Source organism: Oryza brachyantha, chromosome 6 (assembly GCF_000231095.2).
Source record: "Oryza brachyantha chromosome 6, ObraRS2, whole genome shotgun sequence".
Classification (NCBI taxonomy): Eukaryota; Viridiplantae; Streptophyta; class Magnoliopsida; order Poales; family Poaceae; genus Oryza; species Oryza brachyantha.
The window spans coordinates 10,280,029-10,352,117 of record NC_023168.2 but is presented as its reverse complement, the minus strand read 5'-3'; the positions used below and the strand labels follow the sequence as shown (position 1 = coordinate 10,352,117).

The 72,089-nt window shown below is 44.4% G+C and overlaps 1 protein-coding gene across 1 annotated transcript; it reads right to left on the bottom strand.

Annotated features, from left to right (window-relative positions):
* Positions 1-52,359: 52,359 nt before the first annotated feature.
* On the bottom strand, positions 52,360-59,457 carry LOC102718746. Its single transcript, XM_040525540.1, has 3 exons — positions 58,628-59,457; positions 52,786-52,830; positions 52,360-52,678 (listed from the first exon to the last, which is right to left on the bottom strand). Exons 1-3 carry the CDS (start codon positions 59,439-59,441, stop codon positions 52,554-52,556), a joined length of 984 nt encoding a protein of 327 aa, XP_040381474.1. The 5' UTR covers positions 59,442-59,457; the 3' UTR covers positions 52,360-52,553.
* Between the last annotated feature and the right edge of the window lie 12,632 nt (positions 59,458-72,089).

Below are 72,089 nucleotides of genomic sequence, written 5' to 3'. Positions count from 1 at the left end.
CGGACGAAGACGGCAGGTGGAGGGGCGACGACGAGCGCCGGCAGCGCACGACACCCAGTGACGGCGCGAGGGATCGGGTGGCAGCGGAGCAGAGCGGAGGAGGGAGCTCAGCGACGGCGTCGCGAGGGAGAGGGGGATGAGATGCGGCGTTCAGCCGGGGAGGCGGCGATGGCGCAGCAACGACGGCGTCGGCGACGACGTCGGGCGGCGACAAGCGGGCGGCGACGGCGACGACGGCGCGACGACGACGACGGCGCGACGACGACGACCGGCGTCCGACGACAGCGCGTGGCGCGCGACCGAGCGCGGCGCACGGGGACGACGGCAGAGCGGCACGGCGACGGCGGGCGGGCGCGGGAAGCGGCCATGCGGGAAGGCGTGGGTGGCGCGAGGACAGCGTGACGACGGCGGAGCTGGGCGACGGTCTGGCAGGGGCCGCTGGCGACCGGCGGAGTCCAACGACGACGGCGCGGGGGTGAGCTCAGGGGTGATGATGAGGGAAACGGGAGAGGGAGAGGAGAAACGCTCACCGGCGGCGACAAAGAAGGCGGCGCGTCGGCGAGGGCGAGGCGGCGGTGATGACGCAGACGCGCGGCGGCTGATGACGCGCGGTGACGAGATCGGCCGACGGCGTCGAGACGACGAGCACGGCGGCGGGAGGGACGAAGGGGCGGCGACGACGCTCGGGTGCACACCGGCAGCGACGGAGGCCGGCGGGAGATCAGCGAAGACGAGGCGGCGGTGGTGACGCGGGTGGGCGGCGACGTCCGACGGCCGACAAGAAGATCGGCGGCTGACGGCGACGGAGGGGAGCTTCGGGCGGAGAGGGGAAAGTGGCGGCGGGGCGGCGGCGTGAGGATTTTATAGGTGGTGGCGCCGGCTAGGGCGGAGCGGCCGGTGGAGACCGAGTCGACGACGCGGCGAACTCGGCGGCGGCGGTTGCGGCGGTGGTTGCAGCGGCGGCGCGGCGGAGGACTCGGGGCGGCGGCGGACTCGGCTGGCGCGACGCGGAGGCGGGGGCGCTGGCGAAACCTGGTCGCTGACAGGTGGGCCCCACCTGTCAGTGGCGCGAGGGGAGGAGGGAGGCGAGACGGACTTCGCCGCGGCGCGGGCGGACGAGCGGGCGAGCTGGGCCGAGGCGGCCCAGGCGGGAGGAGCGCGCGCGCGCGGGGACGGAGCGGAAGGCCGGCTCGGCTGGGCCGGCCGGGCGGGGAGAGGTGGGCCGGCTCGGCTGGGCCGGCCCGGGAAGGAGGAGAGGAAAAAGAAAAAGGAAAAAGAAAAGGAAGGGAGGAAAATTGGACTTCGGCCCAATTTGAGAAGGAAGGGAAAAAGAAAGGAAAAAGGAGGGAAAAAGGAAAACCCCACTTTTGCCGAGTTTTAAATTAATTTGTTTGGCCAAATTTTATACTTCTGCAATTTAAATTCAAATCCTGTTAGTCGATTTGCGAGCCTCGATTTAATTGAATTAATTCCTTTTAGAGGGATTTTTCCTGAGTTAATTAAGCCAATTGTTATTTACGGATTTCTTTTTACGATTTAGGCTTGGGATAAAACTCCGGGCGTGACAGTATCACCAGTTGAGAATTCGAGAAGAAGATATTCCCAAGACGACATTCACTACACACTACGGCTTGTATGAGTGTACATTAATGTTGTTTGGACTTACTAATGCTCCGGCATTTTTCATGAACGTCATGAACAAAGTGTTCATGGAATACCTAGATAAGTTCGTGGTTGTCTTCATTGCTGACATTCTTATCTACTCCAAGTCAGAAGAAGAGCACGAACAACATCTGCGGATAGTGCTAAAGACGCTAAGAGAATATCAGTTGTATGCCAAGTTCAGTAAGTGTGATTTCTGGCTCCTCGAAGTGAAGTTCTTAGGTCATGTGATCAATGCTCAGGGAGTAGCAGTAGACCCCAGCAATGTGGAGTCAGTAACAAAGTGGACCCCGCCTAAGACGGTTTCCCAGATTAGAAGTTTCTCAGGACTTGCGGGTTATTACCGCCGGTTCATTGAGAATTTCTCGAGGATAGCCAAGCCAATGACACAGTTGTTGAAGAAGGAAGAGAAGTTCAGATGGTCCCCCGAGTGCGACAAGAGTTTTGAAGAGCTCACGCAAAGATTGGTGTCAGCACCCGTGTTGATTTTGTCGGATCAAACGAAAGACTTCCAAGTTTACTGTGATGCCTCCAGATCAGGGCTTGGATGTGTGCTGATGCAAGAAGGAAAGGTGGTTGCTTATGTCTCTCGTCAGTTGAGACCGCATGAGGGAAGCTACCCGACTCATGATTTGGAATTAGCCGCCATAGTGCATGCCATGAAAATATGGCGACACTACCTAATTGGTAACAAGTGTGAAGTGTATACGGACCATAAGAGTTTAAAGTATATCTTTACACAACCGGATCTGAATCTCCGCCAGCGAAGATGGTTGGAATTAATCAAGGATTATGATCTGAGTATTCATTACCATCCGGGTAAACCAAATGTTGTTGCAGATGCTTTAAGCCGGAAGAATTATTGCAATACCGTTGTATCAACAGAAGTTTGTGAGCAGTTGCAGCAAGAGTTTGAACGACTAAATTTGGGTATAGTCGAACAGGGTTTTGTGGCAGCCCTAGAGGCGCAACCAACTTTGCTGGACCAAGTACGTCAGGCCTAAGCAAATAACCCAGAAATAGCTGAACTGAACAAAAATGTGCGAGTTAGTAAAGCTTGAGATTTTTCAGAAGATGAACATGGGACAATCTGGATGGGAAACAGGTTGTGTGTACCGGATAACAAGGAGTTAAAGGAGTTAATACTTCAAAAAGCTCATCAAACCCAGTACTCTATTCACCCCGGGAGTACTAAGATGTATCAAGACCTCAAAGAAAAGTTTTGGTGGGTCAGCATGAAGAGAGAAATTGCAGAATATATCGCCTTGTGCGATGTGTGTCAATGAGTCAAAGCAGAACACCAAAGACCAGTAGGACTGTTATAGCCTCTTCAGATTCCAGAATGGAAGTGGGAAGAAATTGGCATGAATTTCATCACCGGTTTACCAAGGACCGCTGACGGTCATGACATGATTTAGGTAATCGTTGATCGATTGACGAAGGTCGCCCATTTTATACCAGTTCACACCAGTTACTCAGGGAAGAGACTAGCTGAGATTTACTTAACTAGGATCATGTGTCTACATGGAGTACCTAAAAAGATTGTTTTTGACCGAGTAAATCAGTTTACTTCGAAATTTTGGCAGAAGATGCAGGAAGAATTAGGAACCCGGCTGAATTTCAGTACAACTTATCATCCGCAAACAGATGGTCAGACGGAAAGGGTAAACCAGATTCCTGAGGACATGCTCAGAGCGTGCGCTCTCGACTTTGGTGGAAGTTGGGATAAGAATTTGCCATATGCAGAGTTCTCATACAACAATAGTTATCAAGCCAGTTTGCAGATGGCACCTTTTGAAGCTTTGTATGGACGGAAGTGTCATACACCCCTCTTCTAGGATCAAACAGGAGAGCGTTAAGTTTTCGGAACTGAGGTTTTGAGTCAGGCGGAAGAAAAAGTTAGAATAATCCGTGAAAGGTTGAAAACAGCTCAAACCAGACAGAAGAGTTATGCAGATAATCGTTGAAGGGACTTAGCGTTCAAAGCAGGAGACTACATGTACCTCCACGTCACAGCCTTGCGAGGAGTGCACCGGTTTCAGACCAAGGGAAAGTTGGCACCACGGTTCGTGAGACCATACCGGATAATGGAACGCAGGGGAGAAGTTGCGTATCAGTTAGAACTCCCTGCTAACATGGCCGGAATCCATGACGTGTTCCATGTGTCGCAACTCAAAAAGTGTCTACGTGTGCCTGAAGAGCAAACCAACTTCGAGCACATCGATCTGCAGGAAGATCTGACCTATGTGGAGAAGCCAGCACGGATTCTAGAAACCAGTGAAAGGAAGACGCGAAACCGTGTGATCAGATTCTGCAGAGTTCAGTGGAGTCGCCACTCGTGTCACGCCCAGAAATTCCTCACACAAATTTCTGAACTTAATTGTGTATTAAAATCCCTGTCCAGGACCAGCCAGGGTACAAAAAAGACAATGTTGATTACATAACCATCGTTCTTAGAAACAACTAAAGATAACACTTATTCTAACGAAAATGCAGCGGAAAGAAAGGTAGACTAGCTCCAGCGGGTACGGCTCCAGTCCACAGGCAAAGCTTCAACGGTAGACCAGCTCACTCCTGAGAGTCTTCTCCACCAGACTCAACTCCTAGCTCTGAAGGGGGAAATTGAACAAGGCTGAGTACAAACCACCGTACTCAACAAGTAACACGGAAAAGAGGGTAATAAATGATGCATAGGGATTATCAAGGGTAGGCTAGGGTTAGTTGCAATAAAGCAGCGGTTAAACAAATAACAGAGATTAAAAAGAATAAAGATAATTGAATCAATTAAAGGATAAGTAAATAACAGTTATAAAATACCACAACACTTTCCAACGTTACACCACGTTGCGACAGGCCCAACCACTACTCAACGTTACACCACGTTGCAGTAGTCCCGAGTGAAAACCAGTTTACTCAAGTTATTAAAGGTTCACTAATCACAGTGAAGCTGGGAGTTCTCCCATAACCGTGGGCACGGCTATTCGAATAGATTATACTCTGAGCAGAGGTGTACTACTGTACCCACAAGACATGACTCCACTACACTCTAACGTGCGCCGACATACCACCATGGTATACCGGAAAGAAGACCGTGATAGGACCCGTCACATAACCCTCCCTATTTAATCGCACCGTACTTCAGGTTTCACCCCCTCCTTTACACCAAGTCGGGCAGTCCCCTCTTGTGCCTTGGTAGATCCGGAAGCAGTAGAGGCTTTCGTTACACCACGATTGCCCGTCCATACTCCATCACACCTACCCTTGCCTTGGTACGTCAAATAGTTCGAAGTCATGCTTCAAATCCCATCTTACCCATTTCGACATGTGGTTAGCACTTAATTACTTCCAGGGTTTCCCGTGAACCGATCCTTAATTGCCATGGGTGCGACTCTCAAAACCATGCACCCACAGCCCACCATTATCAATATTTTAGTTGACATTAACCCGAACCGGGTGATGAATCATTATTACAGCTATTCAGAACTAATCATGATTAAATGTGATCCCATGAGCTGCTCTAAGCACGGCTAAGCATTAACCTAGGCCTAACTCTAATCAAGTTACCCCTGGTCCATCATGAATAAAGTTGGATAATCAACGGCATAATAATAAGGATTTCCCGAAGAAAATAAATACAGTAAATACTTTAACTAAAACAATGCATATTTGAATAAAGAAAGCCGGGGAATTTGCAATAACGGGTTCAACATGATCAAAGATGAGTGCCACTTGCCTTGCTATGGCCCCTGGGGAACTTCGGCGACAATCTCGAAGTAAACCGGCTCTTCGACGGGATCCGAATCTAAGCGACAAAGCACAAAAATAAATAAAACAGGCACAAACTCTACTAAAACAGCAAAAGAAAGTATTTTTAATGGATTCTTGAAAATTTTATGAATTTAATAAAATTTGAATGGACCTAAACGGAGACTAGATGAATTACTTATGAATTTTAGAAGTTTTCTGGGTTTTTAGACTAAACAAAAAAGTCCGAAATCAATTATTGCGCAATTAATGGGGCTGCTGACGTCTGTGAGGAGAGAGGAGGCGCTGACGGGTGGGGTCCACGTGTCAGTGAGGGAGAGGGAAGGAGAGGTTGACGGCTGGGCCCCACGGGAGGAGAGAGGGAGGAGGGCCGGCGGGCGGCTGACAACCTGGGCCCGCCCGGCAGTGAGAGGGGGAGAGGGGGAAGGAGGAGGAGGGGTGGCCGACGGCGAACGACTCGAGCGACGCGGCGGCGGCGCGACCCGGCGGCAACGGCGCGGGACGGCGGCCGGCGGCAGATGCGTCGCACCGCGGCCGCACGACGGGGACGTCGGGCGGCTCGGGAAGGCAACGACGGCGCGACGAGCGCGGCGGTGCGGTGAACGGCGGGAACGAGCGGCGCCGACGGAGAGCGGCGACGGCGACAGCGACAAAGACGGTGCGCGGAGGGGCGACAACGACGCCCAAGGTGCGCACGCGCGCGGCGACGACGGCGGCCTCAGCGACATCCTGCGGAGAGCAGAAGAGGAGGAGAGGGGAGTGGCGACAACTTACCGGCGGAGGCGAACGCGGCAGAGGGTCGACAAGGAGGTGGGACAGGTGGCGACGTCCGACGGCATTGACGGCGACGACCGGGCGATGGGATCGGGGTGGCGGAGGTGAGGTCGGGCGCGGCGGCGACCGGGTGGCGAGAGGATGCACGGGCGCTGGAGATGCCCACCGGCGACGACATGGGCGGCAGCAAGTCGGCGACGGCGAGGCGGAGGTGGTGACGCGGCTGGACGGCGACGAAGGGCGTCCGGCAGCGAGATCGAACGGCGGCGACGACGGGGCAGCGCGGCGGCGGCTCGGGCGGAGAGGAAAAAGTGGGCGACGGCGCGGCGGCGGTGGGGTTTTATAGCGCCGGAAGGCCGGCTAGGGCGAGGCGGCAGGTGGAGACCGAGTCGGGCGCGGCGAGGACTCGGCGGCAGCGGTTGCGACGCGACGGCGGCGCGGCGCGGGGCGGGCTCGGACTCGGCCGGCGCGGGCGCGGTGCTGGCACGGTCGCTGACAGGTGGGCCCCGCCTGTCAGCGGCGCAAAGGCGGAGGGAGGCGGCGCGGACTTCCCGGGCGAGCGCGGGCGCGCGAGCTTGGCCAGCGGTGGCGGCCCAGGCGGAGGGGGAGAGGTGTGCGGGAAGAGGCCGGCTTGGCTGGGCCGGCCTGGAGGGGGAGATGGGCCGGCTCGGCTGGGCCGACCCGGGAAGGAGGAGAGGAAAAAGGAAAGAGAAAAGGAAGGGGGAGGAAAATTGGACTTCGGCCCAATTTGAGAAGGAAGGGAAAAAGAAAGGAAAGAGGAGGGGAAAAGGAAAGCCCCACTTTTGCCGAGTTTTAAATTAATTTGTTTGGCCACATTTTATACTTCTGCAATTTGAGTTTAAATCCAGTTAGTCGATTTGCGAACCTCGATTTAATTAAATTAAGTTCTTTTAGAGGGATTTTTCTTGAGTTAATTAAGCCAATTGTTATTTACGGATTTCTTTTTACGATTTTACGCTTAGGACAAAACTCCGGGTGTGACAAACCTACCCCCCTTAAACGGAATCTCGACCCCGAGATTCGGAGGTGCTGGCGAAGAGGTGCGGATGGGCGGCTTTGAGCTCATCTTCTCATTCCCATGTCGCTTCTTCTTCTGAGTGGTGACTCCACTGAACTCTGCAGAATTTGATCACACGGTTTCGAGTCTTCCTTTCACTGGTTTCTAGAATCCGTGCTGGTTTCTCCACATACATCAGATCTTCCTGTAGATCGATGTGCTCGCAGTTGGTCTATTCTTCAGGCACACAGAGACACTTTTTGAGCTGCGACACATGGAACACGTCATGGGTTCCGGCCATGTTAGCAGGGAGTTCTAGCTGATACGCAACTTCTCCCCTGCGTTCCACTATCCGGTATGGTCCCACGAAACGTGGTGCCAACTTTCCTTTGGTTTGAAACCGGTGTACTCCTCGCAAAGGTGTGACGCGGAGGTACACATAGTCTCCTGCTTCGAAGGCTATGTCCCTTCGACGATTATCTACATAACTTTTCTGTCTGTTTTGGGCTGTTTTCAACCTTTCACGAATTATTCTGACTTTTCTTCCGCCTGACTTAAAACTTCAGTCCCAAAAACTTGACGTTCTCCTGTTTGATCCCAAAAGAGGGGTGTACGACACTTCCGACCATACAGAGCTTCAAAAGGTGCCATCTACAAACTGGCTTGATAACTGTTGTTGTATGAGAACTCTGCATACGGCAAATTCCTATCCCAAGTTCCACCAAAGTCGAGAGCGCAAGCTCTGAGCATGTCCTCAAGGATCTAGTTTACCCTTTCCGTCTGACCATCTGTCTGCGGATGATAAGCTGTACTGAAATTCAGTCGGGTTCCCAATTCTTCCTGTAGCTTCTGCCAAAACTTTGAAGTAAACTGACTTCCTCGGTCAGAAACGATCCTTTTAGGTACTCCATGTAGACACATGATCCTAGCCAAGTAAATCTCAGCTAGCCTTTTCCCTGAGTAGGTAGTGTGAACTGGTATGAAGTGGGCAACCTTTGTCAATCAATCAACAATTACCCAAATCGAGTCATGACCGGCAGCGGTCCTTGGTAAACCAGTGATGAAATCCATCCCGATTTCTTCCCATTTCTATTCTGGAATTTGAAGAGGCTGCAACAGTCCTGCTGGCCTTTGGTGTTCTGCTTTGACTCGTTGACAAACATCACACAAGGCGACATACTCTGCAATTTCTCTCTTCATGCTGACCCACCAAAACTTTTCTTTAAGGTCTTGATACATCTTGGTACTCCCGGGGTGAATAGAGTACTGGGTTTGATGAGCTTCTTGGAGTATCAACTCCTTTAACTCCTCATTATCTACTACACACAGCCTGTTTCCCATCCAGATTGTCCCATGTTCATCTTCTGAAAAATCTCGAGCTTTACCGACTCGCATATTTTTCTTTAGCTCGGCTATCTCCAGATCATTTGCTTGGGATTGGCGAATTTGATCCACCAATGTGGGTTGCGCTTCTAGGGCTAAACCTTCTTCGACTAAACCCAAATTTAGTCGTTCAAACTTCTGCTGTAACTGCTCACAAACTTCCGTTGATACAACGGCATGGCAGTAATTCTTTCGGCTTAAAACATCTGCAACTACATTTGCTTTGCCTGGATGGTAATGGATACTTGAATGATAATCCTTGATCAATTCCAACCATCTTCGCTGACGGAGGTTCAAATCCGGTTGTGTAAAGATATACTTTAAACTCTTATGATCCGTATACACTTCACACTTGTTACCAATTAAGTAGTGTCGCCAGATTTTTAGGGCATGCACTACAGCTGCTAGTTCCAAATCATGGGTCGGGTAGTTACCCTCATGTGGTCTCAACTGTCGAGAGGCATAAGCAACCACCTTTCCTTCTTGCATTAGCACACATCCAAGTCCTGATCTGGATACATCACAGTAAACCTAGGAGTCTTTCGTTTGATTTGGCAAAATCAACACGGGTGCTGAAACCAACCTTTGCTTGAGCTCTTCAGAACTCTTATCGCACTCAATTGACCATCTGAACTTCTCTTCCTTTTTCAACAACTGCGTCATTGGCTTGGCTATCTTTGAGAAATTCTCATTGAACCGACGGTAATAGCCCGCAAGTCCTAAGAAACTCCTGATTTGGGAAACCGTCTTAGGCGGGGTCCACTTTGTTACTGACTCCACATTGCTGGGGTCCACTTCTACACCTTGCACATTGATCAGATGGCCAAGGAACTTCACTTCACGCAGCCAGAAGTCACACTTGCTGAACTTGGCGTACAACTGATGCTCTCTTAGCGTTTTTAGCACGATTCGCAGATGTTGCTCATGTTCTTCTTCTGACTTGGAGTAGATAAGAATGTCATCAATGAAGACAACCACAAACTTATCCAGGTACTCCATGAACATCTTATTTATGAGATTCATGAAGAATGCCGGGGCATTAGTAAGCCCAAACGACATTACCGTACATTCATACAAGCCGTAGTGAGTAGTGAACACCATCTTGGGAATATCTTCTTCCCGAATTCTCAACTGGTGATACCCTGATCTCAAATCGATCTTGGAGAAAACTTTGGCCCCTTTAACTGATCAAACAGATCATCAATCCTTGGCAGAGGATACTTATTCTTGATGGTGACATCGTTCAAAGCACGATTGTCCACGCACATTCTCTTAGTTTTGTCCTTCTCCTCAACAAAGATAACCGGGGCACCCCAAGACAAGGTACTCGGTCGGATGTAACCTTTCTGAAGCTGTTCATCCACTTGCTTCTTCACTTCTGCCATCTCATTAGCTGCCATCCTGTAGGGTCTCTTATAGACTGGTGCAGTTCCTGGTACCAAATCGATACGGAACTCGATCTCTCTTTCTGGCGGCATCATTGTGAGATCATCTGGAAACACCTCCGGATACTCACAAACCACTGGTATGTCTTCCAACTTCTTCGGATCTTTGACTGTTTCCGAGGGTTGCTCTTCAGCTTCCATCTGATTCAATCAAGTCCTAGTTATTACTGACTCCGGTGACTGATATGTCACAACTTCACCTCCTTTACTAGTTAGGGTGACGCTACGCTCGGCACAATCAATCATTCCTTGATACTTGGTAAGCCAGTCCATTCCCAAAATGACATCTAGGTCGTTGGATTCGAGAAGGATGAGATTGGCTAGAAACGGTGTCCCTTGGATTTCTATGGGCACATTAGGGCTATAAAGGTCCGAAAACATACTATGCCCTAGAGTACTAACCCGCATCGGGTCTCTTAACTTTTCCCTTCTTAACCCAAGCATCCCCACAAACTTTCTTGAAATAAAAGAGTGTGTAGCACCAGAATCAAAAAGTACTGTAGCAGGTACGGAGTTGACAGGAAACGTACCTAGTATCACTTCTGGCGCCGACTGTGCTTCTTCGGCGGTGACATGGTTCACGCGAGCTTGCATGAATCTCTGCCCGCTGCGCTTCAGCTTCGGGCACTTGTCGGCAAAATGACCTAGGTCGCCACAGTTGTAGCACACTCTAGGCTTTGCACCTGCATCTCTCCTAGCTGGAGGAGGTTGAGCTGTTGGTGGAGGAGCGTTCTGTTGTCGGGGAGCTGGTGCTGGAAGAGCGCACTGGGACGAACCACTGAGGTTGTAGGGACGATGTTGGCGGACAGTGAGGGTCGATTGCCCGTGTCGCTGACTCGTGGGTGCAGGCCGGTATGAAACCGGGGCTTCTGAGGAGGCGGCTGGTTAGACCTGAACTGTGAGGCCTTCCTTTTCTTATCCATCTGGAGGTGCTGGTCCTCCTGACGGATGGCCTTGTCGACCAGCCTTTCAAAGTCAGCATAGTCGCCCGAAAGCAACTGCTTCTTCAACTCATCATCCAAACCTCCGAGGAACTTTTCTTGTCTTTCGGCATCAGTACGAACATCCTCGGGGGCATATCGCGCTAGGTGATTAAACTCATGAAGGTACTCTATCACGGTCTTGGCACCTTGCTGCAAAGCGCGGAACTCACGTTTCTTCTGTGTGACTACCCCGTCAGGGCTATGGGCCTTACGAAAGTTAAGGGAGAACTCCGCCCAAGTCACTTCCGTGGTAGTGGTGCGGGTAACCATGCGGGTAACCAGGAAATTATCCCACCAAGCAGAGGCGGGACCCATCAGTTGATGTGTGGCGAAGGAGACTTTCTCTTAGTCAGTGCACTGCAGTAAGTTGAGCTTCTTCTCGATGGCATGGAGCCAATCATTTGCCTCCATGGGGTTAGTGGTGCTTGAGAAGGTCGGGGGACAAACACGGAGAAACTCTGGCAACTTGGACTGCACTGGGGGTGGTCCATGCTGTTGGTTGTTCTGATTCTGGTTTAAGAGCTGCTGTAGCACTTGCTAGTGTTGCTGCTGCTGCTGTTGCATTTGCTGCATCATCCAAGCGACCATTTGGGTCTGGCTAGCAAGAATGTGAGCGAGTGACGGGTTCTCTGGTGGAGGCGGTGGGGGCGGTCCTCCGGTGCTGGACTGGTCGGTAAGATAAATAAATCATAAAAGAAACAAAGTAAATAAAGTTTTACCCGTAAATTAATTTACTCACGCTTTTCAACCAAAGAGATTTGGCTTTTAAATAACTCACGCTTTTGAAAAGCACTAACCCCATTTTCAAAGCAACTCTAACTTTCGCAAACAATGCACAAAGATGAAAAGCAGAGGGCTCTTAGGGTTTCATTGGGCTGATCCTACGGTCAAAAGTGGCTCTGATACCAACTTGTCACGACTAGAAATTCCTCACACGAATTTCTGAACTTAATTATGTAATAAAATCTCTGTCTAAGACCAGCCATGGTACAAAAAAGAAAATGTTGATTACATAACCATCGTTCTTAGAAACAACTGAAAATAACACTTATTCTAACGAAAATGTAGCGGGTACGGCTCCAGTCCACAGGCAAAGCTTCGACGGCAGATCAGCTCACTCCTGAGAGTTACCTCCATCGGACTCAACTTCTAACTCTGAAGGGGGAAATTGATTAAGGCTGAGTACAAACCACCGTACTCAACAGGCAGCACGGAAAAGAGGGTAATAAATGATGCATAAGGATTATCAAGGATAGGCTAGGGTTAGTTGCAACAAAGTAGCATTTAAATAAATAACAGAGATTAAACTAGATAGAGGTAATTAAATAAATAAAAGAGTAAATAAATAACAGTTGTAAAATACCACAACACTGTCCAACGTTACATCACGTTGCGACAGGCCCAATCACTACTCAACGTTACACCACGGTGTAATAGTCCCAAGTGAAAGCCAGTTTACCCAAGTCATTAAAGGTTCGACTAGTCACAGTGAGGCTGGGAGTCCGCCCATAACCGTGGGCCCGGCTATTCGAATAGATTATACTCTGATCAGAGGTGTACTACTGTACCCAAAAGACACGACTCCACTGCACTTGAACATGCACCTGAAATCCCAGGGAGATAGCCTAGACGGGGGTGAATAGTCTACCTGAAAAATCTTTCGAAATGCGGCGGTTAGTAGAGCCGGACCGTCCGGGCTTAGGGGTTGGACCGTCCGGTCAGCGCTCACGGGTTGCACCGAGAGCTCTGGCCGGACTGTCCGGGTATGAACACTAGACCGTCCGGTCAGTGAAAGAGAGGATTTTTCAGTCCTCCTTTCTTAGTGGAGTTCCTACGAACGTGTAGTGTATGTGTATTGAAAAATAAACGAAACACTAGAGATTTTTACCCGAAGTTCGGATCCTTCGATCCTACTCTCCATTGAGGCGCGCCACTGAGCGGGATCTCTCTCGATCCTTTTCCTGTCTTGGCTTCTTCACACAAGATCGACACCGGTCTCCGGATTTACTCCTAGGCACTAGCAAGTCCTTGATTGACCACCAAGGTCAAGATCAACCTCTTGCCTAGTCCTTGGATGCAATTCGCTCTACTCTGCAACCTTCTAAGAAGAAACACAAGAATCCACTAGAGAACTTGCCTTTTTCCTTGCGGAGGTTAAGTGTCAACCTTCACAAACTTGATCCTGGGCAATCCACAGAGTTTGGAGGCTCGCGGGCGACGCCTATCCATGTAGGAGCTCAAGCTCCAAGAGTAATAGGCCTCCACGTCTCCACATGCATCCATTTGGTCGCTCAGGATCACTTGAACACTTTCTTGAAGGCTCAAGAACTCTCAATGTCACTCACTAATCCCTCTCAACAGAACCTAGGCTAGATTCTCTCTTTAATCACTCTAGGAGGTGTTGGGATTGGTGGGGGAGGCTTTGAGAGGGCTAGAACCAGCCTAGGAACCCTATGATTTGAACTGGAAGCCTCACCAACGGCTAGAATCCCGAGGTGGGTTATATAGGGCTGTCAAACATCAGCTAGCCGTTGGATAAAGTTACATGGGCCGGACTGTCCAGGCCTAGTGGCCAGACCGTCCGGCCCACACTTGGGTTCTAGAAGCTGCCTAGGGCCTGACTGTCCAGTCCTAACCGGACTGTCCGGTCCAGGCTCTCTGGAAATTTTTCTTTCCTAGCCTCTAAAACTCACCAATCAGTCACGGATGCATGTGTTGACTAGGTGACCCCACTTAATAGTACAGATTGTCCTATGACTCAAAGTGAAAGACAAAAACGCATTTCTAAGGCTTCAAATCCGTTCGCTTTTCTTCTTGCAGATCACTTCTACTCTAGACTTGAACCTTTCGCATTAGGGCGCAAGTTAAGCTTCGCTTTACTTCTCTGCAATCACAAGCGGTTAGCGCACACATGCTTTGACTAGAATTGTCATTAATCATCCAAAACCCGCTTTAGGGGCTAGACGTACTTTAAGCGCCGACATCCCACCATGGTATACCGGAAAGGAGACCATGATAGGACCCGTCACATAACCCTCCCTATTTAATCGCATCACACGTCAGGTTTCACCCCCTCCTTTACACCAAGTCAGGTAGTCCCCTCTTGTGCCTTGGTAGATCCGGAACAGCAGAGGCTTTCGTTACACCATGATTGCCCGTCCATACTCCATCACGCCTACCCTTGCCTTGGTATGTCAAATAGTTCGAAGCCATCCTTCAAATCTCACCTTACCCATTTCGGCATGTGGTTAGTACTATATTACTTCTAGGGTTTCCCGTGAACCTGTCCTTAATTGCCATGGGTGCGACTCTCAAAACCACATCCCACCATTAGCAATGCTTTAGTTGGCATTAACCCGAACCGGGTAATGAATTACAATTAACAGCTATTCAGAACTAGTAATGATCAAGTGTGATCCCATGAGCTATTTGTTCTAAGCATGGCTAAGCATTAACCTAGGCCTAACTCTAATGAAGTTTCCCCTGGTATAGCATGAATAAAGTTGGATAAACAACGGCATAACAATAGTAGGTCTCCCGCAAAATAAATACAATAATTACTTTAATGAAAACAATGTATATTTGAATAAATAAAGCAGGGAATTTGCAATAATAGGTTCAATATGATCAAAGATGAGTGCCACTTCCCTTGCTCTGGTCCTTGGGGAACTTCGGCGATGATCTCGAAATAAACCAGCGCTTCGACGGGGTCAGAATCTAAGCGACAAAGCACAAAAATAAATAAAACAGGCACAAAGTCTACCAAAACAATAAAAGAAAATATTTTCAATGGATTCTTCACAATTTTATGAATTTAATGAAATTTGAATGGACCTAAATGGAGACAGGACGAATTAGTTATGAATTTTAGAAGTTTTCTACGTTTTTTAGCTAAACAGAAAAGTCCTAAATCATTTATCGCGCAATTAATGGGGTGCTGACGTCAGCGAGGAGAGAGGAGCCGGCGCCGATAGGTGGGGGCCACCTGTCAGTGGGAGAGAGGGGAGGATGAGAGGCCGACAGGTGGGCCCGAGGGTAGGAGAGAGTGGTGAGCGGGCAGCCGGCGGCTGGCGAGTGGGGCCCGCTCGTCAGCGGCCCGAAATAGGAGAGGAGGAGGATGGTTCGCGAAGGCGGGGGTGGCGCGACAACAGCGTGACGATGGCGAAGACCGGCAGTGGCGCGGCTGCGACGGTTGGTGGCCCACGATACCCGGCAATGGCGGGGTAGGAGGAGACCCAGCGGCGGCGGTGGGAAAAGAGATGGAGAGGAGAGGGAGAGCTCACCGGCGGCGACGGATGTGGCGGCAAGTCGGCGAGGTCGAGGAGGAGATGGTGACGGGAATGAGCAGCGGCTTGCGGCATGCAGCGGCGAGATCGATCGATGGCGGCGAGACGACGGGGCGCGGCGGTGGCTCGGGACGTGCGAAAAGGGGTGGCGGCGGCGCGCGAGCAAGGGGTTTTTATGGGCGAGGAGCGTCGACTAGGGCGGGCGGCCGTTAGGAGGAGTTCGGTTCGGTCACGGGTGAAGGAGGCGGCGGCAAACGCAACGGCGCTTGTGGCGGCCGGCGGACTCGGCGGCGAGGCCGACTTGGCACGGCCGTGGGCAAGGGCGAGCTGGGCCGGGGTGGCTGCGAGGGAAGGTGGGCCGGGGCGGCCCAAGGGGAGGAGAGGGAGGCGCGCGGGAAGGGAGGTCGGCTTGCCTGGCGGCCCAGGCAGAGGGGGTAGGGAGGCACGCGCGCGGGGCGGCAAGGAGCTAGGCCGGCTCGGCCGTGGGCCGACCCGAGAGGAAGGAAGGGAGGGGGAGGAAAAGAAAGAAAGAAAAAGAAGGAAGGGAGGAAAATTGGACTTCGGCCCAATTTGAGAAGGAAGGGACAAAGAGAGAAAAAATGAGGAGAAAAAGGAAAGCCCCACTTTTGCCGAATTTTAAATTAACTTTTGGGCAAAATTTTATACTCTGTGATTTGAGTTTACATCCAGTTAATCAATTTGTGAACCTCGATTTAATTAAATTAATTTCTTTAGAGAGATTTTTCCTGGGTGAATTAAGCCGATTATTATTTACGAATTTCTTTTACAAATTAGGCTTAGGATTAAACTCCAGGTGTGACAATCATCAACTTCACCATTCATACAAAGTCAATCAAGATTCGACTATTAACTTCGGTAAAATTACACAAATTGTTTATCCACTTGGATTATAGTTTGTGCTCCAACACAACTTTGGTAGAAAACATCTTACTATGAATGGTACACTTGGTTTCTATCAATAACTTCACCATTAATACAAAGTCAACCAACATTGCACTACTAACTTCGGGATAACTACACAAATTGTGTATGTACTTGATTTACACTTCGTGTTCGAACACAACTTCGATAGCAAAACTCCAGAGCATCAAGGGTTCACTTGGATTATTTTCATCAACAACTTCACCATTGATACAAAGAAAAACAATATTCGACTGTTAACTTCGGGATAACACCCCAAATTATGCATCCACTTGGTTTACACTTCGTGCTCGAACACAACTTCGCTAGCTAAACTTTCAAGCATGAATGGTACACTTGGTTTCCATCAACAACTTCGCCATTCATACAAAGTCAACAAAGATTCAACTACTAACTTTGGGATAACTACACAAATTGTCTATCCACTTGATTTACACTTCGTGCTCGAACACAACTTCGGTAGCCAAACTTTCGAGCATGAATGGTACACTTGGTATACATCAACAACTTCGCCATTCATACAAGGTCAACAAAGATTTGAATACTAACTTTGGGATAACTACATAAATTGTGTATCCACTTGGTTTACACTTCGTGCTCGAACACAACTTCGGTAGCAAAACTCCCGAGCATGAAGTGTACACTTGGATCCATTGCATCACCAACTTCACCATTCATACAAATTTGAACAAGATTCTACTATTAACTTCGGTACAACTACACAAATTGTTATCCACTTCGTTTTACAGTTCGTGCTCGAACACAACTCCGGTAGCAAAACTAGAGAGCATGAAGTGTACACATGGATTCATTGCATCATCAACTTCACCATTCATACAAAGTTGAACAAGGTTCGACAATTAACTTCGGGATAACTACACAAATTATGTATCCATTTGGTTTAGACTTTGTGCTTGAACACAACTTTGGTAGCCAAATTTTCGAGCAGGAATAGTACACTTTGTTTCCATTAACAACTTCACCATTCATACAAAGTCAACCAAGATTAGACTACTAATTTCGAGATAACTACACAAATTGTGTATCCACATAGTTTACAATTCGTGCTCGAACACAACTTCGCTAGCAAAACTCTAGAGAATTAAGGGTACACTTGGATTATTTCCATCATCAACTTCACCATTGATACAAAGATAAATAAGATTCGACTATTAACTTCGGAATAACTACACAAATTGTGCATCCACTTAGTTTACACTTCGTGCTCGAACACAACTCCGGTAGCCAATCTTTTGAGCATGAATGGTACACTTGGTTTCCATCAACAACTTCGCCATTCATACAAAGTCAAGCAAGATTCGACTAGTAACTTCGAGATAACTACAAAAATTGTGTATCCACTTGGTTTACACTTCGTGCTCGAACACAACTTCGGTAACAAAACTACCGAGCATGAAGGGTACACTAGGATTATTTCCAGCAACAACTTCACTGTTGATACAAACAAAAACAATATTCGACTGTTAACTTCGGGATAACACCACAAATTGTGCATCCACTTGGTTTACACTACGTGCTCGAACACAACTTCGCTAGCTATACTTTCAAGCATGAATGGAACACTTGATTTCCATCAACAACTTTGCCATTCATACAAAGTCAACCAAGATTCGACTACTAACTTTGGGATAACTACACAAAATGTGTATCCACTTGATTTACATTTCGAACTCGAACACAACTTCGGTAGCCAAACTTTCGAGCATGAACGGTACACTTGGTATCCATCAAAATCTTCGCCATTCATACAAAGTTAACCAAGATTTGACTACTAACTTTGGGATAACTACATAAATTGTGTATCCACTTGGTTTATACTTCGTGCTCGAATACAATTTCAGTAGCAAAACTCCCGAGCATGAAATGTACACTTGGATCCATTGCATCACCAACTTCACCATTCATACAAAGTTGAACAAGATTCGACTATTAACTTCGGTACAACTACACAAATTTGTTATCCACTTGGTTTGCAGTTCGTGATCAAACACAACTTCGATAGCAAAACTCGAGAGCATGAAGTATACACGTGGATTCGTTGCATCATCAATTTCACCATTCATACAAAGTTGAACAAGGTTCGACAATTAACTTCGGGATAACTACACAAATTTTGTATCCATTTGGTTTAGGCTTTGTGCTTGAACACAACTTCGGTAGCCCAACTTTTGAGCATGAATGGTACACATGGTTTCCATCAACAACTTCACCATTCATACAACATCAACCAAGTTTCGACTACTAACTTCGGGATAACTACACAAATTGTCTATCCACTTGGTTTACACTTCATACTCGCACACATCTTCGGTCGCAAAACTCCCGAGCATGAAGGGTACACTTGGATTGTTTCCATCATCAACTTCACCATTCATACAAAGTCGAACAAGATTCGACTATTAACTTCGGTACAACTACACAAATTGTTCGCCATTCATACAAAGTCAACCAAGATTCGACTACTAACTTTGGGACAACTACACAAATTGTGTATCCACTTGATTTACACTTCATCCTCGAACACAACTTCGGTAGCCAAACTTTCGAGCATGAATGGTACACTAGGTATCCATCAACAACTTCACTATTCATACAAAGTCAACCAAGATTTGACTACTAACTTTGGGATAACTACATAAATTGTGCATCCACATAGTTTACACTTCGTGCTCGAACATAATTTCGGTAGCAAAACTCCCAAGCATGAAGCGTACACTTGGATCCATTGCATCACCAACTTCACCATTCATACAAAGTTGAACAAGATTCGACTATTAACTTTGGTACAACTACACAAATTGTTATCCACTTGGTTTGTTGTTCGTGCTCGAACACAACTTCGGTAGCAAAACTCTAGAGCATGAAGTATACAGATGGATTCATTGCATCATGAACTTCACCATTCATACAAAGTTGAACAAGGTTCGACTACTAACTTCGGGATAACTACACAAATTGTGTATGCACTCAGTTTACACTTCATACTCGAACACATCTTTGGTCGCAAATCTAATCTCCCGAGCATGAAGGGTACACTTGCATTATTTTCATCATCAACTTCACCATTCATACAAAGTCGAACAAGATTCGACTATAAACTTCAGTACAATTACACAAATTGTATATCCACTTGGTTTATAGTTCGTGCTCGAACACAACTTTGGTAGCCAAATTTTCGAGCATGAATGGTACACTTGGTTTCCATTAACAATTTCACCATTCATACAAAGTCATCATGATTCAACTACTAACTTCGAGATAACTACATAAATTGTGTATCCACTTGGTTTACACTTGGTGCTCGAACACAACTTCGGTAGCAAAACTCCCGAGCATTAAGATTACACCTGGATTATTTCCATCATCAACTTCACCCTTGATACAAAGATAAACAAGATTCGACTATTAACTTCAGAATAACTACACAAATTGTGCATCCACTTAGTTTACATTTCATGCTCGAACACAACTTCGGTAGCAAATCTTTCGAGCATGAATGGTACACTTGGTTTCTATTAACAACTTCACAATTGATACAAAGTCAACCAAGATTTGACTAGTAACTTCGGGATAACTACATAAATTGTGTATCCACTTGGTTTACACTTCGTGCACGAACACAACTTCAATAACAAAACTATCGAGCATGAAGGGTACACTTGGATTATTTTCTTCTCAAGTTCACCATTCATACAAAGTCGAACAAGATTCGACTATTAGCTTCGGTAGAACTACACAAATTGTTATCCATTTGATTTACAGTTCGTCACTACAAGAAATATGGCCTTCTATGACGAATTTATCATGACATAGAAGCATTTCGTCATTAGGCTATTTTGTTTTATGACGATTTGTATGGGGCGGGGTGGCTTAGTGACGAAATTTAACTGTTCGTCACTAAGACCAACAGTAAATCGTCACAAACTATGCTGCTGGCATATCATGACGACTGGTATTTCGTCACGGAGCGCCAAACGCCGAACGTCACAAATTTGTGACAATATTGTTTCGTCATAAGTTAAGAGAAAGAAGTGATTCCCGATACTTACTAACAACTAACAACTATGCATGGCTCACAATTGGAATTGGTCCCACTTTTCACACCCTAATAACCCATGCACTTAAAATCATCCTTTAATAAAAAATAAAGAATTAAATAAAAAAGTCAACAAACAAAAAATGTTCAGGAAAAATATTTCAGGAATGGAGTAACTTACAAAAAATCCATAACCTAAAAACTTGTAATTAATTTTATGTTAATTTCAGAGTAATCAACTATTTTTAACTATAATAAACAATTTTTAGATCTTTCTTAAAAGCTAAAATAAACATCCTTCACCTTTCAGCCACTAAGGGTCCAAAAGTATATATTTCACTACAAGAAGCTTTTTAATCGGTGACAAAATTTGATGAAATTTTTGTAATGTTTTCAGATATCGTCAGAGATATGCAACTATGGATGCAAGGCCCATAACCTCGTGATAGTTTATTGATTTCATCATAAACTGACCCAAAACCTATGACGTTATAACAACTTTCTTCACTATTTACAAATATAATAATCACAACAGAAAATATGATATTTTTTGAATCAACGAAGTTATATAATTTAATTCTATAATTTATAGTAAAGGTTAAAAGAATTAACAAGTGAACTGAATACAGAAAATATATTTTTCGAAAGTCAATTATGGTTGGATTTATTTTTTTTAAATAACCAAAAATTTATAAAATGATAATATAATATAATATTTATAAAATTTATATGTCAACACCCAGAAAAATATTAATTAACAATTTATTTGTTTAATATTTTCTTTAGAATAAGTTTAAAATGCAAAAGCAAGGATAGGTTAAAATTTATGGAAAATTTTCAACTTGAAAATAGTCAAGATAAAATTTTATTAAACACTTTGTGTGCTAATCTATTTTCTAGATTTTTCTATGAATTATTTGAGCATGTGAAGTATTCTTAATAAATAAAATATCATTCCATTGTTTAAATTAAATCTAAAATGTTTACAAACTCTCTCACTGCTGTGGGCCATTTTCGGCCCAGCAACTCTCTCCCTCTCCCCTCTTTTGGCCTGGTCACTCGAGCCCAACTCCCCTCCCTTCTCCTTGGTTTGAGACCAAAGAATCCAATTAGCCCCCCTCTCTTATTTTCTTTTTTATTTATTGCAAGATATATTATATATATCATTTTATTTTTCATATTATATATTATTTTATATTATATATATCATTTTATTTTTCATATGTAATAGACTACGTATAAGTTGTCTGTTATAAGTTTCAAGAATTTTGCAGTTAATTTACTATTTTCTATATGTTAATTGAATTTCTACATGATTACGATTACGGAAATTAATTCAAAATTGAACTACAAGTGCATCTAATAAAATACCAAAAATTATAGAAAAGTAATATTTAGGCTCATATGTTCCATTATATCCCGTGTCTTTGATATTGATGAAAAATTAAATTGTCTTATAAGTACAATTCAATTTTCTATCCCTAAATAAACATATAATAATTACAACAATATGTATATTTGGTCAGAAAATTATGCAAACTGACATGACACCATATTTTTGGTTTATAAGCTTGCTATAAAAAAATTAAATGATTTTAATAAAGTGAGACCATACATTGTTTACAAATAGATACATTTGTCTCCAGTTACATAAGAGATGTATCAATTTGTGAACAATGTATAATCCAATTTTATTAAAACCATTTAAGTTTTTTATGGCAAGCTTGCAGACCAAAAATATGGCGTCATGTTAGTTTGCATAATTTTTGACCAAATATAGATTTTACTGTAATTACTATGTGGTAATTTAGGGACAAAAATTTGAATTGTCCCTAGAGGACAATTCAATTTTTCATCTGATATAGGCTAGAATGGAACACATAAGCCTAAATATATTTTTTGCAATTTTTTTATCTTATAGATGCACACGTTGTTCAATTTTAAATTAATTTGGATAACTGTGTAGAAATTGATTTAATGTATAGAAATTCATATGATGTATAGAGAATTGCAGAAAAATGAAATTTATGATCATATGTTTCATTATAGCCCATGTCCTGGAGAAAGATGAACAATAAAATTATATTCTATGAACAATTCAATTTTGTATCCCTAAATTACCACATAATAATTACAATAATTCATAAATTTGGTCTAAAAATTCTACAAACGACATGACAACAAATTTTTGGTCTATAAGCTTTCCATAGAAAACTTAGTAGGTTTTAATAAAATAGGACCATATATTGTTCATAAATTAATACATCTTTACTATAGTTTCTTGTAACTTAAAACAAATGTATCTATTTGCGAACAATGTATGTTTCCACTTTATGAAAACAATATAAGTTTTTTATGGCAAGCTTATTGACCAAAAATATGGTGTCATGTGACTTTATATAATTTCCTGACCAGATTTAGATATTATTGTAATTATTATGTGTTAATTTAGAGATAGGAGTTTGAATTGTCGGTAGAAGACAATTTAATTTATTATCTATATCGAGGAAACGATTTAGAATTGAATATACAAGTCTAGATATAAATTTTTCGCATTTTCTTATATCGTATTATATGCACATGTAGTTCAATTTAGAATTAAATTTGATAACCATATAGAAATTCATTTAATATATAGAAAATAGTAAATCGGTTCCAAATTTCTTAGAACTACTAAAAGATAACTTATAACTATTCTATTATATATATAGAATATATTGGTGCATATAAGATAATTATTTTTATGTGTTACTTCACACTAGTGCAATAAAATAAAAAGGAAAAAGAAAAATGTTAAGCTAAGAAGGAATGAGACAAGGCCTATTTCGGCCCAAACAACCCAATTATTTCCATTCGTCCATCGCAGATCCAATGGCTCAGATCGCTGAGCCTAACCCTAGCCTTCTTCCCCACACCCTATTTTTCTTCCTCTCCTCTCCCAGCCGCCACCTCCCACCTCCTCTGCATCTCCTTTCCTCTCCCCTCCCTTAGCACAGATCGAGCGGCGAGCCGCCGACCAGCCGGCGACGTCGCGGCTACTACATCTCGACGGCAGCGAGCTCCCGATGAGCCACGGGGAGGGGGCGGGCCGCAGGCGGCGGCATGTCGGCGCGCGGCGGGGAGCCGGGGGCGAAGCCAGGAGGGCACCGGCGCGCGGTGCGGGAGCCGGGATGGGGCGGTGGCGGGCGGGCTGTGGGCGGCGGCGCATCAGCTCATGGAGGGGGGCGTAGACACGCCGTGTGGCAACCGCTGGAGGGCTGAGCCACGGAGGACGCCGGCGCCGGCGTGAGGTGCGGGAGCCGGGACGGGCGGTGGCGGGCGTGAAGAGGCACGCCGGCGTCGGATCTCGAACGGCTGAGGGCGTGGGGCGTGGGAGGCGTGTCAGGCGGCGGGAAGCAGGGGGGCGGCAGGCGTGCTCCAGCAGGCAAACAGCGGTGCTGCTCCGGCGTCGGGCGACACGGTATATCTCTATTTAGTCCTACAATCAAAATGTCTGCTCCCTTGATATCCATGCTATCTGTATTAGATTACTTTTTAGAAAACTGGATTAAAACACTGCCTCTGCATCCTCAGGGGATGTACACAGCCAATGCTATTTGTATTTGATTTCCAGCAAGTGACTGTTGATTTGAGACAAAGTTGGCCTTAAATCTTAAGGACCAATGCCTTGGATTGTTGTCTGCTACTATTTTATTATATGTAGTATAAACAGGTCCTAAAACTGCCAGCTGCTGACATGTATCGCCAGTTAAGACCTGCAAGTTCTATCATTAAACGGGATTATATTTTTCAAGATTTGGGCTTTCATTAAAATGCACTAAGAACAATGTAGCTTCCTAGTCCTTCCAGGAGGCATCAATGTCGCATCTGTGATCTTCAGGAAAATTAGAAGAGTGCTGTTATGGTTACTTGATTCTGTATTTGCCTGATGCTGATCTTCCTGTGTTTTGCTCTTCTTGGTCAAGAAGGAATTCATATGTTTTGGTCATTGCATCTGCTGCATTACAAACTTGCAGCGGTTCCAATTGTTCTGCACTAAAGTTAGCACCATTATTGCTGCCTTCCTTATCTACCACGACGTTATAATCATTTTCTGCAAATTAACACCATTAGCTAAAAGATAAGCAATTATACCCTGTATGGTTTGTAGAGTAAGGCCATCCGTTTTGGTGTTGAAATCTCACATAAACCAGGCCAATCTGCTAGAGTTACAATGCAAAAACAGATGCCATCCATCTTGTTGCTGGACCCATCTCCTGCAGCCTGAATCGATAGTTTTGATCCTTCATTGATACGTTCAAATTTTGAGCAGTAGGCAACACCTTACTCAAGAGTGCTTTCGCTGGCTGCTCTTTGAACTTTGTGATTGAATGCAAGAAATTTGTCGACTGTGATTAAATTAGTATTTTTTTATCTCTACAATATTGTACACTAGAATATTGAAGAAATGCATTTATATTATATATACATACCAACAGATCTTTGTCCACTGTCAATTCTTTCAGATAAATAATGTTCGTTTGTGCCTGCAGTGCCGCGCAGGGTGCCGGCTAGTTTATCATACAAGACATGAGAAGCAATGTCCCCATGCCTTCGGGAGGACAGTGTGATGTCAATAAGCAACTGATGAACCTAGATTTGGCTGTTAATTAGTCTTCTTTTACTGTTGTATAAGGGATGTGTAGTTGTATTTTTCGATGTAATTGTGTTATATACATTTATGTGTATACCTTTTGTATCTGGGCCTATCAGGGCATTTTTATAAGTTTGTTTGACTCATTTGTTATATTGTCACTAATATAAATTGATATAATACAAATTAGCTAATCAGTGTAAATCATTGTCTTAAATGGTCTAAGCCTAAATCTAATGGGCTGCTAATGGAACAAATCTTGGGTCTATTTGGGCTTTTGAAATGGGCTTGTCCTAGTTATAATTTGAAATGGGCTAAAAATATTCTGAATTGTTGAATGGGCTAGATTTGATTGGGCTTAGCCCATAAATAGGTAGATTACTACCAGGCTTTTAGTAGCTACATAACAACTTGTGACGTTTTCTAGGTTTGATAAGGATGAAAGTAAGCGCCATAAACTAATGACGAAACAAGGATTGTCACTAAATTTGTGACGAAAAAAAGCATTTTCGTCATGGAACATGATTAGAGACGCATGATAGGTAATGGATGAATTTTTGTCACGAGAACGTCACCGATTCTTAAACATGACGTATTTTCCACTATTTATTACGTAAATTAAACATCATCTCTCATAAGATTTCTTATAGTGCGTGCTCGAACACAACTTCGGTAGCAAAACTCCTAAGCATGAAGTGTATACTTGGTTTCTATCAACAACTTCGTCATTCGTACAAAGTCAACCAAGATTCGACTACTAACTTCGGAATAACTACACAAATTGTGTATCCACTTGGTTTACACTTTGTGCACAAACACAACTTCGGTACCAAAACTACCGAGCATGAAGTGTACACTTGGATTATTTTCATATCAACTTCACCATTTATACAAAGTCGAACAAGATTCGACTATTAATAACACAATTTTGGTGTCAAAACTGCCGAGCATGAAGTGTACACTTGGTTTCTGTCAACAACTTCGCCATTCATATAAAGTCAACCAAGTCAACCAAGATTCGACTTCTAACTTTGGGATAACTACACAAATTGTCTATCCATTTGGTTTACACTTCGTGCTCGAAAACACAACTTCGGTAGCAAAACTCCCAAGTATGAAGGTTACACTTGGATTATTTCTATCAACAACTTCACCATTGATACAAAGAAAAACAAGATTCGACTATTAACTTGAAAATAACTACACAAATTGTGCATCCACTTACACTTCGTGCTTCAACACAACTTCGGTAGCCAATCTTTCGAGCATAAATGGTACACTTGGTTTCCATCAACAACTACACCATTCATACAAAGTCAACCAAGATTTGACTACTAAATTCAGGATAACTACACAAATTATGTATCAACTTGTTTACACTTCATGCACGAACACAACTTCGGTAACAAAACTACCGAGCATGAAGGGTACACTTGGATTATTTTCATATTAACTTCACCATTCATACAAAGTCGAACAACATTCGACTATTAACTTCGGTACAACTACACAAATTGTTATCCACTTGGTTTGTAGTTCGTGCTCGAACACAATATTGGTAGCGAAACTCCCGAGCATGAAGTGTACACTTGGTTTCCATCAACAACTTCGCCATTCATATAAAGTCAACTAAGATTCGACTACTAACTTTGGGATAACTATACAAATTTTGTATCCACTTGGCTTACACTTCGTGCTCGAAAACACAACTTTGGTAGCAAAACTCCCGAGTATGAAGGGTACACTTGGATTATATCCATCATCAACTTCACCATTGATACAAAGAAAAACAAGATTCGACTATTAACTTGGGAATAACTACACAAATTGTGCATCTACTTAGTTTACACTTCGTGCTTCAACACAACTTTGGTTGGCAATCTTTCGAGCATGAATGGTACAATTGGTTTCCATCAACAACTATACCATTCATACAAAGTCAACCAAGATTCGGCTACTAACTTCGGGATAACTACACAAATTGTGTATCCACTTGGTTTACACTTCGTGCACGAACACCACTTCGGTAACAAAACTACTGAGCATGAAGGGTACACTTGGATTATTTCCATATCAACTTCACCATTCATACAAAGTCGAACAAGATTCGACTTTTAACTTCGGTACAACTACACAAATTGGTATCCACTTGGTTTACAGTTCGTGCTCGAACATAACTTTGGTAGCAAAACTCCCGAGCATGAAGTATACACTTGGTTTCCATCAACAACTTCACCATTCATATAAAGTCATCCAAGATTCGACTACTAACTTTGGAATAACTACACAAATTGTGTATCCACTTGGTTTACACTTCATGCTCGAACACAACTTCGGTAATAAAACTACCGAGCATGAAGGGTACACATGGATTGTTTCCATGATGAACCTCACCATTCATACAAAGTCGAACAAGATTCGACTATTAACTTCGGTACAACTACACAAATTATGTATCCACTTGGTTTACACTTCATGCTCGAACACAACTTCGGTAGCAAAACTCCCGAGCATGAAGGGTACACTTGGATTATTTCCATAATCAACTTCACCATTCATACAAAGTCGAACAAGATTCGACTATTAACTTTGGTACAACTACACAAATTTTGCATCAAATTGGTTTACTGTTCGTGCTCGAATACAAAACTTTTGAGCATGAATGGTACACATGGTTTCGATAAACAACTTCGCCATTCATACAAAGTCAACCAAGATTCGACTACTAACTTCGGGATAACTTCACAAATTCTGTATCCCCTTGGTTGACACTTCGTGCACGAACATAACTTCAGTAACAAAATTACCGAACATGAAAGGTACACTTGGATTATTTCCATATCAACTTCACCATTCATTCAAAGTTGAACAAGATTCGACTATTAACTTCGGTACAACGACATAAAGTGTTATCCACTTGGTTTACAGTTCGTGCTCGAACACAACATCGGTAGCAAAACTCCCGAGCATGAAGAGTACAAAGTTGAACAAGGTTCGATACTTAACTTCGGGATAACTGCACAAATTGTGTATCCACTTGGTTTACACTTTTTGCTTGAACACAACTTAAGTAACAACGTCGCCATTCATATAACACTCTAGTGCAGGACCTAGAGTCTCAGAATCTCAACTGGAAAATATGCGTGCTAGTTGGTTTGACCCTACAACTGACAATATATAAAGAAACACAGAGAAAATATTAATCGTAAACACTCTATCGGCTTGATAAGCCGATGTCGCTTTTAGGACCCTAGCCAATTAGTCTAACCGATGGGCTATAAAGGAATTTATGATAAGAAAGCACAAATATACCTTATCAGCTAAACTACTTATATAATAATCGATCAATTAATCGATCGGTAAAACCAAGCCTAGGAGATTGGACTTAACCAGATAGTCCTAAAGCTCATCGGTTGGTTGATATATTTATCGATTATTATACCAATAATCCCCGACCGATAAGGCGTATTAAAAAAATTAAGCGAAATAGCCTGGTCTATTAACTTAACAACCAACATTCGGTAACATTAAACAAACTTATGCATATCCTTGTAAACCTAGAAGAATCAGACTAAACTGAGAAAATTCAAGTTTAAATACAGACATGCATTAACTTGAAATAACATTGCATAATATTAATAATCAGCTGATAGCCCAACGTAATTCATTAACTTGCCTTGTTAAACCTAACAACTCATGACAACATCTACTACCAGATCGGATCGAATTACCATAGATCGGACCGAACGAAGACAATATGTAATCAGAACCGATATAATTGTAGATGGACCAATGACTTGTACATCTAACAAACTAGCGGATGAATTACTAACATATCATTGGCTAAAACTCCAATGAAACCAAACATGCACGCATTCAATCTAATTTATAACCATAAACTCGGGTAAACACAATTGATCGTAACAAACTAACAGTTGATATGTATAAACCAGATCAAAACTCACGCATGATTCGTGATTGAGGATATACAACTACTTTAAACTAAAACATAGATCAAAGCAATCATAAAACCTCGGGTAAAGCATCGATTAGATTAGATAGAATATCGTACCGAACCAGAATGTCCTACCAAATATATTCGATGATTTGACAAGCGTGAACTTACATTGCAAAGTGAATTAACCTTGCACCGATAGATCGATCCGTCGGAATTGGTGGTGATGCACCGAAAATAAGTGTATTGATGTGTAATTGCCCTTTTTTTTTACAAACTACTGGTTTTTGTATTTATGCCCTTTTTTTATGAACCTGTATCTTTTACCTAATCTGAACAAATATAAATTCTATCTTTCGTAACAAACCAAAACTGAAACTAAGTTACCATATTATACACATCTGTTTCCAAACAAACTGCAACTCACCTGAATCAATCTCTGCTAATCGAACTCTTCTCTCCATATTTAATTTGACCACTACGCCGATTCAGCTATCAGTCGGATTCAGCTACTAGTCCAATTCGGTTACCAATCCGATTCGGTCCAAAATCTTCGCCTCTGCTACTGACGGCTAAAATCCAGTTTTTGTTGTTAACAATTTGCTTTAAAAGGTGGGAAATGGGTAGTCAATTATATCCATTTTCATGAATTTCCATCCAATTGTATATTGCTACCATATACCCTTGTTCACCTTGGATTATGAATTCTCAAGACGATCTTAGTTTATTATCTAATGGATAGCTATCCCTAGGTCTGGAAATATCATTTGAACTCTAATCATATTTGTAATTGGGCATAAATTCTAACAATATACATATAAATCGTGAACTGAGAATATGATTGACACATGTTATGAACTTGATTCACTTCCAGGCCACACATTTGTGCATATGGAGCATTTGAGACTTGATCATTTAATTTGGGTAAAGATGTATATATAATCAGAGTAAGAACTACTTGAATAATCATGTCCACGGTTATAACATACTGGTTGTGCTCCTCGTTCATGTTAGTATTAAACTTGGGTTATATCATTACTTAGTTTAGTTATGGAGTGATGATAGATGTGTAAAATATTTATTTGGGCATTGGCGGCCCATGGATTTTGTTTAGAGGATCGGTTGTGCTCATTTTAAATTCAATTTCAGATTAGCATGCTTACTGTATAGGAATTTCAGATTGTTTCATTTCCAAATTCTTATAGCTTAAATCCATTACTGCCTCACAAAATTAGCTCTATGCAAACCTCAACCACTTAGTCAACTTCCATTGATATGCATGTATACTTTGTATACTATATATTGTGCAGGTCTTGCAAAAGTATCTTTTGTAACCATGTAGATATCTTTCCGGTAAGGACACCAGCAAAGTTGATATGTCCTACTGTTATCCCGCCCAGAGTAGCGAGTAGTTGAAGCTTGGCCGGCCCTTGCCCTGGTTGGTCTCCCTCATCGGTTTGGTGTGCCAACATTGTTTCATGTAACAACCTAAGTTTTTCCCCAGGCCTAAATCGTAATTGAAAAGAGCATAAAGAAATTATTTTTGATTATTAGGGCATCCACAATTTGTATCAAAAGTGGTCTTTATAGCTCTATATAGACTATTTTACCTTTGTGGAAGGGGGTATTTGGGAGTGAAATAGGATGAGCTACGTTTAGCTATAAGAACTACCCATATGGATTAACATATTTCCTCTCTCTTCTCTGTGTGAGAAAGCTAGAAACTATTTGATATGAGTTGTGGGTGATATCTTGTGTCCTTTGCTATCTTTATATATTGTGCAAATTGAAATAGCAAAAGGCCACATGTGTGGGTCCTATCTATATGGATCAAGTAGTCCATATACATGGGTTATCCTCTTAGACAATAGTTAAAAGAGAAAATAAAATTATTTATTATTTAATTAATTAGACACAAAATTCTTGAATACTTTTGTTGTATCCATTCTGTCAAAATTGATTAACCATTAAAATTTACAAAAGAAAACAAATTAAAATTTTGACGAATAAAAGTTATCCAAAGTCTAATTAAATTTCCAAAGACTGTTTTCCTCCTTTTCGTTGATTTTTCTTTGGCTTTGGACCTTTTCTTTGTTTCTCTTGGGCAAAAGCCGGCTTTCGTGTGTGTGGGCAGAGCCCGTGCCATAGTCATGTCTGCCCAAGCCTAAAGCCGTGGTCGTGCACTCCTCCCTCACTTCTCTTTCAATTCCCTTTTATCATTCGTATGATTTCTTAGTCTATACAGTCTCTATCTGGTGCTTTTATTGGTATCTTTCCTTTCATATGTGGGAAGGTTCTAATGATTGTTGGTATCCGTCGTGTTCCCACCAGACTTTCCAATCTATCTCTAACCTCTGCTATTTAAGCAACCCTAGGGAGCTGTTTCACACCTCTCTTCCTCTCCACCAACATCGCCGCCGCCTACGTAGATTGTGTGCCACCGCTGCTCCTTTGCCTTGTCGCTGTAAACCACCGCTTAGAGCCTCGATTGCCACCCGCCGCTGGTGCATTACCACCACCCATTCCCCTGTCGCCATGCGACTTCTTGCTGGATTATTAGATTCATTGTTCGAATTCTCTATTTGTGTGTGCGAATGGTCCATTTGTACAGCAAATTCGCAAGTTGTGGTTGCTATCAGCTATTCCGCTCGTTCATTTCATGACTTGTGCGATGGATCGGTATTCGTGGTGTGAATATGTGATTTGTATGTGTTTCTGATTTTGTTTGTGACCCATGTTTTGTGCGAGTTTCCGTATTGTTGGTGTGAATCGTTAACGGGTCGTCGTGCGAATATGTGATTCATGCTCGACTCGCTAATCTATTCAGCCGATAGTCATGTTTTTGCCTACACGACCCATTTTATCTTTGTCATTGGATTCATACAGCGGTAGCTGTGAACATGTGTTCCCAGCGGGGCTCATTAACTTTTTAGCTTTCGTTCACATTGCTATTTAAAAAGTCTTAACTCGTTTTCAGATTTAGCTTAACTCATAAGAAGCCAATTCAAATTGTAATAGATCAATAATTTTATCAATAATCCACCAAAAATATTGTTTCAATGTCCCAATGTACTATTTTGAGTATTTTTAATTGTATGCTTTAGATTTCAATGAAACTAATGGTCAGGTCAACTATGCAGTCGTATCCCAAGCTTTCCTAGAGTCACAAGGCAAGTCAAATTGCAATCCTTCATCATGTTGATCCCTGTTTTAAAATTATTTTCACATTTATAAATTATGTATGCGCTCTTTTGAAATTACATGCTTATGGGAATTACCTATTCTTTGCTATTAAGCCTTAGGTTGTATTCTCCTTTTACCTTGTAACCTAGGTTTATTGATGCATTATGGTATTAAATTGATATGCTTAGCCATGCTTAGTTTTATACCTCACATAATTTGGGTTGAGACATTGTATTCATTCTCATGAATAATACGAGATTCGGTTTTGCAATGAAAGAAGTTAGTAGCACTAGAATTAAATGAAGATGGTTAATAATTTCTTAAGATAGTGTTGACACTGAAAATGACAATCAACGGTCATACACGTAGGCCTGGGAATCAATCTTAGACCACTCTACTGCAGAAACTAATTCTTAAAAATACTGGACATGCTAGTTAGTTTGATCCTGTAACTGACAAGATTATAGCATAGAAAACAGTTAACTCCGAAACCGCTATCGGCCGGATAGCCGATACCGTCCCAGGACACTAGCCGATGGACTAGACGATTGGCTTAACAGGAATTTTATGATAGCAAATGTAAATATGCCCAATCAGCTGAGTTAGAACCAAGATAAGTGCCAAACAGACCAACCAGCTAATTAATCTTAAAAGATCGACCTAACCGAGACAGTCTTAAGATTAATCAGACGATCGAACCACTTCAGAACTTATCGCACGTGAAATTAACGGCCGAAACGAAACTAAATGTGGAATCAAACATAAACTGGGACGGTATGCTAATTACCAGCACAAAACAATAATAACCAACATCATGCGTTCCGATACTAGATCTAGAAGATCGAACCTAATCGAGACAGTACAGATCTAAACATATTCACGCATAAAATCAATTAATTATTATAACACGCGACTAATATGATAGCAAACCAGCGTAACCTATCAACTAGCCCATTAAACTTAGCCGATCGAACCACTTTCTATAATCAGATCGCACCAAACATACATAGATCAGACCTAACCGAGACACTATGCAATCTGGAACGATATAATCACAGAAATGTGAAGATCATTTCGCTCAATGAACCAATCAACAAATTACTCAAGATAATGCTGGCTAGAACTCCAGCGATAAGCCCCCACGAGTGCTTGATCTAATCTGAAAACAGGAATCTAGTTAACCTGATTGATCGGACCGAACCGAGACAGAATCAAGTTAATCAAAACCATGTCCACAGATCAAACAAAGAAACCCATGAGGACTTGATCGAGAACTATCACCTCCCTAAGCTAGAACAGATTAAAGCAGCCATAGCACTCAGCTCACTGAGTAACTAGGCAAGAGATCGGACTTAACCGAGACAATCCTTTTCTAGTTGATTGACAGGTTTTGCCGAGCGGGAACTTACATTGCGAAGCTGAAAAACCCCGCGCCGAGAGCTCAAGCAAGTCGAAGGTTTGAGGTGATGCGCCAAATTCGATTGATCTAGAGATAATTTACAAGGACCCCAGGCACACATATTTATAGCCCCGGTATTAACTAACCTAACCGGATAATAATCCGTTACTAACTAACTTGCAGGGTTCGGACTCTAATTAGATATAAAATCCTAACCAAATAATAAGATAAAGCCTAATCAATCTATACAGACTCACAACTAACACACTGAATCTATCTCTAAGCTTTCGGCCCAATCAGATTCCAATTCCTGTCTGATTCGGACTTTATCGGGTGCAGCCACATCACATCTAGTTTCCTGCCCCTAGCCGATTCGCCCTTTCTTGTCCGATTTGCCAAAATCTGGCGTTAACACATGACCCCAATTTCGGAATAATTCATTGTTCCAAAATTTCTTTTCTTGTAACCGATTTCCGCCATCGACTCTCACTGTAGCAACGATACAGTCTTAACGGTTCCCCTTGTTTTTGGCGCACAGTGTTAATGGCTATTTTCCGTGGCTTGTATTATAAGCTTCCGCCTCCCAGACTTAGGCACTCTTGCCATTGCCCCCAAGCCTTTCTCAGAGCTCTTGCGACCTGATCGCGCCTTGCCCCTGGTGCGCCAAGCCCTTGCTCAAAGATACTGCATTCGCGGGAACCCATTTCCATTCCGTGCCCATGATTAACACTGCTCGAACCCCGTCGTCGCCTCCGCCGGAACCAGCCTTCGTTGCTACCAATGGCGTCCTCGTCCTCCGCCGACAGCGACTACAAGATCCCCGAGGTAACCACCGACTCTAATCCCATTTTGCTTTCCGCCACCGAATCCCCCGTTCTATTCTGCCTAGGGTTTACTGTTATGATTTTCCCGCTCAACTTTCATTCCGCCCTACTTTGTATCGACTCGTTGTTCGTTGGCCCAATAACACTGACATTCATTCTCCCATTACCTTCTTTTACAGCAATTTAGAAACCAAATCATGATCCCGAGCCCAAACCCTAAGTTCTATTTTCTTGGTCACATGGGTAATCCTGATCCGACCGATATTATTTGCTCGGAGGCCAGTATGATCCCTTTTAAGAATGCCCGCCTAAATACTTCTGATTGGGCCCAGTCATTCCGTTCTCTCCCCACTCCCCTGACTGGTTGGAGAAAATGGTACAATCGGTTGTACAAGACATACGACACCCAATGGGAAGAGCTTGACATTGGCCACTGCATAGGACTGAGTTTATCAAAGATGGACAAAGACGAACCCCTTCTTGCAGCCACATCATACTTTTTGTCCGATGCTCTGAATGCGTTTATATTTGGCTATGGAATATTCACCCCCACGCTTATGGACGTAGTAATGCTGACCGGACTGAACATCATGGCCCCAGTTAACCCTCTGAATTTGAGAGGAAATTTTCAGCATCGGCTGCAGACCAAGAACGTAGGGGGTTGGTCAGGATACATCGAAGCCCATCGCAAGAACTCCGGGACAGCCGATCACCGAGAGTACAGAGCCTTCCTCAATCTTTGGTTGGAGAGGTTTGTGTTATGCGGGCAGACTTTGGGCCCCACAACCAACTTCGAGAACATAGCAGAATGATTGGTCGATGGAGACCCCGTGCCCCTTGGTCTGTATCTGCTTGGGGTGGTATACCATATGCTGCACCAAGTTTACTCAAAGCTTTCCACCGGCCAACCAATCGGCCATGTAGCCGGACCATGGTGGTTCCTCCAATTGTGGCTGTGACTATACGTCTCCAAGGTCCTAGAGTTATCGGCCTTCAACCAGCGTAGCTCCCCCTCTCTGTCATATCTAGAATCAGAACCGGTAGCAACCCGAAAATGCATGTCATATGGGGAGGTAGTGTCATCCTTCCTAGGTCACCGGATGTCAGCGATCCGATTATCCCATATCTTCGGGTTGTGCTACCTTGGACCAGAGCCTAATGCTTTCACTTGGTTTGCATACGCCGACTCTAGGGACTATGAAGTGCCAAGCATATTGAGACTGGAGGAAATATTGGCCGACAAGTGTTCCTTGGAGAACTTGGCCTTCGCCCTTACCCCTTGCTTGCTACCTGTCAGCTTTCACTCGGGACAATCGGCCCAACCGTCATAAGAATTCTACCACCCCGCTCTAGCGGCTCGACAGCTTGGGTGTGGCCAAATACCAGCCGATCTCTTCTTTTTGAGCAAGATTGAAATGAGGGGCATGATATCTTTGGCTTTGGAACTCAACAAGCTCAGCAAAATGGCCGAAGTAATCCCTTTTGGATCAAAGACTTCTTTTGACTTCGTAGTCACTACCCTGGATACTTACGTCGTCTGGTGGGAGGAGCTGCATCAACACTTGTTTTCGACAGGAGTGGGCTTCTTCTACAATCGGATCGATTCCAATTACGAGTACTCTGACTCCGAGGTGATTCTTAATCCTGCCACTTTGTCCTCTGGGCATTTTTGGTTTTCATGTGTCATTAACCCTTTTGTTTTGCAGCCTACTCTCTTAGTCCCTGCATCACCCGAAGTGGCAAGCCGGTCGAGTATTCAACGTCAATGCTGCCAGCTCTGGGCCATGGTGCCCCTTCTCTGAGCGAGTTTATCAAGGAATTATCGGGGCCACCGAGTCCATTGAGGAGGCCTAAACGCAGTAAAAAGGTCAACCGGGCTCCAAAGAAGAAACTAAAAATAACCACGGAAGCCACCCCGATGGAAGCTTCATCGGCTGACATGGACGCTACCGTTGACGCCGCCGCTGGTGAGGACTCCGACATTGAAATCAGGCAAAAGGTGATCTCCTTTTTCTTTCCCTCTCGGCAGGTAATTGCCTCTTGAAACAATTTCATCCCTCTGCCTTGCCGATTGCTTTATTGATTCTTTCTCATGCAGTCTCCGGCCAAGCCGATGCTACCCCCGTGCCGACTGATGCTGCCAACCCAACTCTTGCCGGTAATGGAGCGCCTGCTCCAACAAGCCCAGCTCCGGTTGCCACAGTGGCTGCAACAACTTTGAGATCTAGCACGAAGCGAAAAGTGGTGGTTCAACGGCCCTCTCGACGAGCTATTTCTTCGGCACAAGTGAATTTCTAGTTGCTTCCCCATCACTTGGGCTTGTGTCAAAGACTAATATCTCATTTCCCTTTCTGTGTCAGCCCCCTGACAGTTCTAGCACATCAACTCCTTCAGCCGATATAGATCCGGCACCAACAATTACCACGGAGGCGGCCACCTTGCCCACAAATACGCCTACCTAGCCCACCGACGTTGCTCCCGTAGCACAGGTAGCCCTACCTCATACTCTTTTGACCTCCTTGTGCCTTGCCTCACCCGGTATCTTAGTCCCAGGACTTGAGCGACTTTTTCTCCTTCGACATCGACCAATACATTGGCTCGCCTGAAGCCAGTGTTGATGCCCCTACTGCCGTGCCCGCCGACCTCCGAGAGCGGCTTGCTGACATTTTAGCCAGACTGGACTACCCGATTGACACGCTGATCAATGATGCTAGCCAATTAGGTCGAGGATTTAGGAGATACAAGACCGGCAGCCCAATGACTTGGTAGATGCTATTCCCCCGGCAGGCTACATCGAATCCCAACGGATTGCCGATCGTGCCTCACAAGCATCTATCTAGGTGAAAGTGCAAACCAATCGAGAAAAGGATGTTACCGAGAAAGCCAAATTAGATGACCTTCAATCAGCCGCGCCTAGGATATCACCCATCATTGCTGATTTGAAGATGAAGAAAGCCAACTTAGAAGCACAGATGGCCAGGGTCATGGAGAGCCCTGTTGCCGAAGAGGAGAGGTTGGCAAACCTGCCATCGGCGATCACCGCCCAGGAGCAAACATTGAAATCAGCTATTTAGACTGCCATCCACAGCCGCCGATCCCTGAAAGCAATCTCCAGCACTAACGCCAATGACTTAAAGATTATCCAAGAAGCTGACAGTGTTCGCCTGCATGCGATAACGGCCCTAAAGAAGCATTTGGGCTTGTAACTACTTAAGTTGGTTTCTGTCGTCGGCTTGTTAGTACAACTTGATACTTTTGTTGGCTCTTGATAACCTTTTGGCTTAATAATACAAATTTTGCTTTTCTGCCGTAACTATCATCTCCACCTTGATTTGTTATGAAACTTTTGGTCTAAGGGCGATGTATTGTCATCGGCTATCTTGAGGCGATACTATGGTATCGGCTTTTATGTTAATCAACTTAGCCGATCACGAATTAATCCACACGCTTGGGTAGTACTTCTTTAGGTATTTTCCATTCAACGCTCAGCCAAACACTTCTCCATCCAGCCCCTCTACATTTATGCGTTTTTGGGCTCACACTTGTGAATCCGAAAGGGCCCTTCCTAATTAGGCAACCACTTTCCAAAAACGTTGTCTCTGGACCGATCGGCAAGATCAGCTTCCATACCATTTCACCTTCTCCAAATGTCTTTGAATTGACCTTCTTGTTGTAGTGCCTTGATACTCGAGCCTTGTTTTCTTTTATCTTCTCTATCGCCCTTAACCGGGATAGGACAACATCTTCTGACTCGTCCATCATGAGGTTGTAGTATTCATCGGCGGTCAGTTGATCTTGCAAGGTCAATCTCCTGGTGCCAATGTTGTTTTCCCATTGGAGTACTACTTTATGCCCATATACCAGTTGATAGGCTGGGACCTGGATAGACCCATGACATGCCATCCGTTAAGCCCAGAGTGAATCAGCTAGCGAGGTGTACCATCTCCTGGGTTGCTCGGCTATCTTCCTCTTTATCAGTTTGATCAAACTTTTGTTTGATGCTTCTGCCTGCCCATTAGCCTGAGAGTAAGAAGGAGATGAGTTAAGGAGCTTGATTCCCATACTGGCAACAAACTGTTGGAATTCTTCCAAGATGAAGACCGATCCTTGATCGGTGCTTATTGTCTGCGGGATTCCAAATATATATATGATATGCTCTTTTATAAAGTTAATCACATCGGCCAAATTCACCCTTTTCAGCGGTATGGCTTCGACCCATTTGGTGAAGTAATTTGTCGCGACCAGTATGAATTTATGTTCTTTGCTTGACAGAGGGTATATCTGTCCGATCATGTCGATGCCCCAACCTTTGAACGGCTAGGGTTTGATGATTGGGTCCATAGCCGATGCCGGCGATCTCTGCACATTCCCAAACTTTTGACAGTCTTGACAGCTCTTGTAGTACGTGAAGCATTCTTCCAGTAACCACTTCATCTTGTAGGCCAACTGATGGGTGCCACATATGCCATCGTGCACTTCGCACATTACCACTTTAGCCTCCTCTTCGTCTAGACATCTCAACAGCACACCATCAATCGTGCTGTAGTACAACAAATCTTCGAGTAGCACATATTTCAGCATTTTATACCTAACTTTTCCTGTTGGCTGACGATGGCGGGTTTTCTAGATAATCGATGATTTCCTGTCACCAGTCATCGACTCCTGCACAAGCTTTGCTTGCTTCTTCTATCTGTTCTAGTTATGCTATATCTGCTTCTATTTCCGAGTTCATCGGCTGATAACCTGATGCTCCTTGGGCGACGGAATTTGCCTTAGCATTCTGTTCCCGGGGAATGTTGGTTAGTGTGATCTACTTGGAGTCCCCCAGCATCTCCTTGGCTGCATTGTGGTAGGTCCTGAGGACATCATCTCTGTATTCGTACTTCCCGGACAGTTGCTTGACTACCAGCTAGGAATCCCCCATGACTTCAACTGCTTTGGCTCCTATCTCCTTCAGTAGTTCTAGCCCTTTGATCAGCGCCTCGTACTCGGCCTGATTGTTGGTTCGATACAGCTTGATCATGTATGCAAACTCGAAGCATGCCACCCGAGGCGAGATTATCATCAGGCCGATGCCGCAGCCGTGCCTACAAATGGATCTATCGAAGAAAACAGTCCATGGCACGACTTCAACGTAATCATCCTCTTTGTGGTGTTCCACTATGAAGTCGGCCATCACTTGTCCTTTTACTGATTTGGCCGATTCATATTTCAGGTCATATACTGTTAGCGCCAGAATCCATTTACCCATTCTTCCCTTCAGGACTGGGCTGATAGCATATATTTGATCACGTCGGCTTTGCATACCACCATGAATTCGGCTGCCAGCAGCTGAACCCTTAATTTAGTGCAGGAGAAGTATAAGCACAGGCATAACCTTTCGACCTCCGGGTATCTGGTTTCTACATCTAGTAGATTTCTGCTTAGATAATATACCACCCTTTCTTTGCCTTCTACCTCTTGTATCAACACTGAGCCGATAGCCTTCTGATCAGCTGATAAATAAAGTTTGAAGCGTACCCCTTTTTTGGGTGGCATGATGACTGGGGGGGCTTCTTTTAAGTATTTTTTGACTCTGTCAAAGATTCTCTGGTGACTCTCCCCCCATGAGAATTCTTGATCGGCTTTTAATTTCAGCAGAGGAGAGAAGGGTTCGATTCTCTCGGATAGATTTGATATAAACCTCCGGATGAATTTAATTTTGCCAATCAAGGATTGTAATTTCATCTTGTCCTCTGGAGGTTGGGTGTCATTTATTCCCTGGAGACATCCCTGAGTTATTTCGATCCCTTTCTCGTGCACCATAAACCGAAGGAATTCTCCGGCCGACACAGCAAAAGCACATTTAGTCAGGTTCATCTTCAACCCATACTGCCTTGTTCTTGCCAGCACACGCTGAAGGTTGCTTAGGTGTTCTTCCACTATTCCGGATTTGACCACCACGTCATCTATATAGATCTCCACCAGAGAGCTGATCACATTGTGAAAGATGTAATTCATAGCTCTCTGGTAGGTGGCCCCGACGCTTTTGAGTCCGAATGTCATTACGACCCATTCGAAAACGCCGATTGCCCCGGGCCACTGAAGGCTGTTTTGTGGATGTCCTCTTCTGCCATGAATGTCTGGTTGTATCCTGCGTTGCCATCCATAAAACTTATCATTTTGTGTCCTGAGGCTGCATCCACCAGCTAGTTGGCTACTGGCATTGGGTATTAATCCTTTGGGGTTGCCTTATTCAGATCTCTGAAATCCATGCATACCCGAAGCTTGCCGTTTTTCTTGAGCACCTGGACGATGTTAGAGACCCACTCTGCATACCGACATGGCCAGATGAACTTGACATCGTATAGCCTGGTAATCTCTGCCTTGATCAGTTCATACATGTCGGGTTTGAATCTCCGTGGTGGTTGTTTGAAGGGCTGATAGCCTAGCTTAATTGCCAGCCGATGTTCGACAATCGATCGGCTTAGTCCTAGCATCTCATGGTATTCCCATGCAAAATAGTCAACATATTCTTTTAGTAACTTTATTAGTTCCTCTCGAAATTTTGGGGGTAGGTTAACACTGATGTACATCGGCCTCGACTTGTCTCCAGGTCCTATATCTATCTCCTCTAACTTATCGGCCGACATAAACCCTTGACCTAGCTTTCCATCGAAGTCATCGATAGCCCCGGTCAGGGTGTTTACTAGGACTCCTGATCGCATATTGGCTGAATACTAGTGTCCGATACGCTCAGGAATTCCCCCGACCAGGGTTTTTCGGAGATACACTCATAGCCTTCCAATTCCCACGTGGGGAGGTCGGTTGTGGCTACGTTAACCGACCTATCGGCTGCGACCATTTCCACTTGGTCTCTATGCCATTGTATCAGATTTTGATACATGGTAGATGGGATGCAATAGTTGGCGTGTATCCAATCTCGTCCAAGGAGCAGGCTATAGGACCCCTTGCCGTCGATGACAAAGAAGGTGGTCGGGAGCGTCTTGTTTCTGACTGTGAGTTCGACGTTGAGGCATGCCTTGGCTTCTAACGAGTTGCCCCCGAACTCTTTTAGCCTCATGTTGGTTTTGATGAGGTCTTCGGGAGTTTTACGCAGCTTCCGGTTGATGGAGTATGGCATCAGATTAACCACTGCGCCGCCGTCGACCAGCATCTTGGCCATCGGCTTCCCATCGACGTGCCCTTGGATGTATAGCGGTCGAAGGTGCCGATGGTCTTTTTCTGCCAGCTTCTCAAAGACGACCGGTTGCGGTGGCAGTACCAATTGGGTGGTTGCCTCTTGTGTTTTATCGTCGGACCAATCGACCCTGTACTCTGCTGGGAATATGGCCACCATGTTCACGTTGGCCGATGGCTAATGAACTTCTGACTTGACGCGCCATTCTTTACATGTCCTCTTGGGTGCTGGTGGCTACTCTTCGGCCTGCTGCTGCTGTAGCTCACATTGGTAGAGTCGTTGCAGCCGTCTCTTCTAGTTTTTAGTGAACATACCACTGGGGCACCACTGGTTGGGCTTCATCAGTTGCTGTTGCTCTTGCTCTTCATAGTACCGCTCAATTTCTTCGTCGTCGTAGTCTTGCTCCCGGGAGCCCAACCTGTCATGCACCGGCACGTGGCGCCTTGTCTCTCTTGGGGCGTCCTTGACCTCCTAGGGCATGGATGCCAGCTGGTGTAGTCCCGCTCCTCGGGGTTGCACTCGGGGCAATCTTCTCGGGATGGCAACCGGATTCTCTCCTCCCAGCAGTACTGGAAGAAGGGACAATCCCAATGATCATCGTATCTGGCCTGCTCATCATGCCTGTCACGCCCAGAAATTCCTCACACGAATTTCTGAACTTAATTGTGTATTAAATCCCTGTCCAGGACCAGCCAGGGTACACAAAAAGACAATGTTGATTACATAACCATCGTTCTTAGAAACAAAAATTACACTTATTCTAGCGGAAATGCAGCGGAAAGAAAAAGGTAGACTAGCTCCAGCGGGTACGGCTCCAGTCCACAGGCGAAGCTTCGACGGCGGAACAGCTCACTCCTGAGAGGCACCTCCATCGGACTCAACTTCTAGCTTTGGTGGGGAAAGTTAAGCAAGGCTGAGTACAAACCACGTACTCAACAAGTGACACGGACAAGAGAGCAATAAATGATGCATAGGGATTAAAAAGGGCAGGCTAGGGCTAGTTGCAGTAAAGCAGCAGTTAAACAAATAACAGAGATTAAAAAGAAATACAGGTTGTAAAGTACCACAACACTGTCCAACGTTACAACACGTTGCAACAGGCCCAACCGCTACTCAACGTTACACCACGTTGCAGTAGTCCCAAGTGATAACCAATTTACTCAAGTTATTAGAGGTTCACTAATCACAGTGAAGCTGGGAGCTCGCCCGTATCCGTGGGCACGGCTATTTGAATAGTTTATACTCTGATCAGAGGTGTATTACTGTACCCACAAGACACGACTCCACTACACTTAAACGTGCGCCGACATACCACCATGGTATACCGGAAAGGAGACCGTGATAGGACCCGTCAGATAACCCTCCCTATTTAATCGCACCACACTTCAGGTTTCACCCCCTCCTTTACACCAAGTCGGGCAGTCCCCTCTTATGCCTTGGTAGATCCGGAAGTAGCAGAGGCTTTCGTTACACCACGATTGCCCGTCCATACTCCATCACGCCTACCCTTGCCTCGGTACGTCAAATAGTTCGAAGTCATGCTTCAGATCCCACCTTACCCATTTCGGCATGTGGTTAGCACTTAATTACTTCCAGGGTTTCCCGTGAACCGGTCCTTAATTGCCATGGGTGCGACTCTCAAAACCATGCACCCACAGCCCACCATTATTAATATTTTAGTTGACATTAACCCGAATCGGGTGATGAATCAATGTCTCAGCTATTCAGAACTAAGCATGATTAAATGTGATCCCATGAGCTACTTGTTCTAAGCACGGCTAAGCATTAACCTAGGCCTAACTCTAATCAAGTTACCCTTGGTCCAGCAATGCATAAAGTTGGATAATCAATGGCATAATAATAAGGTTTACACGAAGAAAATAAATATAGTAGATACTTTAATTAAAACAATGCATATTTGAATAAAGAAAGCAGGGAATTGGCAATAATGGGTTCAATACGATCAAAGATGAGTGCCACTTGCCTTGCTCTGGTCCCTGGGGAACTTCGGCGACGATCCCGAAGTAAACTGGCTCTGCGGCGAGGTCCGAATATAAGTGACAAAGCACAAAAATAAATAAAACAGGCACAAACTCTACTGAAACAGCAAAAGAAACTATTTTTAATGGATTCTTGACAATTTTATTAATTTAATGAAATTTGAATGGACCTAAACGGAGACTAGATGAATTACTTATGAATTTCAGAAGTTTTCTGGGTTTTTTAGCTAAACAGAAAAGTCCTAAATCAATTATTGCGCAATTAATGGGGCTGCTGACGTCAGCGAGGAGAGAGGAACGCTGACGGCTGACAGGTGGGGACCACCTGTCGGTGAGCGAGAGGGGAAAGGAGAGACTGACAGGCTGGCCCGGGGAGGAGAGAGAGGGAGTGAGGGGGAAGCGGTCGGCTGACGAGTGGGGCCCGCTCGTCAGTGAGAAGGGGGGGAAACTAGAGAGGGGAGGTGAGCGCGGCCGGCGGCGGGAGCTGGCGGCGGCGGGAGCGGCAACGCACGGCGACGGCGCACGGCACTGCGACGACGGCGCGATGGCGACGACCGGCGACCGGCGACGATGCGCGGCGGACAACCAAGACAGCGGCGCACGCGGCGCAACCGAGCAAGGCGGCGGCAACGAACTGGCGCGACGACGACGACCAGGCGACGAGCGCGGACGCGGACGGGCGTGGGTGGTGGCGGCTTGACGATGGCGTCGCGAAGGCGACGACGACAGCAGCGGGCGGCGGCGAGGACGTGCTCCGCACGCGTCTGGCGACAGCGTGCGGCTTGGCGGCGGTCGGCCGAGAAGGGAGAGAGAGAGGGGAGGAGGAAGGGGACTCTCACCAACGGCGGCGACCGTGCGGACGAGTCGGCACGATCGAGGCGGAGGTGGCGACGCGGGTAGGAGCGGAAGATCAGCGGTGGCGCCGGAGATCGGTTGGCGACGGTGAGGAGGCCGGGCACGACGGTGACCGGGTGGCGAAGGAATGCGCGGCGCTGGGGATGCTCACTCACGAGGACCGGGCGGCAGCAAGTCGGCGACGGCGAGGCGGAGGTGCTGATGCGGCTGGACAGCGGCGAAGGCGTCCGGCAGCGAGATTGAACGACGGCGGCGAACGGCGATAGCGCGACGCGACTTGAGCTGAGGGAAAGTGGGCGACGGCGCGGCGGCGGTGGGGATTTATAGGGTGGCGGCGCCGGCTAGGGCGGGGCGGAGGTTGGAGACCGAGTCGGGTGCGACGCGGTCTCGGCGGCGGCGGTGCGGACTCGGACTCGGCGCGGCGCGGGTGCGAGAGCTGGCGGGGCTCGGTCGCTGACAGGTGAGCCCCACCTGTCAGTGGCGCGAGGGAGGAGGGAGGCGGCGCGGACTACGCGGGCACGGCGCGGCGCGGGCGAGCGAGCTGGGCCGAGGCGGCGGCCCAGGCGGAGGCGCGCACGCGGGAGAGAGGCCGGTCGACTGGGCCGGCCGAACGGGGGAAAGTGGGCCGGCTCGGCTGGGCCGGCCCGGGAAGGAGGAAAAAGAAAAAGAAAAAGAAAGAAAGGAGGGAGGAATATTGGACTTTGGCCCAATTTGAGAAGGAAGGGAAAAAGAAAGGAAAAAGGAGGGAAAAAGGAAAGCCCCACTTTTGCCGAGTTTTAAATTAATTTGTTTGGTCAAATTTTATACTTCTGCAATTTGAATTTAAATCTAGCTAGTCGATTGGCGAGCCTTGGTTTAATTGAATTAATTTCTTTTAGAGGGATTCTTCCTGAGTTAATTAAGCCAATTGTTATTTACGGATTTCTTTTTACGATTTTAGGCTTAGGACAAAACTCCGGGTGTGACAATGCCTATGGTCCTTTTCATAGCGATGCTGGTACCTATTCATCATTGACGTGGATTTGATGTCGTTTGTTCCTTGACGTCTCCTTGAGTGGTTGCTTGACCCGTAGCCAATGTTAGTATGCACCATGTTGATAGGAAAGGGATGCCCGTCTATTTTCATCAGTTCCTTAGTCTCTTCAAACTTGATGCGGCCATGTTCCACCGCCGCTTGGATTTGCCGCCGAAAGATCTGGCAGTCATTAGTGTGATGGGAGACAGAGTTGTGCCACTTGCAGTACTTGTTCTTTTTCAACTCTTCAGCCGATGGTATGTCGTGTCCTGCGCGCAGCTGTATGTGTTTCTCTTGTAGCAGGAGGTCAAAGATTTTATCGGCTTTATTGATATCGAAGTCAAACCTCTCTGTCTCCTTTGCTCCTTTGAATCAGGGACAGTTAACCGGCTTCTTGTTCCTGGTCCACTCCGCTAGACCTATGTCAGACTCCTTAGCTAGGTATGCGACTCAGTGCTAGAACTTATCTTCTCTAGCCTCCTGGTATCGGACTTCATGGGCTGATACCTTTTATACAAGGTGGGCTAAGCTCTCAAATTACTGAGCTGAGAACTTTTCCCTGATTTGGCCGAGCAAGCCCTAGAATGCTAACTCGGCCAACTCTTGGTCGCTCAAATTTAGCCGATAGCAACGGCTTCTCATGTTCCGGAATCTTTGTACATAATCGTGGACCGACTCATCTAACTTCTGCCTCACGGTGGTGAGATCGGTCAAAGTCATCTCTTGTACTCCTACAAAGTACTTGTGGAACTGTTTCTCAAGGTCGGCCCAACTCCTGACTAAATTTGGTAGTAGGGATGAGAACCACGTGAAGGCCGATCTGGACAGTGACAGCGGGAAGAGGCGCACTTTGAGCACATCTTAAGCCGATGCTTCACCGCCCTGGGCTAGGAATTGGCTTACGTGTTCGATTGTCAATGTACCATCTTGTCTGGAGAACTTGGAGAAATCCGATACCGGTGTGGTAGCGATACTCTCTCAAACCACTCTGGGTATGGGCGCCTATACATGCTGGTCTGCTCCCTCGGCCTTAGGCCGAAGCGTTCTTGCATCACTTCCACTATGCGATCTGTCCAGTCTTCATCCTTGAACTACCCCCCAAGCATTGGGTCGGGCTGACAGAACTGATTTTCATACATTAGCTCCTGCCGATGTGGGCACGCTGGGGTGGTTGGCGCTGTTGGTTATCCTGATGGTATCGATCGGCGTGCCGAGCATACCTAGGCGGAGTCCACTCCTGATAAGGTTATCTAGGTCTTTCCGGGAGCTCCTCCAGTTGCACACGAGGATGCTGTGGTATTGGCTCTCCATCTGTTGGGTCTCTTTCATCTCTATACTACCGACATCTGGGCCTTTCCCCGTCTGGCATGTACCTTGGCCCTTTCTGATGTGATTCTCCATCGAGAGCTCCATTGGCTACCTGTCGAATCAGTCCCAACAACGTGTTTACCAATACCCCTGACTGGTTGATGAGTGCGTGATGTACCGCCAAGTCCACCTTGTCCTTCAAGTTCGGCTGGTTCTCCAGAGGAGGATCTTTGCTCTTTCCCAGCTCCGAATCAGGCGTCGAGAGCTAAGATTTTTGCACTGGACCACCCCGGGTCATGCTGAAAGACTCAAGGCATAGCTTCTGGAACCTGTCCATATGTCGCTGCACCAAGACCCGTTGTTCGTCGGTGAGATTCTCCCAGGTGACCAGGAGGATGTTGTCCGCTCTAACTTCATTTGCGGCCATCGCTCTTGTCTTGACTCGATGAACGCTTGACTGGCTCATGGTCGGATCGGGTTCTTCTTAGCACTGTCCCACCAGGCTTGCCAAAAATATGTTGACGCTAAAAATGACAATCAACGGTCACACATGTAGGCCGGAGAATCAATCTTAGACCACTCCAGTGCAGGACCTAAATCCTAGAAATACTGGGTGTGTCAGTCAGTTTGATCCTATAACTGACAAGATATAGCATATAAAACAGTTAACCCCGAAACCATTATCGGCCGGATAGCCGATACCGTCCCAAGACCCTAAGCGATGGACTAGACGATTGGCTTTAAAGGAATTTTATGAAAGCAAATGTAAATTTTATGATTAGCAAATTTTATGATGGACTAGTTAAAGTTCAGAAGCAGGATAACTGCCAAACAGACCAACCAGCTAATTAATCATAAAAGATCGAACCTAACCGAGACAGTCTTAAGATTAATCAGCCGATCGAACCAATTCAAAACTTATTGCACGTGAAATTAATAGCCGATACGAGACTAAATGTGGAATCAAACATAAACCAGGACGCTATGCTAATTACCAGCACAAAACAAGGATAACCAACATCATGCGTTCCTATACTAGATCTAGAAGATCGAACCTAATCGAGACTGTACAGATCTAAACATATTCACACATAAAATCAATTAATTGTTGTAACACGCGAATAATATGATAGCAAACCAGTGAAACCTATCAACTAGCCCAATAAACACAACCAATCGGACCACTTTCTATAAGCAGATCGCACCAAACATACATAGATCAGACCTAACCGAGACAGTATGCAATCTGGCCCAATATAATCACAGAAACGTGAAGATCATTGAGCTTAATTAACCAATCAACAAATTACTCAAGAGAATGCTAGCTAGAACTCCAGCAATAAGCCCCCACGAGTGCTTGATCTAATCTGAAAATAGGAATCTAGTTAACCTGATTGATCGGACCGAACCGAGACAGAATCAAGTTAACCAAAACCATGTCCACAGATCAAACAGACTCGCGATGACTTGATCGAGGACTATCACCTCCCTAAGCTAGAACAGATTAAAGCGGCCATAGAACTCAGCTCGCCGATTAACTACGTAGGAGATCGGACTTAACCGAGACAGTCCTTTTCTAGTTGATCGACATGTTTTGACGAGCAGGAAGTTAAATTGCAAAGCTAACAAACCCCGCGCCGATTGCTCAAGCAAGTCAAAGGTTTGAGGCGATGCGCCAAATTGGATTGATCAAGAGATAATTTACAAGGACCCCAGGCACACATATTTATAGCCCCGGGTATTAAATAACCTAATCGGATAATAATCCGTTACTAACTAACTTGCAGGGTTTGCACTGTAATTAAACATAAAAATCCTAACCAAACTCTAAGATAAAGCCTAATCAATCTACACGGACTCACAACTAACACCGAATCTATCCCTAAGCTTTGGGCCCAATCGGACTCCAATTCCTATCCGATTCAGACTTGATCGGCTGCAGCCACATCGCATACAGTTTCCTGCCCCTAGCCGGTTCGCCCTTTCTTATCTGATTTGGTCTTTAGCTGTGTTGCAACCTATAACGACGATTTGCCAAAATCTAGCGTTAACAGATAGATGGGTTAAGCTAGTATGTGTGGTTTACTACATTATTAGTGGCATTGGTATTGTATGAATTAGCACAATATTAGTGTTGGTTAGACCTGTTTTGGTGTGGTGTAGTACTGACTGGTCTTTCATTTAAATTTGATTAACAATCAGCACCATTTTCACTTTTGTTAAATAAAATGTTTTATAAATGTTGTTTATGCAAAACTTATCCCTTGAGCCCATTACCCTCTGCACACCCTTACGCATCATTATTGCATTGTTCGGTATGGCTTATTGTGTATGGTGGTTGTACTCAACCTTACAATTTTACCTTTTTTCCACATAAGCTGGATTTATGTGAGTCACTACACTCAAGGCTGCCTATCAACTGTTGCCTGCTTCTTACCACTTTAGTTTTCTTTTTCCTCCACGTGACTTGTTATTTGATTTGTTTTGTAAGACGATGGAACTGTATTAATTTGCCATAGTGTGTACCTAGACTAGTTCTGGACTAGGATTTAATACATGCTATTATTTCGAAATTGGTTAAATTTCTAGGCGTGATAGCTCTCTTGTTTCTATCCCTTTGATTTGCAAACTTTTGTTATGTTAACTTGTGATGAAAAGGGAACGTGTATAGTAAGTAATTTTGACGTATTTCAATTCCTTGTCATGGAAGAGTGAGGCAAGTTGCTTTCCTAGGGATTAGCTAGAAATGAATATAGCTTAGAGTGGTCTGATAAGCATATGACAAAGCGGAATGACAAGCTATCCTTTTGAGTATATCTTTTGTTCACATGTCAGCATTTCGGCTACTTGTTGACGCTGAAAATGACAATTAACGGTCACACACGTAGGCCTGGGAATCAATCTTAGACCACTGCAGCGCAAGACCTCATTCTTAGAAATATTGGGCGTGCCAGTCAGTTTGATCCTGTAACTGACAAGATATAGCATAGAAAACAGTTAACCCCGAAACCGCTATCGGTCGAATGGCCGATACTGTCCCAGGACTGTAGCCGATGGACTAGACGATCGGCTTTACAGGAATTTTAAGATAGCAAAAGTAAATATGCCTAATCGGCTGAGTCAGAAGCAAGATAAGTGCCAAACAGACCAACCAGCTAATTAATCTTAAAAGATCCGACCTAACCGAGACAGTCTTAAGATTAATCAGCCGATCGAACCACTTCAGAGCTTATCGCACGTGAAATTAATAGCCGATACGAGACTAAATGTGGAATCAAACAGGACGCTATGCTAATTACCAGCACAAAACAACAATAACCAACATCATGCGTTCCTATACTAGATCTAGAAGATCGAACCTAATCGAGATAGTACAGATCTAAACATATTCATGCATAAAATCAATTAATTGTTATAACACGCGAGTAATATGACAGCAAATCAGAGAAACCTATCAACAAGCCCATTAAATTCAGCCCATTGGACCACTTTCTATAAGCAGATCGCACCAAACATACATAGATCAGACCTAACCGAGACAGTATGCACTCTGGCACGATATAATCATAGAAACGTGAAGATCATTGAGCTTAACGAACCAATCAACAAATTACTCAAGATAATGCTGGCTACAACTCCAGCGATAAATCCCCACGAGGGCTCGATCTAATCTGAAAACACGAATCTAGTTAACCTGATTGATCGGACCGAACTGAGACAGAATCAAGTTAATTAAAACCATGTCAACAGGTCAAATAGAGAAACCCGCGAGGACTTGATCGAGAACTATCACCTCCCTAAGCTAGAATAGATTAAGGCGGCCATAGAACTCAGCCCGCCGATCAACTAGGCAGGAGATCGGACTTAACCGAGACAGTCCTTTTCTAGTTGATCGACATGTTTTGACGAGTAGGAACTGACATTGCGAAGCTGACAAACCCCACGCCGAGAGCTCAAGCAAGTCGAAGGTTTGAGACGATGCGCCAAATTTGATTGATCTAGAGATAATTTACAAGGACCCCAGGCACACATATTTATAACCCCGGGTATTAACTAACCTAACCGGATAATAATCCGTTACCAACTAACTTGCAGGGTTCAGACTAATTAAATATAAAAAATCTAACCAAACTCTAAGATATAGCCTAATCAATCTATATGGACTCACAACTAACACCGAATCTATCTGTATGCTTTGGGTCCAATCGAACTCCAATTCCTGTCCGATTCAGACTTGATCGGCTGCAGTCACATCGCATCCAGTTTCCTGCCCCTAGCCGATTCGCCCTTTCTTGTCCGATTCGGTCTTTATCCGTGTTTCAATCCATAACGACGATATGCCAAAATCTGGCGTTAACACTACTATACTAAAAGATTTCAATCGTGATTACGGACAAATTGAAGAAGAGTCGCTACTTATGCATGTATGCATTCCAGTTATCTAGTAGTACGTGGTGGTCGTGTTGGGCATTGGATGCTATAATATTTGGGGAGTTCATAGAAAATTTCCTAAAAAAACAATGGGATGTATATTTAGTTGGTTGGATACTCAGGCAATGTCGACAACTTCTCGCATCCCTTCGTAAAAATTGAAATTGGGTTTCTGGATGATATGGGATCCAAATTTAGCCAACCAATTGACACATGTTGCCTTAAGATTTGTCGCTGTTTCAGTTGGGAGGTATTGGATAGTCTTGATCCCTCCACTTATGGGGCAAATGAACGTTGATAAACCTGATGCCCAAAGCCTGCTAACATGTCGTACTGTTGAAGGCCAGTTGAGAGGCCCCACCCATGAAATGCTTCAAAGCGAAGAGATCCTCCACCTACGGTATTTAATGTTCGACGTGTGTAGTGTTAGGGATGTGTGGCATCTAACACCCTCTGTCCCACGCGACAACATTAAGTTCAAGCACATGTCACTCGTGGTATGTGTGGAAAACAGAGACATGCCCAGCCGGCTCCCCTCAAATTGTCATCATTGTCATGGCAGTTTGCAGCGGTTCATGGGCGATGTGGACCAGGCTTAATGGCCACCTACGATTCATCCTCACCGTCCAGGGGGCTACAAGCCTTATTGATGCGCTAAGGGTGCAGTCTACGAGGGCCAGCAGGTACACGTAAGTCTACCACCGGCATCCGGTACCATCAGTCAGATTGTATGTCCTGTCAATAGGCATGAAACACACGTATTAAATGGCCACCAAAGAAGGTGCAAGATGGGGGAAAAGGAGTGCCTGTAGGAGCAAGTTCCTCGGGCAGCAGCTGGGTTACTATGGTATCACCGTGGAGTAGGGTATTATGACTCCACTGCCCACATCTCTGTATGTTTTGTTTGTGTGTTTTCTCCATTCATTAACTTCACCACTCACTTTGTGGGCTGAATTTAAAAGGGGTCCCATGATCTCAACTTGAGGAATTAACACTGTAACTTGGTTGATCGATTCCTCCTCAAAGTTTAGAGGTAAAAATGCCCGTTGGCTAGCTCCAATTGGATTCTACTCGGAATCAGTTCCGAGAATACTTACCTAATGAGTCCTACAAAATATGTGAGTTCATATTACATATTCATGGAGACATGCATTGGCATGTGCATGATTACTACTCATGCCTGTTGCTGATGTAGTGGAAAACTCAAAAGTATGTACAACCCCGTACCAAATTATGTTTAAACATTGGCTTCACCTATAATTCTGTATTAACCATATGCTTAATCAGTTTTGCTTGTTCTTACCCAAAAATAGTTCACAATTCCTTATATGTACATGACATAAATCAACGAATTCAAAAACTATAAGTTTCTCAAATAAAATCCTGGAATATGACAAAAGGAAGCAATGACGTGCACTCCACCCACAGCCAAATATTTCTTGTAGTCATCTCAAATCAAAAAAATCTATTTTCATTGCTTTGAACCCCACAAGTCACCACTGTGGTCGATTTAATCTTGCGAATGTACCACAGAAGTCCGGTGATGCCAATGGCTGCTGACACTGAGAACACAACGCTTGCTGGAATAAAAGGACAACATCAATTCCAAATCTCGCTATTTTATCCAAAGAAAATGCAGTGATAATCTTAATTTAGACGAGAGCAAGATTGTAGACGTGGTGCTCACCGGCAACAACTCCAGCTGATGCATGATACGTGGAAACGGGACCACCTGTATACAGTGAACACAGAGATATTAACTGCATATAACATACATATTCCATTCTGACAGGATATGCTGTGAGGGAATACATTCGCGATGATAGAACCCATGTTTTAATTATATATCTAACTAAACGAGGAGTGGCATATCGACAAATGTCATTACAGTTACATCAACCACCAAACCCAAAGGATGTTTTCTATTTACATTCCAAAGAGCCGCTAGATGATCGGACTAGATAGGTGCAGGTAGTTTAACTCAGTTACACATGAATGTAAGACAAGTGGGAGACATATTTTTGCCTATATCCCTGCCAATGTGATATCCATCACATATGCACAAATCTATTTGGAAACAGAAAACAGACATCTGATCACATTGATGGATATCGCATGATAGTAAGTAACCATTTTTCCGTGTGCTCAAGTTTTCTTCCATTTTGCTAACATGTCTTTAGAGAGCAATAGATATCTTCCATCTTTCAAATATTCAATGAATAAGGTGGTGTTTGGATGGGGCTAAATTTTTTTTTCCATGTCATATCGGATGTTTGGACACTTATTATAAATATTAAACGTAAACTATTAATAAAACTCATTTATAATCTTGGACTAATTCGCGAGACGAATCTATTGAGCCTAATTAATCCATGATTAGTCTATGTGATGCTACAGTAAACATGCGCTAATTATGGATTAATTAGGCTTAAAAATTTTGTCACACGAATTAGCTCTGATTTGTATAATTAGTTTTATAATTAGTCTTCGTTTAATATTTATAATAAATATCGAAACGGATGTGACATAGGCAAAAGCTAAACAGCCCCTAAACTAGGTCGAATGTAGCTAGCTTTTATCGCATTTTTTTTCAGCTAATAAACCTATTTATCTAGCCTATCCGTTGGCAAAGCAAAGCGGACAAGGAGAACGACTAGTAAAGAGAGGGGTCCACATAGTTGCTAGATATGATCAATTCCACGATCAGCATAGTCTTTTATACAGCTTATACTCCCTCCATCTCATATTATATCAGATTTTGACTTTCTGTCGGTAATGTTTGACTACTCGTCTTATAAAAAAATTAAAAATATTATTATTTTTTGTTTATTATTATGTTTATTATTAAAACTAGTTTTTATTATTATGTTTATTATTAAAACTAGTGTAAGTATTACTTATAAATTTTTATATTTGCACTAAATTTTTGAATGACAAATATAATTTTTGAAGGACAACTGAACTTTAAAACTAGAAGGATCATGGCACCCTGGAAAGGAATGTCCAGCTGTAGCATCTCCTTCAACCACTCGACGACAAAAGTGACGTTAGCTCCTCTGTTTTATAATATAAGATGTTTGACTTTTTGCTTATAATGTTTAATTATTTGTCTTATTTAAAAAATTATGAAAATATCATTTATTTTGTTTGTGACTTACTTTATTATCAAAAGATACTTGTCTTTTTTTTATTTGTACTAAATTTTTCAATAAGACAAATAGTTAAACATCGTAACCAAAAAAAGTCAAACATGTTATATTATGAATGGAGGTAGTATATTATTTAAGCATTCACTGTACGGAGGCAATCTCGAACATTACCTATGATAATAAACCCGAAGGAAAGGAACAAGAAATGAATTGACTGCATTGAAAGTGGTATAGCTTGCTTGTTTAATTGTAACAACCCTTTCTAGCCATTGAACGGTCGGACCTTAGTTAAAGTTCATTTATGTATAGCTATACTAATTGAAGATGAGTTCCCACGTCAACTACAAATATCTAACCATTGAGTGGTCGCACCTTATATTATCCTACCTCTCTTTTATTACGTAAGATATTTGACTTTTTCAATTGCAATGTTTCACCATTCGTTTTATTCAAAAATTCAGTACAAATATAACATATAAAAATGACAAGTCATGATTAAAGTTATTTTGATAATAAAGTAAGTCACAAGCAAAATGAATGATATTCCCATAATTTATTAAATAAGATAAATGATCAAATATTGTAACCTAAAAAGTTAAATATCTTACATTATGAAATGGAGGGAGTACATTTTAGTTTACATCCAATGTCCTGACACTGGTACATAACCTTTCATCCGTAACGGGCTCCATATGCCTGGAATTAGTGGGCCATTATGGATGAGTCATATGTGACGGGCCAAAAATCGTCCAATTGAGATATAGTCGCACAAACATGTTAGATGGACAAAAAACTTAGGCCCATCATGGATGACACCTATGAGTGACGAGCCGTAGTTTAGGCCCAATTGAGATAACCTTATATATCTAAATCAGGCACCAAGTTAGTACCCGTCACAGAAGACTCTTATCTCTGACGGGCCTATATTATAGCCCGTCACGGAAGACTGTCATCTGTGACGAGCCATAAGTATGGCCCATCACGGATGACCATATGGCCCATCACGGATGAGTATTTTTAAATACTAAATAATTTTAAATGGAAAAATTATTGACAACAAAGTTGCATGAGTTACGAAGATTTACAACTTTTTTAGGTCATTTTCTATATAAATTTTTTTTAACAATTTGAATTTGAATTTAAAAATATGACAACTTTAAAATAACATTTTCAAATATTAAATTATTTCAACTAAAAAGATCATCAACAACAAAGTTGTATAACTCATCAAGATCTATAACTTTTATTTTTGTCATTTCTTCATCCGACAAAGTATTAGTAACATTGCTCACAAAATTGACATATATGTGTTATAGTTTATAAACCAGATGAGAGATATGTGAATTTTTTGAATAATCTTACCATCACTTTATCGTATGAAGAAATAACCAAAATAAAAGTTATAAATCTTGATGAGTTATACATCTTTGTTGTTGATGACATTTTTAGTTGAAATCATTTAGTATTTCAAAATATTGTTTTAAGTTGTCATATTTTCAAATATAAATTCAAACTGTTCAAAAACATATTGTATAGAGAAACGAACAAAATAAAAGTTTTATATATTGATGATTTATACAACTTTGTTGTTGATGACTTTTCTAGTTGAAATCATTTACTATTTGAAAAGTATTGTTTGAACTTGTTATATTTTTAAATTCAAATTCAAATTTATCAAAAAATGTTATATAGCAAAAAGACTAAATTGGAAGTTATATATCTTGATGAGTTATATGTCTTTGTTCATAACTTTTTCAGCTGAAATCATTTAGTATTTCGAAATATTGTTTGGAGTTGTCATATTTTTAAATTTAAATTCAAACAGTTCAAAAAAATTGTTGTATAGAAAAATGAACAAAACAAAAGTTATATATATTTGATGAGTTATACAACTTTGTTGTTAATGACTTTTTTAATTGAAATCATTTAGTATTTAAAAATATTATTTAAAGTTGTCATATTTTTAAATTCAAATTCAAATTCAAATTTTTCAAAAAAATTTATATAGCAAAAAGACAAAAGTAAAATTTATATGAAGTTGGTTTTGTTAAATATATTGATGGTTGTGTTTGTGAATGAGTGTTTATGAATTGGGGATGCTAGGATGTGACATCCTAGGGGTTAATAGGATTAATAGAATACTTATATTGACAAATTACAATTTCTTTCTCAGAAGCAATCTTCAAAGAACTATGAGGTTAAGGAAGGCACACGAGTGAGGGCAAATGCTAACTAAATATCCGCCTGAGATGACCAAAGACACACAAATGGTAAAATTTATTTATTTTGGATTATACTCATCTGTGATGGGCCACAATCTAGGCCCATCAGAGATAAGAGTCATCTGTGACGGGCTATAATATGGCATGATTGAGATAAGTGTCACCCATGACAGCCGGATACCCGATTGAGATATTTTCTCTCATCGCTTACTTTTGCTCAGTGAAAGATGGTCTGGCCAATAGAGATGATACTTTAAACCCGTTAGACATAACTGGTTCCGTTCTAGCGTAAGCCTCTTAAAGCCATATGCACGATTGTATTCAGCCGTACGTCTATATTTTTGAGGTGTGCATCCATTGTTGTTTTTGACTTTTTGCAGTGCCAACTATTTGTTCGGTTTCTGCGGATCGATTCAAACAAAATATGAAATTGCACCAGCCTATAAGTAATTTGTTCTTTAGCTTCTCCTGATGATTTTCTCCACGTACCTATTTGTATTCATGCTAAATATATTTTCAAACCAATAACTATTAAAAACTATATGCGTACATTTTTTCTAACAAACATTGTGCATTCTATAACTTCCAACTGTCTTAAGAAAATATCCAACTAATTAAATCAAAAGGCTTATAACTAAAAACAACAGATTATCACAGGTGAAAAGGTCCCTGTTCATTCTTTTATTATTTCAGTTTGGTTTTATTGGTTTCTTGAAATTTTGGTTTTCCAATTATGTAACCGAAATAATTAACCACGTGAATAAAGAACTAAACAATAAACTGACTAATTCAATTAGTTTTCTTTTTTTTAATCTTCTGTCTTTCGGTCTTTAGGTAATAAGCTATGCGCACTATTTTGATGTAAGAAATTTTGACTTCAGTGTCAAGATTTTTCTGATGTGAAGTTAATAATAATTTTACTTGGAACATTCTTTTTCTAACAATTTATAGAAAAAATTATGTGCATATACATTATCACAGTGTTTTAGGTACCTAAGGACTCAATTTAACAAGTTTAGAGATAGCTTGTGTACTTTAGTCAAAACTAAATTAAAATAGATTGATTAGGTTTCAAATTTCGTGAGCTTGGTTCTCGTTTCAGCCGTTGTCTAACTCCCCGTGGCCGTGTTCTAGGCAGGTTATGCACTTTCTCTGGGGTAAAGAAAACTCCTTATGTGTGAATTGATCAACAATAAAATTCTCGCAGATTACGCTGTATGTACGAAATGAATGTATGCACATGCCGATGCTGCAGTGAACTTGCTGCCCGCGGCTATGCTTCTTTGCAGGCCGCAACGATCAAGGTGTGCACGTACGGCTAGCAACAAAGACAGTGGCTGACCTACGTCTCGGTTCGGCTCGGGCACTAGTGCCTTTCCTTGGTTATTGGAAGATGATTTTCATTCGTATTTTCATTTAAACTTATATGTTTATAGAGTAATATATCTAACACTATCTTCCTTTCATATATACTATACATTTTCTAACATTATCTAGATTTACATATAAATAAATATATATATATTAATTAATATAGACATATATACAACTAATATATATTAATCAATACATAAATAAAACGAATAGAGCATAACTCTATTTTTTTACTTTTAAAAAAATATTGATGAGTATTTAGATAACATACAGGAAATGATTTGATATCCCATCAAGCAACGTAAATACTTTTATGCATTTTTAGCTTTTATTTCAGTGGGCTAGCCAATCAAAAATAGTTTGTCCATTTAGGACAGGAGTAAACATAACTAGCAATTTATTCATCTAAGTTTAAAGGTTTATAATTCTCATCAAGAAGAAGAGCTAAGAACTCGGGGGCCTCAGACACCCAATTAGAAGAAAACTTGCTAGCAATTCCTTCCTTCGCTAGCCGATGTGCCATCATGTTTGCCTATCACTTGACGTCGGAAACAAATACCGAAATACATACCATAACTCCGTAGGTGAGCGAGTACAATGGACGAAATCGCGCACAGAAACAACACTATTTGATATTTCAATATTTATTATAATAACTCATATAATGCGCGCATGTTGGCGAATAGTTAAGAAAAGTCTTAACATCATTAGCATAATGTACATGTCATAACGATAATCTGCAGATAAATACTGATTCAACAAGGGGAAAGTAGCGCGCGCGCACCTGCACAGTCCGTGGTGGAGTTCCTACCGTCGTCGCAGATGCAGACGAAGTCCCTCGTCGCCGGGTCGAACCCGCACGTGCCACCGGCCCCGCGCCGCCGGTCCTCGCACTGCAAGCACCGCGTCGTGACGGGGATCTCGAAGTCCACCCGCACGCCGTACGCCGGCACCTGGTCATAGGGCGGGAACTTGTCCCCGACCGCGCGCCAGTACACGCTGGTGTACGACTCGCAGTGTCGCAGCATCAGGCGCAGCGACTCCGCCGCGCGGGGTCGGTACGCGCAGCAGCTCATGTTGTTCTCCTCCAGCGCGCCCCGGCACCCGGGCAGGTTCCGGCATAGGTACCCCGCGCTGTCGCACGCCGAGTCGCACCGCTCCGGGTACCGGTCACACACCGCCGGCCGTGGCGCCACGATGACGCGCTCCTCGTCGCAGTCGAAGAAGAGGTAGTCGTTCCTCGGTGACAGCGAGAAGCGGGTGCTGGTGTCCAGGCTGAAGGGCGCGGCGCGGACGGAGGTGAACGGCCGCTCGCACGTCCACATTGAGGGGTCCGTCACGACGAGGTGCGGGTCTGCGTAGTCGGCAGCGACGACCGGGTACGTGCCGGACGGCGTGCGGAGCCGGAGCGTGGCATTGTCGGCGCAGGTCAGCATGTTGCGGTAGTACGGACTGCCGCACCCGTCGTCGATGCTCAGGGGATAGCGCACCGGGATGCCACCGCAGCTCTCGCGGCAGAGCCCACCGGCGAGGGGGCTGCCTGACGTTGACACAATTACAAGGATCATCAAGACATGGAGATGGAGATGAATCTCCATTCGTTTGAGTGGTGCAGTGCAATAGGGGGAGTGACTGACAGACTTAAAGCTTTGCTATATATGCTGCCTAGCTATTTGCTTGCCTGCGTGTGAGAACCAATTATTAATAAATTAAGGAGTGGTCAGCAATGGCTAGGTAGCTCAAGGGTTCGGCTTACTGCTTTTGCACTTTGGCTTTGGTGCTTTAATGCTTTGAGCTTTCACTTTCCTCGGGTTAGTGTGTCTAGTTTAATCCATTCGTCGCCGGTGTCCAATGGTCGGCTACGTATCACCGAAGCAAGGAATAGCACAAGAACTTGCTTACTTTTCTTAACGAATGATCTCTCTTGCTTGAAGAGAATGATTGTGTCCACATGTTTTTTTGCTTCTGCTGATGCGCCATTGCGCGCCCCTTCCGCAGAGTCCGACGTTCGAATGGTGAATAATCCTCAGTCAAAAAACCAAATAATCAAGTCAAATTTAAGGTTTAAAATCTAAATTTTGACTTATAAAAAAAACATAGACCAAAAGATGGGGCTGTTATATCTACATTAGTCTGGCTTTTCAATAGACTAGACCCACAATGAGCGACGAAGATACAGTGTGCATGCGGTTGCCACGCACCCAGTCCAGAAAATTTTTTAGTTAGAGTTATCTATTTTTACCATATATGCACCCCTCTTAATCCAATCCCAGCCACCGGTAGCAGTCTAAACTCAGTTCAAAATACTAAAAAATAAGTGAAAGACACCCATTTATATTTTGTTTTAGCTCCGCCCCGGCCACACATATGGCATCTTCGATTCCAGATTAGCTACAGTCACAGTCTCCCTAGGACAGAGATTGGACAGTCTAAACTGGCATGTACAATGTTCAGTACACTGTAGCTTATTTTATTGTTGGAGGTATTAGTGTAGCGACAAATATGAAACGTTGATTTTTAAAATAGACGACTAAATATGTGTGCAGTCCTTAAGGTGTAGTCACCATAGGACTGCACTTGATCTCAATTGAGTATCTTCACTATACTAGCTTCTATCCTTGATATTTTTTTCAAAAGCGACGAGAAGAGAATCATTAAAGTAACACAGTGTGCATTAACACAGTGTGTACATTAATACATCTATTCGGAAGGCTTCATGTAAAAGGGGAAGAGACGCTCCTTTTGTGCAAAAGTTTTACTCCATCAGTTCTCTAATAATTAACACTATCAGTTTAAACTTTAACAACTTATATTTTTATAAAGAATTATAAATTCTTAAAAAGTAGATTATATTATTAAAGTGTATAGAGTCATTAATATAACAATACAACTTTCATATTCACCATATAATCATTTAAAAATAATTTGCAGATAAATGAATCGTGCCGCAGTCAACAATATTATTTATCTGAAAGAACGGAGGGAGTAAAATTAAAAAGATATATACCTGCACTAATCAATGTTAAAAATATAAGCATACGTAGATTTAATTTATTCTATAAATAATTTATGCCATTGAACATGCAAAGTAATATAATCATCTAATGCAATTAATATATACATGTAAATTATCGCACTTCGACGTACGAATATAAAAGTAACATTACTAAAACATACCTAAAACATACCGATAATTCAGAACTGGATTATAAACTAGAGCATTCATAGCAATTGTCGCACGAACTTTGTGTAACAGCACATCTTGACGATGCTGCATCGCAGGGAAGAAGGAACACGAGTTGTGGTGCATGAACTGAGAGCAATCACAGGTAGTGCTTCCAAAAAATGTATTCACTGTCTCTTGGTATATGACGTACGTCAAAGACAACGGTTACGAAGACCTGCTGTCTCGATCTGTAGATGCACACTGATTGGCGGGAAGGAGTAGACAACGTTCGACGATGCAGTACAGAGGGGCAGCAAATCCTATTTGTATTTCGCTTATACTGCATGGAAGTGTCGACTCGATATTTTTACAGAGATCAAGATGCATATGAGGATGTCTGAATTATCTCTATAACTCGTAACTGAACTGAATAAGTCATGGGTAACCCATCCGAACTCCACACAAAATAAACAAGAATTCCAAAACAAACGATAGATAATTGCAACAAAACAAAAATGTAAAAGAAATTTGGCATTGTGCAAGCATGAGTAACCCATTTTATCGGACCATTCACATGCATGTTGCGTTCGCGTCCCTCCTACGCCTAGCGAGGCGAGGTGTAGATGAGCGCACATGTGGTTATCTGGTTCTCTCTGGCACCATCGCTCAAATGACTAGGATACCACTCTCGCTTATAAGGAGGTCTCTATCTCCTAAAATAAGCAATGTGGAACTAAAGTTCACATGCATACGTTCCATTAGGTGGGTTTTTGAGATTTGTTTTATATGAATTATTTCTCCTATGAGCTAATTCCTAAACTACAATTCCAACAATCCCCCGTCAAAACTTAAATACCCATAGAGATTTGCTTGTTTTTAATATATTCTTTATATACCAGTGTTTTGATGGAGACTGGTTAAGGTTGAACATCCATCTAAAACTCCAAGCTATATTTACTTGAATTGCAAGTTTTGTGGAAGCAAGATTTACTTGAAGCCTTAACTGAAGCTATGTCTTTAGAAGCTTACTCCACTGTTGGAGCGTAAAGGTCATACTCCATCGTATTATTATAGGTTTTCTAGGAGATTCGCCCAAAATATACTTAGACCGCAACTAACTATGAAGCTCATATAGGTGTATTCTTTCAAGAATGTTCTAGAAAATAACACCTTTGCTATTTGAAGACAACATAGTACATTAAGACAATTGTCAATCTATCTTACAACCAAAGAGAGTACATGCATCTTTACTAATAGATGGTTAAATGTATTCTCCTCTAGTTAACTAATCGCTTGTTCTCCACAAGTTCTACTTCACGATATCTCCGATCACATAGCATGGGTTCCCAACATAGCTTAATCTACATGTATGGGTCTCGTCCCCATCTCCTTATTTATTATGTATGACATTTCGAGATAGTCCCTTTGTGAAAGGATATTCAGGTTTCTAGCCATTTGAACATAATCCAAACTTGTTATTGTGAAATTTCTCAACTTTCTTATGGACTACAAGTGTCTCTTCACATGTCTATATGAATTTATGTTATCCTCGGAACTATTCACTTTGGCAATAACAGTTTGACTGTCACAATTTATAAGAATAGATAGCATGTGTGTTTCAACTAGAGGAAAATCTATTAATAGATATCGCAGCCATTCCGCCTCAATAGTAGCAATATCTAGTATCGTAAGCTCTATTTTCATTGTTGATATTGTCAATATGGTTTGTTTGCATGGCCTTCATGAAATATTAACACCACCTAGTGTGAAAGCATATCCATTGATGGCTTTGATCTCATCCGCATCAGAGATCCAATTAGAATCACTGGTGCTAATGTATCACTGAAAGAAAAATAAAACAAATATATGGGGTCCATGCTCCATCATTGAAATTGTAAATTTTCAATGCACCCACATGTTAGTGGGGCCACTCCCTCTCATCACTCCAGTGCTCCCTCTCTCTCTCTCTCTAGACTTCATTCTTCCTCTTCCCACCTCTCACCTGTATCCTCTCCCTATGTTGGCGGTGAGCTCGAGCTCAAGTATCAAAGGGCAAAGGCATTTAAAATTATGGCGCAAAGCTCCTACATGAGGTTCAAGTAGTATGGCGAGAACAGTGGTGACCCGTGATGCTTGCAGCACTACCGACCTAGAGAGGAGCTTGAGGCAGGACAAGGCTCTTAGCAGTCGACGATGGCTCCACCGTTTCCAGAAGACCGGCGATGGGATTGGATGGCATGGCTCTAATGCAGCGCTGCCGGCCAACATGAAACTCGCACCGCTGGATCTACACCTCCCTCCCCAGCGCACACTAGATCCAAATGCGATCATGCAAGTGAAGGCGAGGATCACTAGCCTCTATCGCCTCTTGCTTCATTCGTGCACACAAGTGGGTGGGAGAGCTTGAGCTTGAGCTTCCCAATCCCCATACCCATCTTGCCACCACTGTTGCCATCTAAAGGTTCCACCATTACATGTAGGTGTTGCCGCAACCTATTGTGGACCTTGCTAAGTGTTGACGCTGAAAATAACAATCAATGGTCACACACGTAGGCCTGGAAATCAATCTTAGACCAGTCCAGTGCAGGACCTAATTCTTAGAAATACTAGGCGTGCCAGTCAGTTTGATCCTGTAATTGACAAGATATAGCATGGGAAATAGTTAACCCTGAAACCGCTATCGGCAGGACAGCCCATACCGCCCCAGTGTCACACCCGGAGTTTTGTCCTAAGCCTAAAATCGTAAAAAGAAATCCGTAAATAACAATTGGCTTAATTAACTCAGGAAAAATCCCTTTAAAAGAACTTAATTTAATAAAATCGAGGTTCGCAAATCGATTAACTAGATTTAAACTCAAATTGCAGAAGTACAAAATTTGGCCAAATAAATTAATTTAAAACTCGGCAAAAGTGCGGCTTTCCTTTTTCCCTCCCTTTTCCTTTCTTTCTCCCTTCCTTCTCAAATTGGGCCGAAGTCCAATTTTCCTCCCCTTCCTTTTCTTTTTCCTTTTTCTTTTTCCTCTCCTCCTTCCCGGGCCGGCCCAGCCGAGCGGGCCCATCTCCCCGCTCGGCCGGACCAGCCAAGCCGGCCTCCCGCTCCTTCCCGTGCGCGCGCGCCTCCTCCCTCCCGGCCGGGCTGCCTCGACCCAGCTCGCGCACCCACGCTCGCCCGCGAAGTCCGCGCCGCCTCCCTCCGCCTTTGCGCCGCTGACAGGCGGGGCCCACCTGTCAGCGACTGCGCCAGCGATCGTGCCCGCGCCAGCCGAGTCCGAGCCCGCGCCGCTGCCGCGTCGCAACCGCCGCTGCCTAGTCCGCCGCGTCACCGACTCGGTCTCCACCTGCCGCCCCGCCCTAGCCGGCCTCCCCGCACTATAAATCCCCACCGCCGCCGCGCCGCCGCCCACTTTTCCCTCTCCGCCCGAAGCTCTCGCCGCCGCCGCGCTGTCCTCCTCCGCCGCCGATCGATCTCGCGTCTCGCCGCCGGTCGCCACCGCGGAGCGCTGTCACCACCTCCGCCCCGCCTTCGCCGTCTGGTTGCCGCCGCTGTTGTCGCCGGTGTGCATCCCCAGCGCCGCGCATCCTCTCGCCACCCGGTCGCCGCCGCGCCCGACCTCCTCACCGTCGCCGATCGATCTCCGCCGCCATCGCCGATCGACCGCGCCTACCCGCGTCACCACCTCCGCCTCGACCTCGCCGACTCACCCGCACGGTCGCCGCCGCCGGTGAGCGTCTCCTTCCTCCTCCCCTCTCTCTTTTCCTTCCCGGCCGACCGCCACCGAGCCGCACGTCGTCACCGGACGTGTGCGGTGCGCGTCGTCGCCGCCGCCCGCCGCTGTCGTCGTTGCGTTCGCGACGCCGTCGTCAAGCCGCCGCCACCCGCGCCTGTGCGCGCCCACGCTCGTCGCCTGGTCGTCGTCGCCGCGCCAATCCGTCGCCGCCACTTTGCCCGGTTGCGCCGCGTGCGTCGCCGCCTTGGTCGTGCGTCGCACGCCGTCGCCGTCGCGCCGTCACCGCCGTGCCGCGCGCCGCCGCTGTCGCCACCGCCGGCTGCCGCCGTCGGCCGCGCTGCTCTCCCCGCTCCCCAGCTCTCTCTCCCTCTGACCGACGGGTCCCACCCATCAGCCCCCGCCGCGCCCCTCCTCCCTCCCTCCTCCCGTGGGGCCCCACTGTTAGCCTCTCCTCTCCCCCTCTCTCCCACCGACCGGTGGCCCCCACCCGTCAGCGCCTCCTCTCTCCTCGCTGACGTCAGCAGCCCCATTAATTGCGCAATAATTGATTTAGGACTTTTCTGTTTAGTCTAAAAACCCAGAAAACTTCTAAAATTCATAAGTAATTCATCTAGTCTCCGTTTAGGTCCATTCAAATTTCATTAAATTCATAAAATTATCAAGAATCCATTAAAAATACTTTCTTTTGCTGTTTCAGTAGAGTTATTCCTGTTTTATTTATTTTTGTGCTTTGTCGCTTAGATTCGGACCCCGCCGAAGAGCCGGTTTACTTCGAGATCGTCGCCGAAGTTCCCCAGGGGCCAGAGCAAGGCAAGTGGCACTCATCTTTGATCATGTTGAACCCGTTATTGCAAATTTCCCCGCTTTCTTTATTCAAATATGCATTGTCTTAATTGAAGTATTTATGGTATTTATTTTCTTCGGGTAAACCTTGTTATTATGCCGTTGATCATCCAACTTTATTCATTGCTAGACCAAGGGTAACTTGATTAGAGTTAGGCCTAGGTTAATGCTTAGCCGTGCTTAGAACAAGTAGCTCATGGGATCACATTTAATCATGCTTAGTTCTAAATAGCGGTAATAATGATTCATTACCCGGTTCGGGTTAATGTCAACTAAAATATTGATAATGGTGGGCTGTGGGTGCATGATTTTGAGAGTCGCACCCATGGCAATTAAGGATAGGTTCACGGGAAACCCTGGAAGTAATTAAGTGCTAACCACATGCCGAAATGGGTAAGGTGGGATTTGAAGCATGGCTTCGAACTATTTGACGTACCAAGGCAAGGGTAGGCGTGATGGAGTATGGACGGGCAATCGTGGTGTAACGAAAGCCTCTGCTGCTTCCAGATCTACCAAGGCACAAGAGGGGACTGCCCGACTTGGTGTAAAAGAGGGGGTGAAACCTGAAGTGCGGTGCGATTAAATAGGGAGGGTTATGTGACGGGTCCTATCACGGTCTCCTTTCTGGTATACCATGGTGGTATGTCGGCGCACGTTCAAGTGTAGTGGAGTCGTGTCTTATGGGTACAGTAGTACACCTCTCATCAGAGTATAATCTATTCGAATAGCCGTGCCCACGGTTATGGGCGAACTCCCAGCTTCACTGTGATTAGTGAACCTTTAATAACTTGAGTAAACTGGTTTTCACTCGGGACTACTGCAACGTGGTGTAACGTTGAGTAGTGGTTGGGCCTGTCGCAACGTGGTGTAACGTTGGACAGTGTTGTGGTATTTTAGAACTGTTATTTACTTATCCTTTAATGTATTCATTTACCTTTATTCATTTTAATCTCTGTTATTTGTTTAACCGCTGCTTTACTGCAACTAACCCTAGCCTGCCCTTGATAATCCCTATGCATCATTTATTACCCTCTTTTCCGTGTTACTTGTTGAGTACGGTGGTTTGTACTCAGCCTTGCTCAATTTCCTCCTTCAGAGTTAGGAGTTGAGTCTGGTGGAGAAGACTCTCTGGAGTGAGCTGGTCTACCGTCGAAGCTTTGCTTGTGGACTGGAGCTGTACCCGCTGGAGCTAGTCTACCTTTCTTTCCGCTGCATTTTAGTTAGAATAAGTGTTATCTTCCGCTGTTGCTAAGAATGATGGTTATGTAATCAACATTGTCTTTTTGTGTACCCTGGCTGGTCCTGGACAAGGATTTTAATACACAATTAAGTTCAGAAATTCGTGTGAGGAATTTCTGGGCGTGACAAGTTGGTATCAGAGCCTCCTTTGACCGTAGGATCAGCCCAATCGAAACCCTAAGAGCCCTCTGCTTTTCATGTTTGTACATCGTTTGCGAAAATTAGAGTGCTTTGAAAATGGGTTAGTGCTTTTCAAAAGCGTGAGTCATTTAAAAAGACCAAAACCCCTTTGGTTGAAAAGCGTGAGTAAATCGATTTACGGGTAAAACTTTATTTACTTTATTTCTTTTATGATTTATTTATCTTGAAACAAAATTTTGCATCCATTGATTCCAAATCCTTGTGTTCTTTAGATGGCTGACCACCCCTTGTATCATCGTGGACTCGGAATGGCTGGATTCGTGGCAGAGTTGGCAAGAGTCTCATTCACGGTAGGATACCCCTATGAGCCAGAGTACACCACGATCCACCCTCTCGAAGGCGAGTTTCCCCACCGTGTCAGGTTGGAGCTACACGGAATCCCCGGTTACCTCCTTAACTTGGAAGCAGAAGGAGTCGGAGGCTCGCATGAGCATGCCTGCCAGGAGGCCGCTTACAGTCTGATGACAACGCTCAGGGCCAGGCACGACCTGACGTTTCGGCATTCAGCATACCGGTATCACCCTGGTCGTGGACCCAATTCCATGGTTAGTAGGTTTCGGTCTTCCCGGAGTGAGCAAGACCCTACCTTCGGTAGGATGTGCACGGTGCTGCAGGGCCTCGACCAGATGAATCACGACCTCCATGAAGCGTCCATGGCCTTCAACGATGCCAAGCTCACTCAGATCGTCCGTCTGCAGGATGAGATCGACCGTTTGAAGAAGGAGAACGCCAGGCTCAAAGGACTCCTAGAGCCCGGTGGTGCAAGGCTTCGCACCATGGCAAGGAAGCGAACCCGTGGGTCGCCAAGAGTTCAGTCTTACCCCGGTGCCCCGGATGAACCAAGACCACTGATGCAGATGATACCAACCTCTCCAACCCCAGTGCCCGAGGAAGGTGTCTCCCCTTTCAACGCTGCAAGAAACCGCCACGGGACCGTCACAGTCTCCAGCAGCAATGAGTCCGCTTCTGGTGAAGATGAAGATGGTCTCCCCAGCAACTCTAGGAGCCGATCCGAAGACGAGGAAGAAGATCCGTCTCCTGCCGTCGACTGTCGCTCTCCTTCCATGCCCTAGACGTTACCTTTAGCTTCGTTCTTAGTCGTTGTGTGCTAGTTTTGGTGTGTTAGGCTTGCTTCGCTTGGGGCTAGTGGTGAACCATAGCAGTAGTGGGGTTATAGTCGTACCGCCAGGAGTTGTGTGCTTTTTAAGTGTGTTTCTTAAGCAAGATAATTACAGTTCATGTCACGCCCAGAAATTTACACCAAATTTCTGAACAATAGCATGTATTAAATCTCGGTCTAGGCATCAGCCCGAGTACACACTATGACAAATTAATACACAGTTCCACGACTTAAAAACAAATAAAAACAATAATCTATCAAAATGCAGCGGAAAAAAGAAAACAAACTAAACCATCTAATCTTTAGCTTCAGCTGGCGATGACGGCTCCACACCACAGGCATTCTCGACGGCGGACTGAACCTCACTTCAACCTTGGGAACAAACTTCTGACTAAAACTCTGGCACTTGCTCTGGTGGGGGAAAAAGTAAGCAAGGCTGAGTACAAACCACCGTACTCAACAAGTAACACCCAAGAGAGGAGAATAATGAATGCAACAGGATATCGAGGAATAGACTAAGGTTAAATTGCACAAAGCTGTAGTAATTTAGCAAAACAGTAAATAAAATAGACTGAAATAAAAGTAAAGTAAAGATTTAAAATAATCATCCACTGTCCAATGTTACACCACGTTGCAACAGGCCCAGACCGCTGTCGAACGTTACACCACGTAGCGATAGGGTCAACCCTCTGTCCAACGTTAAACCACGTTGCGACAGACCCAAATCACTGCCAACGTTACACCACATTGCGCAGGGTCAAACTAGTTTCAAGATTAATAAAATTATTAAAGGGGTTCAACTAATCCCAGTGAGTCTGTCAGTTTGCCCAATAACCGCGGTCACGGCTATTCGAATAGTTTTCCTCTGCAGAGGTGTACAACTTTACCCACAAGACATGGCTCCCAAGCATGTTACCATGCCCCAACGTATCACCACGATACCTCAGTACAGAAACCATGATAAGACCTTTCACCTAACCCTCCCTAGACAATCGCACCGCACTTCAGGTTTCACCCCCTCCTTTACACCAAGTCGGGCAGTCCCGTCTTGTGCCTTGGTGAATCCGGAAGCAGCAGAGGCTTTCGTTACACCACGATTGCCCGTTCATACTCCATCACGCTCACCCTTGCCTTGGTACGTCGAATAGGGACAAGCTAGATTACGAGTCTCACCGTTGCCCATTCTGGCTTGTGGTTAGTACATGTAAGACTTTCAGGGTTTCCTGAGAACCGGTCCTTAATTGCCATGGGCACGACTCTCAACCATGCAACCACAGCCCACCATAAGCAATATTTTAGTTGTATTAATCCTCAACGGGATATTAATAATGATTACAACCATTAAAGGTCTATTAAAGTGTAACAGTAATTAAATAATAATTGGTGAGCTAGTTGAACTAAGCATGGCTAAGCATTGACTAACCCTAAATCTAGTCAAATTAACCCTGGGATGACAATAATAAATAGGAATCAACGGGTATAAGGGTAAATGCCCAATAGATAAAAAAAGTAAATACCTTTGAATACAATGCATGTTTGAATGTAAAAGCGGGGGATTTTATAATCATAGGTTCAATATGATCAAAGAAGGGTGCCACTTGCCTTGCTCAGACCCACGAGGAACTTCGGCGACGACATCGAGAACGAACGGCACTGCGACGGGGTCAAAACCTACGACAAACAAGGCAAAACAACCAAAACAGGCTAAAAACTACTGAAACAGAGAAAGAAACTATTTTTAATGGATTCTTGGCATTTTTCTGGATTTAATGAAACTTGAGTGGACCTAAACGGAGACTAGATGAATTACTTATGAATTTTAGAAGTTTAACTATGTTTTTAAACTAAACAGAAAAACCTTATTGATTTATCGCGCAATTAATGGGGCTGCTGACGTCAGCGAAGGAGACAGGAGGCGCTGACGGGTGGGGGCCACCTGTCGGTGGGAGTGAGGGGAGAGGAGAGGCTGACAGGTGGGACCTGGGGAGGAGAGAGAGGAAGGGGGCGGCGGATGGCTGACGAGTAGGACCCACTCGTCAGTGGCCCAGAGCAGAGGAGGAGGGGGAGGCGGTCCCGGTGGCGACGAAGCTCGGCGACCACCGGTCGTGACGAAGGCCGGCGGAAGGTCGACGAAGACGAGGCGGCGGTGGCGACGCGGTCCCGCCGCAACGAACGGCGTCCGGCGAGCGGAATCGATCGACGGCGGCGAGGAAGCGACGGTGCACGGAGGAGGCGAAAAGTGGCGGCGGGGCAGAGAGGTGGGGGCTTTATAGGGTGGCGGCGCCGGCTAGGGCGGGATAGCCGGTGGAGACCGAGTCGGGCGCGGCGAGGACTCGGCGGCGGTGGCTGCAGCGGCGGCGCGGCGTCCGGCTCGGACGCGGCCGACGCGAGCGCGGGCGAGCTGGTGCAGTCGCTGACAGGTGGGCCCCACCTATCAGTGGCGCGAGGGAGGAGGGAGGCGTCAACGGACTACGCGGCGAGCGCGGGTGCGCGAGCGGGCGAGCTGGGCCGACGGCCCAGGCGGAGGGGAGGCGCGCGCGGGCAGCGGAGGCCGGTCGGCTGGGCCGGCCGAGCAGGGAGAGGTGGGCCAGCTCGGCTGGGCCGGCCCGGGAAGGAGGAGAGGAAAAAGAAAAAGAAAAAGAAAAGGAAGGGAGGAAAATTGGACTTCGGCCCAATTTGAGAAGGAAGGGAAAAAGAAAGGAAAAAGGAGGGAAAAAGGAAAGCCCCACTTTTGCCGAATTTTAAATTAATTTGTTTGGCCAAATCTTATACTTCTGCAATTTGAGTTTAAATCTAGTTAATTGATTTGCGAACCTCGATTTAATTAAATTAATTCCTTTAGAGGGATTTTTTTCCTAAGTTAATTAAGCCAATTGTTATTTATGAATTTCTATTACATATTTAGGCTTGGGATAAAACTCTGGGCGTGACAAATCCACCCCCCTTAACAGAATCTCGTCCCCGAGATTCGGAGGAGCTGCTAAAGAGGTGCAGATAAGCAGCCTAGAGTTGGCAGAACTTACCTGCAACAAACTCGGGTGCGGCTTGAGTTTCCTTCGCTGAGACTTGGTTGACTTGGGCTTGCATGAATCCTGGTTTGTTGCGTCTTGGCTGTGGACACTCCTTGGCGAAGTGACCCTGTTTGTTGCAGTTGAAAAAAACCCCTGGCTTCTGAGCTGGTGTCGTCTGGCTTGGCGGTGGCAGTGCTGATAAGGGCTGCAGTTGTCCTCCATTGTTGTCGTTGTCATGGGGGTTGTAGTTGCTTGGGTTGAATGGTCGGTGTTGACGAACAATCAGTGTCAAAGACCCCTGTTGTTGTCCAAAGTGCAAACGTGGCTTCTGGTTCTTTCCTGTGTTGACTTGCTCCGCTTTTCTCTTGTGATCCATCTGGTTGCACTGGTCCTCATGGCAGATTGCTTTGTCTACTAACTTCTCAAAGTCGGTAAAATCCCTTGAGATCAGCTGTTTGGTCAGGTCGTCATCCAATCCTGCAAGAAACTTCTCTTCTCTTTCAGCATCGGTGCGCACATCTTCCGGGGCATAACGTGCAAGGCGGTTGAACTCATGGAGATACTCTGTAACTGTCATGTCCCCTTGTTGTAGATCACGAAACTCACACTTCTTCTGTGCTGTCACGCCCGGAGTTTTATCCCAAGGCTAAATATGTAAAAGAAATTCGTAAATAACAATCGGCTTAATTAACTCAGGAAAAATCCCTCTAAAAGAAATTAATTTAATTAAATCGAGACTCGCAAAACGACTAACAGGATTTAAACTCAAATTGCAGAAGTATAAAATTTGGCCAAACAAATTAATTTAAAACTCGGCAAAAGTGGGGCTTTTCTTTTTCCCTCCTTTTTCCTTTCTTTTTCCCTTCCTTCTCAAATTGGGCCGAAGTCCAATTTTCCTCCCCTTCCTTTTCTTTTTCCTTTTTCTTTTTCCTCTCCTC

Coding starts and splice junctions, on each gene's coding strand:
- LOC102718746 (XM_040525540.1), bottom strand. CDS start 59,441: ATGGAGATTCATCTCCATCTCCATGTCTTGATGATCCTTGTAATTGTG. Junction 52,831..58,627: donor CTCCACCACGGACTGTGCAG/GTGCGCGCGCGC, acceptor CACTGTATACAG/GTGGTCCCGTTTCCACGTAT. Junction 52,679..52,785: donor ATCAGCTGGAGTTGTTGCCG/GTGAGCACCACG, acceptor CTTTTATTCCAG/CAAGCGTTGTGTTCTCAGTG.